The sequence below is a fragment of the Cibotium barometz genome, chromosome 48, assembly GCF_041138505.1.
Source record: "Cibotium barometz isolate CiBa-2024 chromosome 48, ASM4113850v1, whole genome shotgun sequence".
Classification (NCBI taxonomy): domain Eukaryota; kingdom Viridiplantae; phylum Streptophyta; class Polypodiopsida; order Cyatheales; family Cibotiaceae; genus Cibotium; species Cibotium barometz.
Window position 1 is genome coordinate 8,180,359 of NC_141093.1, and position 72,089 is coordinate 8,252,447.

General features: G+C 42.9%; 1 protein-coding gene across 1 annotated transcript; it reads right to left on the minus strand.

Annotated features, from left to right (window-relative positions):
* Positions 1-18,960: 18,960 nt before the first annotated feature.
* On the minus strand, positions 18,961-43,888 carry LOC147610775 (3-dehydroquinate synthase, chloroplastic-like). Its single transcript, XM_086785254.1, has 8 exons — positions 43,452-43,888; positions 22,154-22,304; positions 21,900-22,067; positions 21,600-21,826; positions 20,244-20,367; positions 19,873-19,935; positions 19,582-19,725; positions 18,961-19,499 (listed from the first exon to the last, which is right to left on the minus strand). Exons 1-8 carry the CDS (start codon positions 43,790-43,792, stop codon positions 19,368-19,370), a joined length of 1,350 nt encoding a protein of 449 aa, XP_086641380.1. The 5' UTR covers positions 43,793-43,888; the 3' UTR covers positions 18,961-19,367.
* Positions 43,889-72,089: the final 28,201 nt, after the last annotated feature.

The following is a 72,089-nucleotide window of genomic DNA, read 5'->3' on the forward strand; positions in this document are numbered from 1 at the left end:
CACTATGTCTCGCATAAAGCGAGAAATTTGCATTGGCTATATGAAAGCCAATAGTGACAAGATATTCAGAAATCTTGTCAGACCATGCTCTTGGTGCTTGTTTTAAGCCATACAAGGCTTTCTTTAACTTGCAAACATGCTCCAGGTGAGACATATACACCTCTTCCTGCAAATCCCCATGTAAGAATGCATTCTATACATCCATCTGATGTAAAGACCATTGCTTTGACGTAGCCACTGCTCTATCACAACTCTCATTGTTGCCATCTTGGCAACTAAGCTGGAAGTTTCCTCATAATCAATGCCATATGTCTGCGCATATCCTTTGGCTACCAATCTAGCCTTGTACCTGCTTATGCTTCCATCACTGTTATGTTTTACTTTGTACACCCACTTGTATCCAATGGCTTTCTTGTCTTTAGGCAATTGCACTAAATCCCAAGTCTCATTTCCATATAGTGCATCCATCTCCTCATCCATAGCTTTCTCCCAACACACATTTCCAATAGCCTCATCAATGCATGTGGGCTCTACAACCTGCACAACTTTTGCCATGTATGCATAGTGATGTGCCTTCACAAGAATTCAGAGAACTCATGGGAGAAGTATTCTCCCCCTCCATCTGACCTTAGGCACTTCACATGTTTTCTTGTCTGCTTTTTAGCCATAACTCTGAAATTCTGATTTTTCTGCGGAGTGTATCTACATGTAAACTGTCTCTGAATACCATTCTTCTTCAAAAATTTAGAGAACTCATTAGAGAAGTACTCTCCCCCTCCATCTGACCTTAGGCACTTTACATATTTCCTTGTTTGCTTTTCAACCATAACTTTGAAATTCTGAAAATGAGTGAACACCTCACCCTTCTCCTTCATGAAGTATACCCACACTTTCCTTGTGTGGTCATCATCAATAAATGTCACATAATACCTGCAACCTCCCATAAACATGGTCTTCGTAGGACCCCATACATCTGAATGCACAACATCTAGTGCATTTCTGCTCACATTTCTGTCACGTGGAAATACATGCTTTGTTTGCTTTCCAAATTAGCATGCTTCACATATTTTTTGCATACCTTCAACTTTAAACTTTGGCAGCCCTGTCACAACTCCTTTAGTCTGCATAGACTTCATTCTTTGCACATTAACATGTCCAATTATTTTATGCCAAATGTTTGTGTCTGCAACAATTCTTGAACCATTTGCAAACATCGTAGCACTCACTTCAGGCATGTTTACATTCAATGTAAACATTCTGCCCACTCTGTTGCCTTTTGCAACCAACCTACATTTGTCTTTAAAGTCTTCAACATAACAACCATTAGGGTTAAACTGAACCTGCAAACCTTGCTCAATTATCTGGCCAACTCAAACCAGATTCTTTGTTATGTTCGGAACATGAAGTATATCTGCAAGGTACTTCACTTTGCCATCCTGCTGCATAGACAATGGCACATCTCCAACATGGGCAATTGGATGAGCAGTGTCATCCCTTGTTTCCACAAAACCTGGTCTTTCAAGGTTTTTCATCTCCTTGAACCACTCCCCATGACTTGTCATGTGGTTCAAAGCACCTGAATCAACATACCATACATCATCTTTATGTGCTACTTCAACATATTCAGACATGGCATTAACGACATGCTGCATAACAAACAACCTTTCATTATCCTCATTGTTTTTGCTCGAGGATGCATAGTTGTTTTGCTGCAATTTCCCATTTTGCATGTCAGCTTGCTTCTTATAACAATCTACCTGCACATGTCCAGGCTTACCGATAAAAGTATCCACGTGTATCATTATACTACCTTTGCCAATTTCCACGACCTCTTTGACTCCCCCTGCCTCTGAATTGGCCTCTTCCACACCTGCGTGTTGTTGTTGTTGTGAATTCTGTGACTGTTGTTGTTGCTGCTGCTGTGCTGGCCATAATTCTAATTACCTATTTGGCCACCTCGGCTACGTCCACGGCCTCCTCTACCTCGTCCTCTTCCTGAACTTGTGTAGACGGCTTGTTGCTCTGACTTGTTTTTGTTTTGTGAAGGCTGTTGTTCTTCACCCAACCTCTTCTCTTCTATAATCAACATAGACACCAAATCTGTGAAATTGGGAATGTTTTCCTGAGTCTGAATAGACGTCTTGAATGCCTTGTATTGTGGCCCGAGACCATGTAGACATACTTTCACCTTATCATCATCATCTACTAAAACGCCAATAGATGCAAGAGATTCCACAATACCCTTGATCTTCAATGCATAGTCATTCATAGACATACTCTTTTTCTCCACAGTATGAAGTTCATTCTTCAATTGTATCTTTTGTGCCTTGGTATTCGTTTCATAGAGTTTTACAAAGGTGTCCCATGCCTCCTTGGAGGACTTGGCATCCTGTATGTGCCTAATCATGGTGTCCTATATACTGATAGAGAGCCAATACATAACTTTTCTGGCTCCTTGGTTCCAATCCTTGAACTCTTTCACATCTACAGCAGTCGGATTGATCTCCGGTATCTCCAGTGCCTCTTCATGCTCACCTTCTATATAGTCCCAGTAACCCTTTCCCATCAGGAAATTTGTCAGCCTGAACCTCCAAGCATGGAAGTTGTTCTTATTAAGCTTCTCAGCAACAATCTCATTTATGCCATCATTTGACATCTTGCTAGACACACAAATTTACTAGAAACAGCACTCTGGTTTGTCCTACACAAACTATTGTATTTTTTGCAGCGGTACTGTACTACACTCAAATGTCACATCCAGTGACCTTAATGTGCATACATACACCCAATGGCAATTGTTGACCTCCTTGCAGCACACACAATGTCTACACAACCAATCTCCCATAAAACTCGCCAACACAAATAGGGAAGAGTAAATGAAGCTCTTACCCTCGTACTGCTTCCTGTGCTTCTCTTGCTTGCAGCTCAGCCTGTAGCATGAACCAGGCTCTGATACCATGAAAAGATGCAGGGGAGAAGAGAGCTTCAGCTCTTGCAAGCACACACACACTCACAAAACCCTAAAAGAGAACACACAAGGTGAGAGGCTGAAAATCTTCTTCTTCTTCACACAATACTCAACACACCATATACAAAGATAAGAGTACACACAATATGAAAGGTACTCAACCAAATACATACTAGGGTTCTCTATAGTGTGAACCCAACTAAATGAGCTGGCGCTATAACTATACCAGTCTTTAGAATGGCTCTCACATTGCCTGTCATCCCATTGACCATATATCACCCATGATCTCACCAACCATGCCAGTGGTGTAAGTGTGGGGCCTATCCCCCAGGCGGGTCATCAGTGTCCACCGCCTCACTAGTAGATGAGCTCGATATCTCAACAATTGGCAACCAGAACGCTCACCACCTGTTCACTCAAGGGCCTTTTCGATAGGTTCTAGCTCATAATAACCGGCAATATATTCACATATCAAAATGAAGTGTGCGGTAGACACGTGGAAAGCGACAGCTGGCGATCTTAGCCGTGTGGGCTCTCTCGGAGTCCAATTTGGTCACTTAAGGTGCCCATGGATGGCCACTTTCAAGGGCTAGGTCTAAAACCTGTAAAAATTTGCAAAAAAACCCGAGAGCTGCGTGGAAAGACCAGAGAATAGGAAGGAAAAATCGCTACCCTATTTTGAGTGTGCTGGGAGACTATTTTGGCCTTAATCTACTCATACGACCTCGGATTTGAGCAATTGAACATCCTAAGATGAATTGAAAAGGGTCTGTTGTTCCGTCGTATTTGCCCATAATTTTGGAAATTTGTATGGCCGTATTTCTGTATGAATCATTGAGGCCGTATGTGAGTGCTCTTGTTTTGGAAGAGACTCAGTGAGTCCTTGGGCTACCCCCTTCCTAGACTAGTCAGTATGTCCAAGGTGTGGGCATCCAAGAAAGGGTTGGTACTTATAGGACTTGCGGGAATGTTAGGCAGCAAGGGACCAAAGCCTGGTGGGATCGAAGTCATAGGGGTGTAAAACCTGATGACACACTTGTCATAGGCATGGCCAATGGCATCGGGAGGTGAATTTGCAGCATAGATCTCAATGGCTTAGAGATGTCAGCCATTGGGTTCAGTGCTTGTGTGATCCCTGGCAATCCCTCTATCGTGGCCATGTCAAAGTGCCAAAATGCTCCTAAATGAGCAATCGTAGTTCTTTTTTTTTTTGCTCTTTATACTTTCCCACAGCCCGTTATTACAGCCTCAAGAGGCTTAGCGTACTCTTCGTTGGATCAAACGGGTGTCTGTTTGCCCTAATTAGCTTAGGTGCTATACGCACGTGAACCTTAAATATTTTTTCAAAAAATGTGTATACTAGGAGCTTCCTAGATGGAAGAGGAGGTCCTAAAACCTATTTTCCATCACTTTCTCAAGACGAAAAAAAATTTCATGAATTTTTTCCCTGTTTCACAACATGTTTTTGAGGGTGTTCCAAAAAGAATTTTGAAAAACTCTGTATGAGGGAGTTGTAGTATTTTTGGAGTACTACAACTTTGTTTCCCTGAGTTGTCCGTGATTTTGTCAATTAGACCCTCAAAAAGTAGCTCGAATATGGCTCGTCGTTGTTTTCGTGCTATTTTTTACGATTTTTCGTGGTTTTGGGCTGTTTTTTGCCTCGAATTTTGAGACTGCTGGTTAGAGGCCAAAATGGTCGATTTTGACATCGGACGACAAGGTCCAAAGTCAAAGAGCTCGATGTCAGCTTTTCGATGAGCCCTAGAGTGCCTTCATCGAATATACGGTTTAGGAGATACGAGCCTCCAAATAGCGATTTTTAGAGTTTTTTGGGGGGGCCGACCAATCCCCCTTCACGCCGTGAACCAAACAGGGAATATTAAATTTAATTTTTTCTTTCTTTTTTTTCCTTTTTCTTTTTTTTTTCACATGAAACCTAGTTCCGTGAAAGTGCACAAAAATGATTCACATCATGAATCGGACTCCACGGCATATTAAATTTGATTTTTTTTTCCTTTTTTTTCACATGAAACCTAGTTCCGTGCAAGTGCAGAAAAATGGTTTACGCCGTGAACCGAACTCCACGGAATATTAAATTCGCTTTTTTTTCAAATGAAACCTAGTTCCATGAAAGTGAAGAAAAATGGTTCACGCCGTGAACCGGACTCCACGAAATGTTAAATTCGATTTTATTTTATTTTTTGCACGTGAACTCTAGTTCCGTGAAAGTGCAGAAAATGGTTCACACCGTGAACTCGTCTCCACGGAATATTAAATTTGATTTTATTTTTTTGCACGTGAACTCTAGTTTCGTGAAAGTGCAAAAAATGGTTCACGCCGTGAACTAGACTCCACGGAATATTAAATTCGATTTTTTTTATCTAGTGGGAAATACAAATTTTCCTTTTTGGAGGGGAATATTTTTGAATTTAAAATGAAAGGGGTATATGCATTTTTCTAAAAAAAAGTAAGTGGGAATCAAAAAAGTCAACTTTTTAATGACACCCCTTTACACCCTTCATAAATGACCCCCAAAATGGACAATTTTGATAACTCATGAGCATCTACTCATTGAATGCTCGTAAGCCTTAATGAGTTATATAAAAAAGCGATTAAATATTAATCCAAGATTCATTCTTTCATTAATCTTTTCCTCTTTTATATTAATCAAGGACTCTAATTAACCATTAATCCCTAATTAATTCACACAATTGAGCATATCATTGGATAGAGCAAGGGAATACTAATCTTTGTACATCAATAATTGTGTAAATTAATTTAAATTAGAGGATTAATTAGACTCTTAATTATAATCTCCTCTTTTAAGATAAATTTAAGCAGAGAGTCAAATTTCTCCAATTGATGAAAAATTTGATGTGATTAGGTGTTTTGATGCATCTAGATGCTCTCAAAACACTCAAAAATCCCAATTTCGACTACTCATATGATCAATTTAGACACCAATTAACACATTTTCTAATTTTTTAGCCTCTTGAACAAGATTAATCACCCTTAATGACAAAAACCAGTCCATTACGAGAAATTAGTCAAATTCAAGGGTTTTTTATGGTTTTAAGAAATTTTTTGAAAGATTAAGCTACTCCTAATGCTTGCTAATACTCTAATCCAAACAATTTCAACAAAAAACACACAATTAAACTAGAATTAATGATCTTAGATCTATGTTTAAACTAAAAAGAGCTAACATTCACTATAAAAAATGCATTCTCTTGCATTGTTTGATGCAATGGATGCAAACTAAGCCTAATACAAACTATGTGCAAGCCCTAAGAACATGAAAAACCATAAAAACAACAACAAAATCAACAAATTAATCTAAAAATTAAGCAAAAAGAATTCTTTTTTTCAAAAACAAAAAAGAGAGTTATTTTACACTAAATCTCACACAAATCACCATCAAATCCACATCTTTTTTATGGAAAACCATTAATCAAGATAATGAAAAATGGGTTATGGAGGCAAAACGATGAAAAAGGCCAAGGGATGGCTCCTCTCAGCAACGGCGCCAAAAATGTTATGGCTTACCCTAACCCTCCTTGAAACACGTCCAAAAAGAGATTACATGGTGAATCGCAACTGTCGTGAGGATCTTTCCAATGGCCGAGCTCATAACCCTTGAGGTCTCCAAGCTCTTTAACTCCTTGAGAAGCAATTCCATCGCGTCTCCCGCAAGTGTTGTCACACCACCGTGTTGCACTACTCTCTACGGGTCCTCGTCCCTCCTTTCACCTCACTTCACTCACACACACTTACTAGCATGCATTAGGGAGGGAGAGATTAGCAAGAGGATTAACAAGAGCAAGACTCAATTGCACAATGGGAGAGTATGTTGTATTATGAGTGAAATTCACTTATATACATGGCCATAAGTGTTCACACTCACTTAAACTGTGGCCGACTGGGCACTTTAGGCTCATAAGAGGCCTAATGCTATTACAATGACTACTCTCATAATATATCCATGAAGTATATCACTTAGGACTTCATCCTAACTTGCTACCACACCATTACAGACGCCCGTCCAAGTTGTAGCTTTGGACACTGTTGCTTCATATCTTGAATGTATGACCCTTTGGTGTATCTATCGTGACTCCTTGACGTAAGATAATGGTGGTAGCTCTTGTTAATCCTAGAATTGGATTAACAGTGGCTAAGACCTACTATTGTGTAAGGTATATGCACTGATGATCATTCCCTACTAGAGGTGAGAACAAGATAAATTCATCATCATCGATTACCTCTTAGAGAAAATGTTACATTGGCTATGGTGACCAATGTAAGGCAAAATCTTACCTCCCACTTAGTTCTCTCACACTACTGTGAAGTTCCAAATTGTTCCTTTTTTTCTACACTCTTGAGAATGGGTATGGGTTGGTACAACTTTTAGTGCTTACCCTTGTGGCTCTTTAGTTGCCTGCTTTAAAGTTGAAGCTTAGCCTTCTTTCTACTTATTGGCAGTCTTGGGTGTTCCTTGTTGCAGCTATCACCCTCCTTTTGGCTTGGAGCCTTGTAATGGCATTAAGGGTGACTACCTGAATAGTCCTTCTTATATGCTTTAACAAGTTAAGGGTCATCAAAGTGGAAGAAGATGTTTCTACCATTGGGGCAATTATCACTCTATTGGGACAATCCTTGTAAACATGGTCCGTATAGCATATACCTCCATAAGGAATTACATTGGGGTTGGGGCACAGGGTTCGGAGTTCTTGGGGCACTTGAGAGATTTGACGCAAGGTCTTTGTAAAGGCACTCTATAATATGGTGTGGGCCTTTGCATCAAAGATATTGCATTGAAGGCATTGCATTGGTGGCATGTGTACCATATTGTTGAGGTCTCTTGCACCATGGCTTCAAATAGAGAGTCAAACAGAGAGGTGTAGTCTATGAGTGATGCCTATTCAGAATACTGACAGAGATCATATTGTTTCTACTTATATATGGGTCTTGTTTATTATAAGACTCATAGCTCTCTTGTTCTTGGTTTTTAATCTCTACAACCAGAGCCACCACCGAGTACTACTATATTGGTGCGGTCCTTAGAGGAACCAATTGGGGTGGTAGTATTGGAGGTGAATAAGGCAATTGGGGAGGTCTATACATATCTCGCCGCCGTCGGTAAAGGGTTTTGATATGTAGGCACTAAAGCTTATGCTTGTTGAGGAGTGATTGGTGGGGCTAACAAGACCAATGGTCACTCTAAATGGTGGGGAGAACACTATCATGATGCTAGAGTCCACCGTGTTGGGTTTCCTTGGTACCAACAATGAGCTATGTCATGGTTCTCGTGGTGCTACCATATGATTTCAGCATGACAGATATACATTAAACCATATCTCTTCGTGGGAATAGATGTGGGCATCCTATATTAAGGTCATGTTTGGTGAGTTTCCCTTGGGACTATCTCCTTGCCCATTGCTGGCCTAGACAATTGAAAAGATTATTTGCCAACTCGTCCATGCTCATGTTCTTAACTAGGACTCTAGGCGGTGTTGGGTATCCTTGGCCGATTAATGTGGCTTTGGATGATGTGTCCCCTATCTATTGGTTCAAGGCAGATGACTTCTACATTCTTGTCTTGCATGTTAGCCACTAGGTCTGTTTCCTTGTAGCACTCATCAAAGATGTAGTACCTAGACTATAGAGATGGTCATGAAGCCTCTTGCTCTTATGACCGATCATAAATCAATCCATGAAAGAGGGCATCCAGAGAACGTAAGGCTTCCAGAGCCGAATCGCGCTCGCTGAAGCTCCCGCACTCCCCCCTACTCGCGCTGCCTGCACGCCTCTCCCCTCACCCACCCTCGCGCCCCCCTCCCCCCCCCACCTGCCCTTGCTTCTGCGCCACCCCTCCGCCTACCACTTTCGCGCTGAAGCTCGCCCCCATCTTCTCCCCATCGCGCCCCCCTCCCCTCATCAACGCCCCGTCCCCCCCCTCCGCCAGCCCTCTCTTTCCCCCCTCCTCTCCTTTTGCACTACTTCCACCCCCTAGGGTTTTTCCCCCCCTCCGCCAGCCCTCTCTTTCCCCCTTCCTCTCCTTTCTTCGCCGCCTTAACCCCCCCTCCCCTTTTTTTTCTGGTTTTTCCGCCCCCAGGGGGTTCTTTCCTTTTTTGTTTAACCTTCCGCCTTCCCCCTCCGCCCTTTGTGTGCAGCTAGTTTCTTGCAGGTCTCTCCACATTCGCTCCGCCTTCGCCATAGCTTCAGACTCTGATGGAGGCTCCTCCTGCCCCGCCACACACAGAGGGACTCTTTCGCAGCCCCCTCGACCGCCCCGGAGGATACCCATCAGGCTTTCTCTTTTGCCAGAGGAGGAAGCGAGCCTCGCCGCAGAGGTGGAATGCCTCCAGGCACATTCCACCATCTGTCGTATAGTCGACACTCGCCCCAGCAGAGGGGAGATCCGGGATCTTCTCCAGGCCCGCCTTCTTGCAGATGTGGGCAAGATCCTGGGGACGTTCAGCTTCTACTGTGCCGTGGACACTACCAGATCGAGTTCGAGACTGCCCAGAGCGTGGCCCAGGTCCTAGCCATGAGTCCCCTTGACATCAGGGGCGCTCGGGCATTCTTCAGACCTTGGCAACATAACTTTGACCCAGCAGCGGCCGAGCAGGGAGAGCGCCTTTTCCATGTTACAGTTTGCTTCCCTGGACTCTGCTGTGAGTGCCTTCCACTCCTTTCGAGGCTAGGAGCATTGGTGGGCTCGGTGCTCGATACTGGCCCCACTACCGCTTCAGTGGTGGCTAGAGCAGCTGGGCTACCTTCGGTCAGAGTGTTGGTTCCTGACATCTCTTCCCTTCCGAAGGTCATTCAGCTACCTCAAATAGGGGGGATGGATTCATCAGAGAGTGGAGTTCTCGGGGCTCCCGAACCAGTGCTTTATTTGCAGACAGGTCGGCCACCTGGCCAAGGCCTGCCCTCGCAGGAGACCCTGACCTGTACCGCAGCAGCACCAGGCCCCTGATGGCCCGCCCACAGATGCGGCTCGGCAGGCAGCCTCCGGGACACCTACTCAGCCCACAGAGACCTCGGAGTGGCAGCCTAGACATGGGCGCCGTCGAGGGAGACAGCCCCAGCAGCACGCTCAGAGATAGATGCAGCAGCAGTCATAGTCTCAGCATCACTGGGTTTCCGTGAGGAACAGCTTTGCTCCCCTCCAGGAGGAGACCCCAGCGCCGACTGAGGACCAGGAGATGCCAGCACCCCCTCCGCCCCCACCCCTCCTCCCCCGTCCTCCCCTTCCGCCTCACGTCCACCTTCGCCTCCTCCCGTCCCCGCTCCGGTTTCGGCAGCGGCTCCTTCCCCACCCCCTTCTCCCCCCCTCCTCCCCCCCCGCTCGCCTCAACTACTCGGGAGGCCCTGGTAGTCCCCTGGCGTTCACCTGCAGTCCGGAGGGCTCTGAGCACCGACCTTGCTCGAGCACCGTAGAGGAGACTTACCATGCCGATTCGGGCTTCACGGATATCCTCTATCCGCAGTCGGTTGAGTCGTCTCGACACTAGACAGCGCTCGGAGGCTTTTGATTACTCCTTCACACGGCTTTTTGGAGCAGAGGGCCCCCATGACCATCAGAGTTCATGTAGTGATACCTCCGGCCCGCGGGGAGGAGGCACTTGATTCAGCGGTGGCCTTCTCATTCCCTCTCTGTGGCCCATGCGACCGAGAGTGGACTCTGGAGCTTGCTCTTAGCACTTTGAAGACTCAGGCAGTTGAGTTTTCTCATCATGTGAGCGATCTGGAGGTGACAAATGTGATAGGCCGACTATGGGAGTTGGCTCATATTTTCATTAATCCTAGGAGTGTGGATGCCTCAGGGATTCGACATTTGGTCGTTCGCATAATGGCAGACACGGGACCCTGGATATGTATGCATACACGAGGGTGCTCTGTCGGAGGCAGTCGCCATGGGACACAGCCACTGGCGCCTGATCCGAGATTCTTGCAGCACACCCGGGTGGGCAAATTCGTAGCCGCTCGGATGGGGACTATTCTCGATCCAAGCCTCTTGCGAAGGCCTGCCGTACGGCTGAGACAGCATCCACCTAAGCAGGTCATCCATGAGGATCATCTCATGGAATGTACAGGGCCTTGGTGGTGCACATTATATACGTTATCGTGGTTGCTTGAGGCAGGAGTTTCAGAGATGCCTGGTTGGGGGTAGTATTGATATTTTGATGATGTAGGAGCACCATTTGGGTGAGAGCAGGATCCGGAGATATGGTTCGGTGATGCCTGGTAGTAGATGGGACACCTTTTGGTCTGCAGGGTTTGGCCCCACGGATGTATGGCGGTAGGCCATTGTGGATCGCGGGATCATTGTGCCTGGCAGAGCACAGTTAGTCATTCTGAGGACGCATGATGAGCTCTTTGGCGTGCTCAATGTCTATGCGCCCAACCATGCTAGTGCCAGAGCAGAGTTCTGGACCCAGGTTACGGATGCATTGCCAGAGGCCGCACATTGGTGTGTCGGGGGGGACTTCAACATGCTTGAGGACCCGGCCGATAGGGCGGGAGGCAGTCATGTTACAGTGCACGGTACGGAGCTTGCAGCTTGGGAGCAATTTTGCATGACACTGAGGATCACTGATGCATGGCAGCATGAGGCCTTCTCCTGCTCCCAGGACAGTCTTAGTTTCTCGGTCGGATCGCCGGGGGAGGGACTAATCTATCACAGATTGACCGCTTTTATGTGGGCGACAGGTTAGGGGAGCGAGGGGGCTCTGTTGGCATTCTCGCTGGCACCTCTTTTTCAAACCATGCGCCAGTTGTTTTGACACTTGAGGAGAGGACACGGGAGACCAGCTTGCAGTTGAGGATCCCAAAGAGGGTACTTACCGATCCTAGTCTCGCTAAGGACATTGAGAGGATATGGCATGATAGTCAGAGCTCTGACCTAGGATGCAGCAGGCCAGTGTGCCCAGGGACTCATCGAGCTCAGTTCTTTTTTGCACGCTGCAGCCTTGACACAGCTGGGAGAGGCTCGCGAGCGGGAGCGTCGGCTGAGGCATAGCCTTGCTTTGCTTCAGCGCCTTCAGGAGCAGCAGCCTACATGTGAGTGGGTGGCGTCCCAGCTGAGCCAGGCATGCCAAGAGGTTAGAGAGGCAGAGGAGCAGAGACATGAGTTTTACTATCGCCGCCAGGCCTCTCAGTGGACGCAGCTTGGTGATAGAGTGACTGGGGAGTTTTTTGAGATTGCCCCGCTATGCTCGACCCGCCAGCGTGGGAGGCCGGACGGATCAAGAGCTACTGAGCCCGAGGAGATCAGAGCCATTGCCACGGGGTTTTATAGAGACTTGCTTGCAGCGGAGCCAGCCACTGAGGCTCGGGATGCTTGCAGACAGACTGTGTGGGCCCATGTGCAGAGGAGGGTCACAGATCGTATGCGTACAGCTCTGGGTGAGCCTCTCTCAGAGGTTGAGCTTGCTGAGGCCTTGAGGGCCCTTCCACGCCATAGTTGCCCAAGGGAGGACGGATTGACGTCTGCCTTTTTTATGCGCTATTGGGACCTTTTGGGGCCAGGCCTCCGTAGGGGCTTTCAGTATGTTTTGGACACTGGGGTGATGCCACAGAGCTTTTCAGAGGGCTTGATCTTTCTTATCCCCAAGGGGGAGGGAGTATCAGATGATATTCGGCATTGGAGACCTATTACGATCCTCAATACTGTCTACAAGATCTTAGCAAAGGCCTTGAGTTTTGAGGATCCAGCCCTTCCTGGGAGAGTTGATTCATGCTACCCAGACAGGATTCGTCAAGGAGCGTAGTATCCTTGACAACATTTTCACCTTCTGGGAGGCGACAGCCCGAGCTAGATTTCTTGGTAAGGACTTGGTCGTGATGCTTCTCGATTTTGAGAAGGCATACGATAGAGTCGATTGGGGTTTCTTAGAGGGCACTATGCTTCGCGTGGGCTTTGAGCCAGGTTGGATTCGAGGGGCGGCGGCTCTATATTCCACAGCTCGTAGCCAGGTGCTGATTGCAGGAGGACGGGGGCCGAGTTTTGAGTTGACCAGATCAGTCCGTCAGGGATGTCCTCTCGCCCCGTTTCTTTTTCTCTTCTTTGCTGAGGCTATGAGCATGTATCAGACGGCAGAGGAGGTTGGTTTGAGAGGACTCCAGCTCCTAGTCCGCCGGGGGGAGGACCTGCTCGATGCTGAGTTTGCTCTGATGACACGGGTTTATTTTTGCATGGCCAGGAGGCCAATCTTCAGCGGGCCGAGCAGTCGCTCCAGGTTTTTAGTGCAGCTTCGAGAGCATTGATCAATTGGCGCAAAACAGTGGCCTTTTGGATCAGTAGCGCTCCCACTCCGACATGGAGCCCAGACCCGGGTTTTAGATGGATTTCTCCTGGCACAGCAGTGCGATATTTGGGATGCCAGATTGGACTAGATTTGTCACCTGAGCAGCAGATTGCCCCGCTTCTTCTGAGCATTCGGAGGAAGCTTTTGTATTGGAGAACAGCTCGGCTATCCTTGGCTGGGAGGGTGGTGGTGGCAAATCAGTGCTTTTAGCGACTATGTGGTACATTACGTCTTGCTGGATCTTCTCGAGCTCTTGTATCAGCCAGGTTGTACAGAGGCTGATCAGGAACTTTCTTTGGTCTGGGCGGGATGGTCAGGCAGCCCGGGCAAAGGTTGCTTGGGCAGTTATTACACTTCCGTTGGCCCAAGGAGGCTTGGGCATTATAGATCCAGTTGATCAGAGTAGAGCCTTATTGGGGAAGCTTATTGTTTGGGGGCTGGCGCTAAGCCTTGGAAAGAGCTTCTTTTGCACAGCGGCTGCAGGCTCGGGCTCCCCCAGCAGGGGACTTGGGCACCAGAGATACGATGGATCTTCATAGAGATGAGGAGGACAGGCCTCAGTAGAGGATGGGAGGACAGATTCGCCTTGAGCATCCTGAGAGCTTGGGAGTTGCTGAGAGCGGGGCTCTCTCAAAGACCTCCCTCTTGTGATGAGGAGCAGGCTAGACAGCCGCTCATCTGGAGCCCATCGGTTCGCACATAGAAGGGTCATATGCTGGGTTCTCGACCTCGTCTAGCCTGGGGACCATTGGTGGCAGGCCCAGCACATAGTTTTGGAGACTAGCAAGCCTTCTGCAGTCTCCCAGAGGAGATCTAGGTGGAGAGGCTGAGTCACTTCAGAGGGGGGTTGATTATGAGAGATGACATTCAGGAGGCACTCACAGAGGAGTGGTTCACGCCTCTCGAGCCCGTGGCCCCACGGTGGATGGGAGCCTTTACTCAGTTGGAGATCCTAATTATGAGAGATGACATTCAGGGGTTGATTATGAGAGATGACATTCAGGAGGCACTCACAGAGGAGTGGTTCACGCCTCTCGAGCCCGTGGCCCCACGGTGGATGGGAGCCTTTACTCAGTTGGAGATCCTGATTGCTGTCAAAGCTTGCACTGAGGATGGCAGATGCCTCTACTATGAGATCCAGGATGAGGACAGGCTTCAGAGAGTGGAGGTGGAGTCGCCTTTGGTTGCAGAGTGCATCTTTCAGAGGATACGGGTGGTGGCCGCCGCTTCTCCGAAGTGGCATATTTACCCAGACCCTGCAGATGTGGACTCTGATTGGTGCATATGGGCATATGCAGCGCGCCCCTTGGCAGTGGGACCCAGGCGAGTACGAGTGGCATGATCCTTATGCATCCCTTGAGGCCACAGAGATCACCTTTTTCCAATATACTGTTCGGTTGGGGCGACATATTTTGACAGCGAGGAGGATGGTCTCTCCAGCTGCATCGGGGCACTGGCGGCTACAAGGACTCTCTCAGGAGTTCCTGGAGGATTTTTGGACCAGGATCTAGGCTAGTCGTCAGGCACGCAGGATCTCGACTTTCCAGTGGTGGCTGGTCGCCCACAGGGGCTCTGCAGTTGGCACCTAGCTTGTCTACACAGCGGTCTTCCGGCGGCCTGCGTCCGATGCGGCCACCCTAGGGAGACACAGAGACATTGCCTATGGGACTGCCCTCAGGCGCAGCAGATTTGGCTGTGGATGCTGCGCATTCTGGCCCCCCTTTCTTCAGAGGGTATGTATACGTGGGGTGCCGCTGCTTGGTCGACTTCGTTAGGGCCTGCTATGGGCTATGGGACGGAGCAGGACAGCCAGGCCATCAGATTCATTAGGGGCCAGCCTCGCCTTGTTCCTTCACCGGACTTCTCGTCCGCCTGGACACAGGAGAGGGATCTACGATGGGAGCTCCTCAGCAGCCTCACCATATGGTTCACCTGGAGGGCCCAGTGCTTCAGGGCCTTTGAGGGGAGACTGGAGCCACCAGTAGAGACGGTTCGGGGGATCTGGCAGGAGTTGATCCACACCCTGCGAGGACAGTATGACCGCATCCGGATGAGGCGATCTTGCGGCGCCAGGCCTTTCACACCACTTGGCGCAGCGGCCCCTTCTATACCCTACACGCGGGGTCCCCCATTGGCACTACAGGCCACCTGTTTGGCTTTTCCCCCCTCCTATTGTATGATATAGCCTCTCAGTTCTTTGTACTGATACTTGTACTTTTCAGCACGTAGGGAGAGTCTCCCTGGCTGCCTTGCTTTGTTCTCTGCTCTGTTTTCTTATGAGCAGAGAGGATCTTTTGTAGCCCTACGGGCGTTTTTATATAACTAATGAAAGGATCTTTTCTCGAAAAAAAAAATCAATCCATGAGCAATAGGTCATCAAATCTCTCATGGGTGTTGTACTCATACGGAGGTACTTGGTTCTAGTAGTAATGTAATCCCCCATCATCTCTCTCCTACTTGAGGTTATATATCTCTATAATGGGGCTCCATATGGCTCCACTAGGTGAGAATCTCACTATGAAAGTGTGTATCAAGACCTCGTAGCTGTTCTTTTATAATGGATTCAGTGACCTAAACCATTGGCCTACTTTTTCCTTCAAGGAAAAGTCTAAATGAGTAGATCTTGGTGGGATCATGAAGCCGTCCCATGGCCTTGCAAATTTGGTCAAACTTCTTTAGGTATCGAATGGGATCTCCAGCTCCATCAAATTTGGTCATCATCCTTATAATGTGGATTGGCTTGGTTTTTCCCAACTCTGAGCCTCTAGGTGTTATATTTGTTTTTACAACCCACTATTTCAGAGTATGGGATCTCTTGCCTAATGGGGTTGGGATGTGTAGATTTAATGGAACTTGTCCTCTGTCAGCTTAGCTTGTTTAAGATTGTGGGCTCTCTATGTGCGTCTACGAATATATTCAGTGAATACCCTTATGGATCACATTGTGATGAAGTAGTCTTGGACATTAGCTCTTTACTCTTCCTCAGGTTCCCTATTCTTCATCCAAACACAAAAGAACTGGAGCTTGGTTATGTGGTAAAGGGGCTTCTATAGTGGGCTCCTAAGTATGGGACTCCTATGTTGTGTTGTGTGGTGTATCATGGAACACTTATCCCTAGTGGTACAACAAAAGAGACATGTTCCGTTTCGAACTGCGGGACGGCTATTGTGCTAATGGGCCTTGTCGGTCATGGTTTACTTGAGATAAACCTAGATCAAGATTGACACCAAATGTTTGAAACATTGTGGTATCTGACATGGTTTGATCACTTCTTATGGCATTTTGAATCTTGAGGTTCCAAGTCCTGCTCTTACTCCTTCACATGAGCTATGCTCAAAAATAGGGTCATTGAATGCCTTCACAAAATTTAAGGTTCTATTAACAGAGCTAGTTGGTGAATCCAAAAGTCGGAGTCCACGGTGATGAGTCTTATTTCTAAGTGTTATGTTGTTCCTTCACTCACGTTCATGTTTCATTCGCTCATTTGAGATGGATCCAAAGGAGTCTTGCCTCCTTAACAAGGGAGCACTCTGCTGAGTGTTGGTCATTTGTTGGGATCAAAGACTTGGTGGGTTTGAAGAAGTGTGGTTTGATGTATTGCAATTGATTGTATTTTTATTTCCAAATAATTAGTCCAAATGGGATTCACATCAAAGATCCTTGGTGTTTTTGAGACAGGTCTAAGAATGGTTTTATACAAGTTTTTTTTTTCTACTAGGCTCATATTTGCATGCTCATGTATGTAGGCTTATGTCTCTAGGCTCACCTCTACAAGCTCATGTCTCTTCACTCACGTCTACAAGCTTACGTCTCTAGGCTCACATCTACAAGCTCGTGTCTGGGCTCACGTCTCTTGACTCTCTCACGTGTCTAGGTTGATGCCACATTCACGTATGTAAGTTCATGCCTCTAGAAACACATTTGTAGACTCACATTTTTTTGTATGAACTTGATTCATGTACTTTCTTTATATAAAATGAGCCTACTTGGGGTACGAAAATCTTAGAACTGGGCTTATTACAAGGCTGGTGTGTAATTATTTGGATAATAAGTGTACTTAATTTCTCAATATTCTATGTGTAATTATTTGGATTATAAGTGCACTTAATTTCTCAATAATTACAAAGAGAATAAAAATTTTCCTTGAAATTATAGCTAAAACAAGTTGTATGATAGAAAAATCCTCCAAGGACATGGATAGGTGAGTTCATGGTACGAGTCTTTATGGCTTTAATAATTAGTCCATACTATATTATGTATGCCTAACTTTAGACTCACGTCTATACAATCATGTGTCCAAACTCACGACTCACATGTCTAGACTCACAGCTCACGTGTCCAAGCTCACATCTTTTTGCGTGGAACTATGGACTCACAACCTTTATACCCAAGAGCTGATTTGGCTTAGTTATGGTTTTGTAACTTTTTGGACTTGATGGGATGTGATTAATGGTCCTAATTATTAAAGATTGTAATACAATTAATTATGTATTTGATTGTCTTTTGATGGTTTTGTATGCTTCTACTAATTCTAACAATGCATGAATAAATTATGAAAATTTATGAAATGCATGAACAAAAATTGACTATCCCACTCTAATCCTACCAATGCTCATGTTCTTGGTGTGGATTCCACTCCAAAGACAATTATTAAGCTAATCCTTGGATCAAAGAAATAAACTGTAAGTCTCTGTTTTTATTCACAAGAGAACACCTTAGCAAGCTACAACTGTAAGCAATTCGACCTCTTCGAAACACATTCACAAGAGAACACCTTAACAAGCTACACCTGTCTCATAGAAATCTTTCGAATGGCCGAGCTCGTAAACCTAAGGTGTCCAAGGTCTAGACTAGTTTTTCACGACGTGGATAATCTAAGATATTCATGTCAAACAAATCTTGTGAAAATGTACATATATATATATAGAAAATGTTTGATCAAGAAGTAAAAGATATAATAGAGGAAACTTGGATGAATTTGAGGGAGGGTCCCTTACATAGATCCCATCACCCCCACCACCAAGGCATGTTCGTCAAAAATTAAGGACGTTTATTATAACTTGCCTGTGGCGATGGCAAGTCTGTTGGCCTCACGTGTAGGCTACGCACGTAGTCAAATCCATGTCGTAATACATGAGCACCAAGAAGCCTTAGTATGATATATAAACACCTTATTAACAATGAGCAAGCCAAAACTGTGGACAAGAAGATAAGCGCAGAGATTGATTACTAACAAAATAGAATGCACAACCGTTGGGCTTTCGTGGAGGAGAAATCAATCGTATTTTGATAGTGTGCCTATTCACTCAAACTGGAATTGTTAGTGTGATGAATTGGAATTGATTGTGTAGTTATCATGGTCGTTTAAATAGGAAAAGGTGGCCCAAGGTGAAGATATGGTGTGCAGGGAATCTATCTGTAATACCAAGACCACAACTCATCATGCTAAGCTCTGTTGTTGATGGTTCTGCCATGTGCAGCACAACAGCCAGATACTATACTGTCGATTAATGATCCCCAAAATCCATACACTATAGTCTTTATGGATAATGCCTCTTTCATTACAAGCCACATCATTTGTTACCAATCCTATCAGTCCATAGAGCTGGCCATGTGAAACCACTTCAGCACACAGTTGAACATGAAAAGCACACAGTTGCACATGTGATGCGCATGAAGAGGAAGGAAAACATATTGAGCTTTCATTTTTTTAATGACATTTCTATTCAATTTCAATGTCCTCAACGCAGACTAGTAAGGGATCATCCATAGCTATCACATTGCATACTCTATAAACACGACTACATGCACACAATCAAAATTTTGAGTCTATAGGGCATGCCAAGGTGTACTACACTATTCAACTAACTAGCCGTGAGATTCGCTCTGTAATCTTGGTCAGCCTGTGCGGCATAAGGCAATGTGTTGCTCAAAGATGACACCAAAGCCCCTTTTGGGTAAAGACTCCAAGGCTTATGCAAAAGCCCCTTTCGGGTAGAGATCTCAAGGATGACGGAGAAACCTCACCCCCTGCCTCAAGGCACCCAGTCCCCACTTTTGGGTTGCTCAAGGATGTCACAAAAGCCTCACACCCTGTCCCCAAGGCAGAAAAAGGTCACCATTGACTCAAAAACTTTTGGATCGTAATCCTCTGTGAAGACACAGTTTCCAGCAGGTCCCTTCAGTAAAGCTAGCCGTGGATGCCTGTCGGTTGGCAACTGCCAGAGCATAACCAAGTGAGCAACAACAATAGATGGGGTAATGAATCCCTGAACCAGCCAATCACAAAACAGCACTCACAGCCATGTTTTTCTTGAGAGTCTCCTTCGAGATATGTGCAGGTGGAGCTGTTGGCAAGTGTGCCCTTTCCATGGCAACCACAGCATCTATCAGCACCGAATCATCTATCCACTCCAACCTGTGCGAGAGATCTGCTGTCATGACCTGAAGCAAGAGAAGGGGAAAATGTCATGGCAAAGAAGCATGTTACAGAAAATCGAAAGGAAAGGAAACTTGATCTAAACAGGGTATGCTCACAAGTGCATATTGAAAAAAGTACGCAACTAAGCTATATTCAAGTTGAGAGCTTACAATCCCAACAGCCACTGCTTCTCCATGAAGCCATTCTCCTTGCTCCAAGCTTTTTTCTATACCCTGCAAAAAAATACAACCATTGGAAGAAATCAAGGGTCAATTAAGTCAACTACAAGGCAACATAACCACCTCCCCAGGTATCCCCCCTTTCTATTCAAACTCCTCGCCAATTTTCTTTACACCTGAACCACCCATCAATCCTGAATAGGTATCCACCCTGCCATTCCAGCCTGCACCTATGTGTGGCTGACAGCAACAGCACATGTACAATTACACAATCCACCAGATAGCATGTCAAAGCATATGAACGCATGATCCCAACACACGCAAAGCTTATGTACAGAGATGATAGAGCCAATAAGGCTTACACGTCCAAATAGTTGCCCAAGGGTTAGAATATCTCTGAATCCTTCTTCCTTTTTGTCAATCGATAGAACCTCAGCCTTGATTTCACAGGACCTCTTGATTGCATAGGCTAATATAGTCGGATCCCTGTTAAAAAGAAAAAAATAAACCATTAATTCCAATAAAACTACTGGAATGGGCTCACTATTTCTGGCCCCAGCACCTCATCGTGTAAGACCCCAAGGCTGTTGTCCATGAATAGGGACACCTCATGAGGATCCATTCATCAGGATGCATTTGAAAGCTTGCAAAAGTCTAAACTGCGTAAGGGTGTATCATCCACATACTAGTCACTAATGGATGGGTGCTTGACAGAATAAAAGACACATTTGGGCAAGCCCGCACCATGATCATAGTCAACACGTCCTCTTCTCTTGTCAATGCCAGGGCAAGGGTCACACTTGGGTCAATACCTAGATTTTGTCTTGCATGATGCGACTTAGGGCCATATGCCATTGGTTGTTGATAGGTAGGATAATGACAAAACAAGTCCTGGATCCTGGGGCTGTCAACAGTGTGGCCACTGCCTCAAATACTATGCTGCACTGAGATGGGCTACATAGGCTAAATATTAATGACCAAAGAGGCTACATAGGCTAAATACTACGCTGCACTGAGATGGGCTACATAGGCTAAATATTAATGACAAAACAAGTCCTGGATCCTGGGGCTGTCAACAGTGTGGCCACTGCCTCAAATACTATGCTGCACTGAGATGGGCTACATAGGCTAAATATTAATGACCAAACAAGTCCTGGATCCTGGGGCTGTCAACAGTGTGGCCACTGCCTCAAATACTATGCTGCACTGAGATGGGCTACATAGGCTAAATATTAATGACCAAAGACATGTTCTTTCGTATTTCCAAACACCTGTTGCCTCAGACAGCTGCTAGGTCAAACTAGTTTCACTACAGGCACAACTGCAGCTCCCATCATGGATGTGACCAATGCTTCCTGTAGCAGAGCTGTCACCATGGTAAAATATCAGCCTGGGCAGGTCCTCACTACAAAGACAGCAGCAAGGAAACTCAAAAATGCAATCTGCTATGGAATGGGCTAGATTTCTAGAATCTGCCTTACTGTTATCCCTACTGCCTGGGCATCCTTGAAATAGGCTCATGTGAGCACAAGCATGCATCTGTACTGACGTACGCTTGATGCAAATAAATCTAAAGGTACATAATCCGGATGCATGTGACACCTCCCTAGCTTCAATAGCTCATTTTGTTAGCATACCCACTTGTTTCTTGCTTCAAACTTTGATACAGACACTGCATTCAAAACAGAAACAAAGGAGATCACTGTCCATTTTCATACCTTGCCAGCATTTGTTCCATGTTTTCTTTCAGCCATTGCAAGAAAGCCCCATCTCTAACCAAAGCAAACTTAATTACTTCAGCAATCCCCGAGATGAGCTCTTTGCCCGGTAAAGTCTTTAATGTTTCAGTGTCTACAATCACACATTCTGGTTCATAGTATGAGCAGATGGTTTGCTTGTCAAGAAGATGGTATATTCCAGTCTCATCAGCCACTGCCACATCAACCTGCACAACCAATCCAATTAGCTCACAGGATATGTACAAAGGCTCTTCAACATTGGAGTAGATTCCACCACACCTGGGCCATCAGTGTTGTTGGAATCTGTATGTAGTTCACTCCTCCCTCGTATACAGCGGCAGCAAAGCCACATAAATCATTTATAACACCTCCCCCAAGGCCCACAAAAGTCGCTGTCCTATCCATTCTTGCCTCTGTAGCCTTATCAATTACTTTGAAGACATTGTTCTGCACACCCATCAGCTAATAAATCACATGCCAAAAGAAAAAAGTAGTATAATAGCACAGAAAGATCTAGCTTATCAAGCATTTACCTTGTTTTTTTGCTCTTCTCCTTCCGGTAGACATATACCCTCCACTTTGATATCATTACCTATATTCACAATAGCTGCAACAACTCTGTCCAAATATAATGGTGACACTCTTGGGTTCGTGATGATCAAAACACTTTTCCCTTTGATGTGCCTGCACCCAAAAGATCAACTTTGACATCTTGAATGCTGCTTTATTCCTCACAATTACATATCTGGTCAAAAACATGTGTTTGGCACCAGTGATAAACAACCTGCATTTCCTAGAGGCACGAAACAACCCCCAACAGCTTTCAGCAAATTTTGATACCCGAACCTCTCAATCTCCAATGAGAGTCTACTCACAATGCTTTAAATCACCAACTTCATCACGCATAGCATTGACTACTTGCTACATAAGAGAGCCGGGTGAAGAGCCTCCCAGCGTGGAAGAGGATGGCCACAAACTTGTCCTCCAAAGATGAAGCAAGTTTGCGGATAGGGGCACCAAAGAAGATCCATGTGACACACCTACGAGTATGCAGGGCACAGCTGGACATCAAATAGCAGCCGACAAGCAGAGCCAGACAACACAAAGGACACGTGACAATGATGACATGGCAATCGGGTACACATGGCCGACAGCAGTATTACTCACCGACTAGGAGCATTGGTGCATATATATATGTGGGTAACCAAATCGTCGTATTCATCTACTTTCCTCAGTGTTGGACTTCACACAGCGTTTCTCTGTAGGCGAAGTGCTAGCCAAGAGTGTACAATAGGTCATAGGGCTGTGATTTGACATCTTCATTCTCAGCCACATCTTGTACTTGAATTCCTAGGGCTGTGATTTGACATCTTCCTTCTCAGCCACATCTTTTCAAGCCGACGCCCAACTTGGGTAGGGCAATTCCTTTCCAGAAATCTGCCGGGTATAGAGAGTTTTTAGTGGGTGTGCCTGAGGGCAACTCCCACAATACCAGAGCTCTTCCGAGAGTACTTGGTCACTGTCGTGCCCAGTTCAAGGGTCTTCCGGGGTAATGCCGTAAGGAAGTAGCGAAACTGTCTATGAGATTGGAGACGATAAAGCTAACGACAAAAGCGTTTCTGTTGGAGTCTTAGAACGAGCTTGCTCACTTCTGACCCCGGCCCGAAAAACAAAACAAAAAACTTGTACTTGAATTTCAGTTGTATTACTTCTTTCTTGTATATAATATAGAGCAGTAGTTTAGGATTCTTGTGTGTGTTGTATGCATGATTCCGCCGCATTCTTCTTTCCATCTCTGGAAAACCCTAGCACATAGGCGCGAGTGTTCTACAGTTGATATCAAAGCTTAGGGAACCTGCAAATTTCTTTTCTTTTCTGGCACCCGTGTGCGTTGACGGCTTGGATAGGGTAGAGCACCTAGATTCCAAGAGTGCACAAGTTCGGGTTTGGGGAAAGTGAATAATTGGGTTCTCTTCATTGCACCTGGGTTATTTGGGGTATATTGTGCTTCTATGCCCCACCAAACCCTTAAACCCTTACCTCATCACGCAGGGCTGAAATCCCTCACCCGGTCCTTGATCACTTGCATTTGTCATGGATTCACAACTCAATGATTTGCTTCTCATCATGAAGGCATCCATGGACGCGCAGGTAGCTAAAATGGAGGCTACATCTGCCCACCTCGACAATGGAGTCGGCACCTCTATTCTGGATATGCAGTCTACAAGGGCCCATGCTTCAAAGTAAGTGTTGGACGATTCCGAGGACAAAGTGGCAAAACTTTCTGGAGGAGGATTTTTCACTCCTATGGATGCAGGCAAGAATGTACTAGATGAGCTTCGCTCCCACTCCGGCAGTCATCATTCTACCTTGCACGTAGTCGGCAAGAGAGACGCTGTCACAACCCTGTGTTTTTCTCTGGACAGTATGCAGGTGTGCACGGGGACATGGTGGACAATGTGAATGGCATCAGATTGGAGCTAAAAAGGAAACCCATGTGTGGACAACCCCAAGTGTGAAGGGGGCGAAGAGATTTTAACTCAAAAGGTTTTAAAAACCTTTAAAAACATTATAATGTCTTTTATGAAAGAAAACGTGGCCCATATGCTATTATTGGGGCCACGTGTGTGCTTTTCTGAAGAAGAGGGGCTGGCAGGCAGAAAGGGGGCGCCTATCTCTTGATGAAGGTGTGCTTTCCGCTTAGGAGGACTGCTCTTACACGCCGGTTTTCCTCCTTTGAACAGAGGCGGCGGCTGGACAGAGGAGCACATGTGGGATGGTTCTCCTTTGCAAGGACAGCAGGCTTTCCAGGCTTTTGACAGGTTGCAGAAGGGAAGGTGTTAGGTGGCTGTTGGACTGGCTGCAGGCGGACTGAACAGCCGCTGCAGGTACAGGTGTCAGCATGCCATGCTCTCTCTCTCTCTCTCTCTCTTGGCAAACGGGCGGCTGCAGGCAGCGCTGGACAGAGCAGTGCATGCTTTTCTCCACGCACAAGGGGAACTGTAGGCGGCTGCTGGACAGAACAGTACGCACTTTTCTCCACACGCCTTTGGAAGGCTGGTCGGGGAGTTTACAGGCGGCTGGCTGCAGAATAACGGTGGGGAGTAGGGAGCGTTGTGTCCAGCTGGACAGCAGCAGGCAAGGGCTGGACTGTAGGCGCAGGACTTTTCTTTCTCTCTCTCTCCCCCACCCATCGAAGGCGGCCAGGACTGCAGGCCATTTCAGGAGGGGAGGTGCTGGGCTGAACACAGGCAAGCTGAGCAGGTCTCTCTCTGCTGTGATACGAGTTCTCTTTTGAGAGACAGTTTGGGAGTCTGTGTTGTGATGCAAAAGCACTGGATGTGTCAGGGTGTGATGCTGTTCATAGGGTGAGAGGCTATGGATGGTTGTGGCAGCCCTGATCATGGGAGAAAGCTTCTGTATGCAGGACTCAATGTGTGAGAGTCTTTTGATGTGAACAATGGCTGGACTTGTTTGTGGATGCCGAGTGGATATGAAGCCATGATGCAGGGTATGTGCAGGCTTCAAGAGTTCTACTGTGACGGCTGAGTTCCCAGCCTTATTGTAATCAAAGCTCTTATAATTAATTAAAGAAATACTGCAAGGGGCGCCACTGCATTTTGGGGCCAATCGGTGTCCATGTACTGTTTGCAGGAGCACTCTAGCTCCCCCTGTTTGTTTTCCTTTTCTAGGTCCTCAATGGTGTTGAAGTGTTTTATGTGCGCGTGTTTGTTTCACCGCCCGTCAAATTTTTGAAGGCCGGTTCCAGACGCCATTCACGTCATCGACAGTCTCCTTCGCAGAGTCCCTCAACACTGGATTCTCCGACACTTCCCACTCATCTTCACCAGCTCGCCGTCCGGGGACTATCGGTTTGCCGAGATCCTCCTCCATGCCTTGTGAGGAACAAGCTCAATTAATGAAACTTTTGAAGCCTCCCAAGTTCAATGGGAAGATGAATGGAGAGGTCGTCACCAATTGGACTGCGAGATGGCTGCCACGTTGGCACCATTGGGTGGTTCATATATTTTTCATGTACTCGGGTGCTATACGACACATTGACTCATCATCAGTGCTACATCTGTACATCAATAGAACCTTTTTAGGGATTTATTTGTCGCATTGTCACGTGCGCGGAAGCTCTATGTCTTCTTTAAGCCCTTAACACTTTTCATAGGAAACTATTGATGCAAAACGCAAAGAAGAGATGGAGAGAGAGAGAGCTGTATTTTCAGTATATTCATATAGTACAAAAAGGTACATGTCTTGGCAGCCCTAGGCATGCCCAAAAGGTAGCTACAAAACCTGTTCTATGACCTATCCCAACAGGGGACTAGATACCTAGAGTAAAACATGCAAAAGCCTTTTACAGGCCCCCATGAGAGTCCCCAGCCTGGCCAACCTGCCGTCAGCCAACAAAAAAAGACAAATAAATCTCTTTTGCTGCCGACCTGCTATCAACCAGTAGTCGGATACTCACGTACCTTGCCCATACCCTCAATCTACTGTTTATCTGCTGCCTTTCAGAGATTAGCCTTGGGATTAGCATGTCCATGTGCATAGGTCACCTCTGAAGCCTGAGGCGTCAATATGTGTCACTTAACCCACTTGGAGAACACATCATTTAGGCCATCATAGAGTTATAGAAGCAAAGGCTTTAGGCTTAGCCTTAGGGCCAGCCTTAGGTGGGCTCCCCTTAAGAGCCACAAAATGCCATCCCTGGGCCTTAGGCCTAATCGGCCAGCATGGCCATCATAGGAGAGGCCAATCGGCCAGCAGAAGAAGTCCTTGGGTGGTTGCCAAAGCATGTTTATGAATTAATTGATTGCGATTAGTACCTAATCAAAGACTTAAACCCATGCACAAAGTACTTTTTTCTTCATGTTCAATACACAATAGAGAGAGATGACCTAATCTACCATGTATTACTAACATGAAATATGTACAATGCTAAATAGAGATACTCGTTGGTAGCATTGCTCTAAGATCTCAATGACTCAATGATCATCAATGAATCAATATGACTTAAGGCCTAGACTCCTATTTATGTTGGTGAGTTGACTACCAACTCTACCAACCCTAATAATAATGTCCAACTAAGTGTGTTCACACAATAACCCAATAACTCTGTCCACATTGGGCTGCTAATTGGACGCCTGAACAATATTACAAAGATCTAGCACAATAGCCCTTATAAACATATAAATCCAGCCACATACTCGACCTTTGAGTAGAAGCATGTCCACGTCACACTCGAGAGCGCGTGCACATGGCATCCCCTCCAGCTTAACTTGGAGCATAGGTGCAAATGATGCTCCACCGCTCCAACCCAGTATGGAACCTCTCACGAACTCGCTCTCTACTCCACACATTGGTCCAAACTCCAATAACATGGCTACTCTCCAATGATGTCTCTACAACTACGAGCACTGGAACTAGCCCCTCCTCCAAACCTTGAGCCAAGTCGTTTCCTTATTTGAGAAAAACGCGTCCTCACAAGATGCTTTCCCTTGCTTTTACGGTTCCGATGAACCTTCTTGGAATTCCTTCAAATAAAAAATCAATAACACTATATAATATAAGTATTTTAAAAAATACCAAAACGGGCAGGTTGTCCTCCATCTGTCTGGATCACCTCCAAGTCTGATAGTGTCCTCCGCTCCTTGGGCTCATACTCCAAAATCTACTCCTTACTTGGGAAGTCTATCACCGGTACCACTTCCTCTCTTGAAATCTTTCCGGCATCCTTAGACACTCCCTCCCGTTGAGGTTGAGCTTCATCTATGGATGCACTTACCAATGTATGTGTTGTCTTTCTTGCTTGGATCTATTGTCAGAAACTTACCAACTTGTTCTCCAACACCTGAATAATCTCCTCATTCTCCTCTATCCTATATGGTGCCATTATGCTCTTATAGAGATCGAGGTTGGTGGACCATGCTCTCTCAACCTCAACGGGAGGGAGTGTCTAAGGATGCCGGAAAGATTTCAAGAGAGGAAGTGGTACCGGTGATAGACTTCCCAAGTAAGGAGTAGATTTTGGAGTATGAGCCCAAGGAGCGGAGGACACTATCAGACTTGGAGGTGATCCAGACGGATGGAGGACAACCTGCCCGTTTTGGTATTTTTTAAAATACTTATACTATATAGTGTTATTGATTTTTTATTTGAAGGAATTCCAAGAAGGTTCATCGGAACCGTAAAAGCAAGGGAAAGCATCTTGTGAGGACGCGTTTTTTCAAATAAGGAAACGACTTGGCTCAATGTTTGGAGGAGGGGCTAGTTCCAGTGCTCGTAGTTCCCGAGGAGGTAGTAGCAGAGACATCATTGGAGAGTAGCCATGCTATTGGAGTTTGGACCAATGTGTGGAGCAGAGAGCGAGTTCGTGTGAGAGGTTTCATACTGGGTTGGAGCGGTGGAGCATCATTTGCACCTATGCTCCAAGTTAAGCTGGAGGGGATGCCATGTGCACGAGCTCTCGAGTGTGACGTGGACATGCTTCCACTCAAAGGTCGAGTATGTGGCCGGATTTATATGTTTATAAGGGCTATTGTGCTAGATCTTTGTAATATTGTTCAAGCGTCCAATTAGCAGCCCAATGTGGACAGAGTTATTGGGTTATTGTGTGAACACACTTAGTCGGACATTATTATTAGTCAGGTCACGTGCACACCAGTCAGGTGTACAATGACATGGCATCATCATATGGCATCATTAGCATCATAGATATTATCAGGCATTTAATCAGCATTTTACAAGCATTTTTAGGCATTTTATGAGGCAGCCGACTGGTTATATTGGTATTTTATGGAGACATGAACTGGCCGACTGCAGCCATCTGGCCGACCAGCAGTCTCTCACCCATATATATATGGAGGACCCTCATCCATTCAGTCATCAGGGGCTCAGGAGTGAAGCGCATCCTCCATCTGGATCAGCAGCGTTTTAGCATATCAGCATCAGCCCTCATCATCAGTAGCAGATAAGGTAACGCATCATCATTTCAGCAGCATCATCAGTTAACGCATCATCCCCAGCAGTTGTAGTCAGCAAACGCAGCAGCATACTGTCCAGATTCAGCCATTCAGGTCTGCGTTTCATCATTCATCAGTATTCAGCCTCTGTTCCCAAAGCTCCCTTCAGCGTTTCCTTCCAGGAGACAAGGGAAAGAGTGGACAGCAGTTCAGCCCGCATTTACAGCATATAGGCAGCATATTCAGCATTACAGATCCATTTGGATCATCATTGTAACATCTTTCATTCATCTAATATAGCTGCATTGCATTGACACATATCTGTTTGTCTCTTAAACATCGTTAAGTGCAGTTAAGTGTAGACTAAGGTTGTGATTACTACGGTCTCATCCCCCACATGTCACAAGTCAACTCACCAACATAAATAGGAGTCTAGGCCTTAAGTCATATTGATTTGATGATCATTGAGTCATTGAGATCTTAGAGCAATGCTACCAACGAGTATCTCTATTTAGCCATATTTCATGTGCTCTCTCTCTCTCTCTCTCTCTCTCTCTCTCGCCAGCCCCCGCCCCCCCCCCTCCTCGCTACCCCTCTGCCTGTTACACCCCCCCCCCCTTTTTGCTGCACCTCCTACCCCCGCCTGCACACCTGACACCACCTATCATTCTCCTGCCCCCGCCAATCTTTTCTCTACATGGCTTGACCCCCCTCCTGCTGCTGCTACTGTTTCGCGCTGCGCGCAGGTGTCATGGATTAAATTCCAGTCCATTGGCTGTGGGAAGTACTGCAAAAAGTCATGGCCAAGACCGGAGTTAAAGAGGAGCTCGTGAAGGTGGAGGACAAGCTCAGCACAATTATCAAAGAAAACAAGAAGATGGTCGACTCTTCCGTTACCGCAATCATAAACCGCCTCTCCAAACTCGAGAAGGGATTTGACAAAATCCAAGAGCTCGAAGAGAGAACATCCAGGCAAGAGGCTGAGATTTCAGCCCTAAAGGAGGAACTAGTGGAGGCCAAATTGCATGCTAAAAGTCAAGCGGCTGAAATCTCAGCCCTCAAAAAGGAGTTGGAAGCCACTTCACAAGGCAAGCTTGAGGATGGAAAATTTCAGCCCTCCTTGATTGAAGAGCTAAATACCATCAAGGAACAAATGAGGATCATTCAAGAGGAGGAGGAGCAACATAAAAAGAAGACATCTTCATGGATGGAGGTTATCACAGAGACACAAACGAAGATGGACGAGGCGGAGAAATGGATCGAGGTCACCAAGAAAGGGAAAGGTAAAGAATCGCCACCCATCCCCACTCCCACCATCATCAACATGACCCTTGAAGAGGAGCAAAGGAGGAAGACCCGGGCCTTACATGTACGAGTGTCCGGTCTAAAAGACCGTGATGATGCGGAAGGGGAAACCAAGGAGCTCTTCTCTATGATGGGCATTGAAGCCACGCACACAAAGGCATGGAGAGTGGGAAAGAAGAGAGAAGGTAGTGGCGAATCTTCTAAGGAGAGAGCACTTATCATTCGTTTCCCCTCCATGGAAGCGAAGGACTTCTTGAAGAGATGTCCTACACTCAAGAAGACGGGAATATTTCTTGGAGATGACCTCACACTCTCGCAGCTTGCCCACATGAAAGAAGTTATGCCCGAGATAAGGGCACCCCGAGAGAGGGAAAGTGGCCTTCTATAGAGATGGTAGAGTGGTGATTATGGAGAGACGCTCTTCATGACGGCGCGAGACCTATGGGACTACACTCATAGTTGCTACTTGGAATTGTAATGGATCTCTACGCCTTGATGTAGGGGCTTTTGAGGATAGTTTCAATGGGAGGGATATCATCTTCTACTCTGAGACGCATCAGGCTCCTGGACAGTCCATGCCACATGTTAGTGGATACCGATGGGAGAACTTGTAGACAGGAGACTCGTTCAGAGCATAGAGGACAGGGCTCAGGAGGAGTGGCAGTATTGTTTAGAGAGGAGCTGCAGCCACTGATACATATAGTCCGCAAAGATGAGCAGGCTAGGTACATGTGGGTTAGACTGAGGGCAGAGACGGGCAGATATCTCTACATTGCTATATGCTATTTTGTTCCTAGTACATCAGTGTATGCATCACCTAGAGGGCAGTCTCCCTTTTCTATTTTGGATGATGACATTTGGGAGTTCTCCAAGGATGGTGACATTGCTTGATGTTAGGGATATGGGCCTATCTAGACTCTCACAGGATGAGGAACACACTGAGTATGGGTGGTATTTGATAGACATGGGGACTGCACATGGATTGGCCATCCTGAATGGCCTACAGAGATTCCCGGCAGCGGGCGGTTTCACTTGCTTTCCACATCGGCATGGTGCTAGTACAGTGGACTATGTTATGGCTCAGCCCAGTCTCATTCCCTCTTTTCAGGATTTTATGGTAGGCACTAGGCCGGTTGGAGTGGCAGTGGATCATGCTATCTTGTCCTTCACTCTCACATTTCAGTTCAGCACAGCTCCATTGGGACAGGTCTCCACACACACTCGTTATACCTTTACGAGGGAGACTGACACCGTGTACACGGATGAGATGTACAGACGCTTATGTTCCGAGGAGCCGGAACGGCCATTAGATGAGCTCACTCAGATATTGATAGAGACGCTTCATGCTGCAGCATCAGAGGCATATCCCCATAGTCAGCCTACACGGAGACGATCTGGGAACATGCCCCAGAACAGCTGGTATGATGAGGAGTGCAAAGAGATGAGGATCAGATTACAGAGAGAGGTGCTCATGGGTGTTACCACTCACAGACAGTCACGGATTACCTTCCGGCGCCTAGTGCGATGGAAGAAGAGGGCTTATCTTGCTCAGTTAGAGAGGGATTTGTATCAGTTATTTATGAGTCAGGACTCAGGCAAGGCATGGGGACTATTCCATGAGCATTCACCATCACCAGCCATTACCTCCACAGAGATTTGGGATGAGTATGCAACATCCCTGTACACAGCACCAGGACAGCCACCCCTGCCAGACCCATCGAAGCCATGCCCAGAGACATGTGCTTTCTTTACTGCTGAGATGGTAAGGAAAGCTATTGACAGGATGAGGACTGGGAGAGCATATGATCATGATGGTTTGGTAGCAGAGCACTTTATTCATGCCAGAGATATGCTTGCAGAGCTTATTGCTATGATGTTTAACCGAGCCATGTGTGAGGGTTTTCCTGAGACTTGGAATATGTCCAAGATTGTGCCTATCTTCAAGTCAGGAGCGTCCTGGGAATTATCGTACCATCATGATTGGTCACACATTGGCTAGATTATATGCATCTATTCTTGAGCAGGAGTTGAGTAGATGGGCAGAGAGAGAGGGCATACGTGCATCAGGGCAGGCAAGATTCACGAGAGGTTTCTCCACTCTTGACCATATCTTGACACTCAGAGCTATTATTGAGGAGGGCAGATCATATGGCAGGAGGATTTATTGTTGCTTTGTGGATTTCCGCAAAGCTTTTGACACAGTACCAAGAGCCAGACTGATGCACAAACTACAGGAGATGGGAGTGCCCACAGAGCTGATTTGGGGAATCATGGCTTTATACAGGACAGTTGTGGGGCAGGTACATACTACTCAGGGTATATCTGAGATGGTTCACTCCACTATTGGGGTGAAACATGGCTGCCCCCTTTCTCCCACCTTATTTGGGATGTATGTGGATGAGGTTTCGGACTATGTAGAGCGGGAGGGTGACAGAGGAGCACAGCTAGCAGGGACATGGATTCCGCCGTTATTGTATGCTGATGATATTGTGTTGATCTCAGATTCTCCAAAGGGGATGCAGCGTCATTTGGATGCATTGCACACGTTTGCACAGGACAATGGATTGTCTGTTAACCTTGGTAAAACCAAGGTGATGGTGTTTAACACCACAGCACAGTGGGTTAGGAGGTCAGCACCCACCTTTACATATGGTGAGGATACAGTGGAGTATACAGATGCATATACTTACCTTGGTGTGGTTTTTAGTGGCCCACTATTTTCCTTGAGGAGAGCAGCGGAGACCAGATTGACCAGAGCTTATGGAGCATTGGGGAGACTAGAGAGGATGTGTTCGCAGGTTCAGTTTCAGGAACCTCGAACAAAGCTATGGCTCTTTGACACTTTGGTCACTTCAGCCATGCTGTATGGAGTGGAGATATGGGGACCCTCAGTGGATCACCACAGCCGAGCTGGTAGCACTGATGGATGGAGATGTATGGAGAGGCCCTTGGTTTCTATGATTTCCCAAATGATTAGGGCCAAGGCCTCCGTACCACATGATATTATCCGTGCACAGATGGCTGCCCCCCCCCATATGCTTCCTTGCATCCTGTACTGGCCGACTGCCCATATAAGGCTTCTACAGGCTACCGACTGGCTCTGTCTGCTGTCCAGGGCTATGAATAGCCCTTGGAAAGCCTGATGACATCATGGGCTAGCCCTTTGGCTGGCAATGCTTATGCTTGATGGGACTGTTGGGTCTCCATGCCCAACTCATGATAGTGCACATGAGGCACTATGTTTTCATGGAGTTATGATGGGGCTTCAGAGGGATACACTATGCTTAGAAAATACCTAGGACTCATGCGGTTTATTTTATGTAGAGCTATGCTCATAGGAGCTATGCTATTGTATTATGTTTTCATTTTCATGTTCCATGTATGGATCAAGAAGGGTGTTTTATCACATGCACACATAAACATCATTTTAGTAGAGTTCAAACTAAAAGGTTATTGGCCCTCTTTTACTATTGTAATAGGCTCATAGATCAACCACAAAAGACACGTCTACATCCACTTGCTTTGAGATATTCTAGGAGGAAAGAGGCGGAGATAATCAAGGAGTTAATGGAGGAGAGTATTATGGAAAAGATTAGTACCTAATCATCATTAGCTCCAAGCTAATGCCTGTATCTCTGCCTATTTAAAGAGCCATCGAATCAATCCAATTAATGGTCTCTATTTTCAATCATCTACAAAATTTATTATGTTTTCTTTTAATGCTAATTATTATTATCAGCCCCCTTACTCAAGATTTGGTATCAGAGCCTCTTCGACTGGAGCAACCTGTGGATTCTTCCATCAAAATTATGAGTTTTTCAACTGGAGCAGACTGCACATTCTCTCATCATAATCTCCTTCTTTGCTCTCATGGCGATGGCAGGACCAGTTGGTGCTTCCGACACCTGAGCTAAGCCACGCGGCCAGCTTTGTTCTTTTCTTGTGGCGCTACCCGACCACTCCTGAGCTGAGCCACGCGGCCAATTTCATTTCTTTATGTGGTGCTACCCGACTACAGCCATGTGGCCAACTTTCCTTTAATTAAGGCTTTGTGTAAAGCCTTTTCATAAGGTTTATAAGCCTTAGTAATAAGGCCTATTAAAAATCAAACATTTTCTTATCTGCTCAGCATGGCCGTGCCTTGGTGAACTCACCTCTCTCAACTCCGCCCAGCTCAACCAGGTCTAAAACAACAAAATTCAAGGTGATTTCCATTGAAGGGCAAGTCTTTTTGAATTACATTGAAGGGTAAGTCTTTGCAATACTCTTTGAATTACTGATGATATGACTAGCCCATGTCAGAATTTAGAAGATTCTAAAGAAGTCATACAAATTTCATCTGACTCAGAAGCTTCTGTAAATCAACCAGCTAAGTCACAGCAAATCAGAATTTGTAAACGAAAGCTTAAGCCTAGGAAAAGAGTGGTTTCCCAAGAAAAACAACTCTGGATTAAAAAATAAAAATCAAGGCTCGATGGAAAACCATGGTATTTTGGCTATGCCAAATATATTGGTTTAGGTGATTTCCTTGCAACAAATATGCATTTGTATGGAATTGGAGTGGATAACTTATCTTTTTTTTTAACTCGGTTTCCTTGTACAAGGCATTAGACACTGCTTAAAGAGAGTCTATCAAGTAAGACCTTGCCATCATGTCTAAAACCTCACAATTAGAGCGATTTAGTGGGGAAAATTTTCATACATCGCAAACTAGGCACAAGTTTATCCTTCAAAAGAAAGATTTGTAGAAAGTAATTATTACATCTGAAAATGATAAACCTACCACAAGGGAAGGAAAAGCACAATGGGAACTCTGAACACTAAGGCACTTGCTATTTTAGCACTTGGGCTTAGTGATCAATATTTAAATCATATTTCAAACATAGAGTCAGCTAAAATAGCATGGGAAACTCTTAATAGACTCTTTGGTGCTAGTGGAAAGAATTCAGAGATAAATCTAAAGTTACAAATCTTTAGGCTCACTATGAAGACTGGAGACTCATTTCCCAATCATCTGTCAAAATACGCAGCAGAGATGATAACCAAATCTAAGACCACAAGAGCAAGTAGAGTGCAGAAAATAGACAGCACAAGAGAAGGAGAGAGATAGGCGTGTAACTCTTCTCTATACACAAGATCCCGAATCTGAAAACTGGATACAAAGATGTGGGGGCCATGGGGCCATTTTATATGGCCCCATACATGCAGTCGGCCTCTGCAAAAACAGCCGACTTGGCCTACATGTCCACGACCAGCCCATACATGCAGTCGGCCAACTGCACATAGTCGGCCAGTATGTAGGAGAGGTCGGGGACTACACAGGGAAGTCGGCCAGCAACCAGATCATCCGACCAGCAGTCGGCCACTATCTGGATCAGCCAGGGTGCAGAAAATTGCCTCCCACACCATGGGAAAAATAGGGAAAAATGGGAAAAAAATACAGGGAGTGAGGAAAAATGAGAAAACACCTATGCAGGGCGGGCACACCCACAACAGAGGCCCTGGTGTCTGATAAAGACAGGAGATGACTTCTAACATCATCTTAATAAGATGAAAAGTCTCCTTGCACAACTAGGAGATATCAAGGCACCTGTCAATGATGAAGATACGATAGCTTTATTACTAAATAGTATACCTAAAGAATATGATAATATTGTAACTACACGTTTGAATGTTCCGGATCTAAAAATTCAAGATGTGGAGTCCTCTCTTATGGGAGGATATAAAAAGAAACAACTACGACCAGAGAAGCTGGTGGATCAAGCATATCTCACTCAAAAGAAGAATGTCAAATCTCCTCAATGCACTCATTGTGGTAGGATTGGTCATCTCACGAAGAATTGTTATCACAAGGATAAACTAAAGCTCCAATGCACAACATGTGGAAAGCTACGACATCTTGCAAAAAAATGCTACAACAAAGGAGAATCAAACATTGCTAGCACCTCTACACATGAAGCCAACATTGCACTATGCAACCATGTAAACACTTCTTATGATGATGAAGAGGCATCATGGGCTTTCTAAAGCCATGTTATGCTCTCCATTGCCCACGTGTAAAATCACACCTAACCACCTATGATGTAGGTTATGTGATATGACTATGCCCACATTGTCTCTCACTTGGCCATGTAGCCCTCAAAGGGGAGATTGATGGGAGTGTTGGGTCTCCATGCCCAACTCATGATAGTGCACATGAGGCACTATGTTTTCATGGAGTTATGACAGGGCTTTGGAGAGATACACTGTAACATGCAGCGGAAGTATTCGTAATTGAGGATCCTATCACACAAATGCTCACACCGTCTTTTGTATCCTGAGTTTTGTGAGTTTAGCAATCCACTTTAAGACTTCAAACTTTAAGAGATTTGAGAGAGAGAGAGAGAGAGAGAGAGAGAGAGAGAGAGATGGAAACTATACACCGTATGGGGTCCCGAATTACCCACTAAAGGGGCCCCTATCTCGTTACCGGAATAGTATTTGCTTTATTATCTTTGAAGAGACTGACGGTGGACTGACAATAAGCCAAACGCAAGATCTCTGAAGACCAAGAGTCAGGCTAAACTGTGCACGGCTGTAGAAGCACCAATGATGTCCAATCTCGAGCCTATGCACTCTTCCCAATTGAATGAGGGAAGGCTACAAATCTGTGGCTGAGATAGGGGCTGTTTGGGACTGTTCTAGGCTATGTATGAATGCTGTAAATGAATATGAATGCTGAGTTTTACCTTCACCAAGTGGCTGTAGCAAAACGATGAAGATATGAATGCTAAAAACTGTATGTATGCTGAAAACGCAAAGGGGACTGAAGGCTGAATGATGTAGATGCTGCGTTTTACTGCATAGAGGCTAAATTGCTCAAGCGTTGATGCTCCTAGATGCTGATGAGGAAAACGCTCAGGTATGAGGTGCTGAATTCTGCAATCGCTTTATGCTCCTTGTGCTGAAGGCTCTAGGCGATGAGGTCTTCAAGGCTGAATCTCTTATGAATGAATAAATGGATGATATGCTGGGCTATTTATATGAACATGGGGTGCTGATCGGCTGGCTACAAGGCTGGCTGAATGCACTTGTTCAATAAAAATATATAAACGATGTAAAAAATGTCAGAATATGCAGCAGAGATGAAGACAAGATCTGAAAACACCTAGAGCAAGTGCACATCAGAAAAACGCAGAAATGAAGAGAGAGAGAGAGAGAGAGAGAGAGAGAAGCGTATAACTATGCTATATACACAAGAAAATCCCGGAATACAAGATGAAAAGTGTGGGGGGGGCAAGGGGCCATTTTATATGGCCCCAAGTAGCCAGTCGGCCGCCTGCTGAAAAACAGCTGACAGATCTCACAGATTGCCCATGACATGCTCCCTCCAGTCGGCCAGCATACAGAGGAGAGCCTGGGGGCAGCAGAGCAGTCATACAGCCCTCCACACCACGGGAAAAATATGGAGAGTGGGGAAAAATGAGAAAACACCTAAATCGGACGGGCACAACAGAGACCCTGGTGTAAACATACAGACAGCCTGACAGGAGATGACTGCTAACACCCCCTCTCAGCTCCTGGATGTGGAACCAACCCCAGTGAGCTGGAGTGCCGCCGGAGCATAGCCTGAGGTAGAGACATCGTGAAGAGGTCAGCCGCATTGTCCTCCGTCGAACAATAAAGAAGCAAGATGTCATCAGCCAAGATCTTCTCACGAACAAAGTGATATTGTATCTCTATGTGCTTGGTCCGGTCTTGGAAGACCGGGTTCCAAACAATAGCTGTACAGCTCTGGTTATCGCACTGGATGACTGTGGGCTCCTTCTGTGGAAACCCAATCTTGCCAAGCAACCTCCGCAGCCACACAACCTCGCAAGCAGCACTACAAGCAGCCCGGTACTCTGCCTCTGTCAATGACAAGGCAATAGTTGGCTGCCTCTTACTGCTCCATGAAACCGCTCCTAAGCCGAGGGAAAAATTGTAGCCTGATGTGGATCTCCTCGTGTCTGGATCTCCTCCCTAATCCGAGTCACTCCAACCTTGGAGTCGGACTCCATCCATCAATCCCCCTCTTGTGTAAAGGAGTCCAAGATCCTTCGCATGCTGCAGAAAACACAAGATCTGCAATCCTGCCTCCCAAAGAGTCCTCTGCAAACATGAGCTCAACAGCCTCATCAGGAAGCTCCCGTCCAATCTGGTATGCATCAACCAAGACAATGAACCATTTTGCTTCCGATGCAAGGAGGCATCATACTGCTCACAAGAATCAACAACTATTACGGTGGGATGCCAAGTCTTGGAAACCTGCTGAAGACCACTCAAGGCCTTTGAAAACTAGTAAACCACCCCCTTTTGAATCCGGAACCACAAAGCCTGGAGAATGTGCAACATCCACCTCCTCCTGCAAGTAATCAACTGCCACCTGCCAAGTCTTGGAAACCTGCTGAAGACCACTCAAGGCCTTTGAAAACTAGTAAACCACCCCCTTTTGAATCCGGAACCACAAAGCCTGGAGAATGTGCAACATCCACCTCCTCCTGCAAGTAATCAACTGCCACCTGCCTGGCCTTCCGATAGGTCCCCGTGGAAAGAGCATCCTCAACTACAGGAGTTTCTCTGCCCCGAATGCTACGAGACATCGGAGCATAGGTTACCTGTAAAGTTTCCTCTGACTGACGAACACAAGAACTACCAACTTATGTACTGGAAATTTCATACCAACTGCTGCCATCACCTGGCAAGCCATCCACCATCTGGTCCGAGAAAGCCTGCACCTGCAGCGTATCCACACTTAAGTGGCCATTACGAGACTACCACTCTTCACAAAACTGAGGACCTGGGAGCGAGAGTGCTGAAAGTTTGTAAACTCCATTCTCCACTCCGCCTTCCCAAACTACCTGGCATGTTGCTTTGTCCCGGAGAGCAACAAAATGCTCATCAAACTCCACCCGTATGCCAGCCTTGCAAACCTAATGCACTGACAACAGATGAAAACCAAGTGATGGAACATACAACACTTGGGAGGAATGCTTCCCCCCTCTTCCATCGGGAACTATCTCCAACCTGCCCTCACTATGAACTGGGATAGTGGATGTATCCCCAATAAGGATGTGTCCAGAATACCTGCAAAGATCCTGTAAAGCCATGGGGAAAGGAGCCATGTGCTTGGAAGTACCATTGTCTAGAATCCACTCCCGAGTATCCATAGCGGAGAGTCCTCCAACCTCCTCCCTACACAAAGAAGATGAAACACTGGTGTCCATAACCTCCAGGTGCACAAAAGCTGGAGTCTTCACGGTTGTTGCTCAGGATTCTGCACCCTTCTCGGTGCTCCGCTTAGGACACTTCCTCCAATAGTGGCCTTTCTTGCCACAATCATTACACGTCCTCTCGGCCTTCAGTTTCTCTCGGTCTGAGTCGGGCTTCTTCTCAGAAGACTTCTCTGATGAAGCCTTCCCTTTACCCTTCTTGTTGTTATTACGGCCTTTCGATCGTTGGCTAGTTAAGGCCTCAGAACCTCCATCCTGTGGAGGGTTCGTGAATCTTTCCTCCTGGTCCAAGACCATGGGCACAAGCTCCTCCCAGGTGATGGTGCTGAGCCTGCCACTGGTAATCAACGAAGAGTAAAAGACTGAATACTAAGAGGGCAGATGTGACAGCAACGTTATGGCCGTGTCCTCTGATGATATCTCTTTCCCAGCCTGGAGAACTTCCTGCTGAAGAGCCTGCAGCTTGTTAATGTGCTCCCGCATCGTCGACGACTTTGAAGGATTCATCACCCGCATCTGAACTTCCAAGGAGATTCTCTTCATGGGAGCCAAATGCTGCCAAATACCTCTGGCCAGCGTCATATGCTTGTTGATATGGTTGATTACATGTGGTGTGCAATTGAGAAAGATGAAAGAACGGACTCTGGCATTGACACGATCCCATAACTGTGCCTGTGCCTCTCGTTCCTTCCAAATAGGGGGTAACTCCCCTTCCTCTAACTCCGGCCGTGAAACCCCAACAACAATGAAATCAGCAAGGTCATAAGACTCCAAAACAGATTCCATCATTACCTTCCATATGCCGTAGTTGTTCCCGTCCAACTGATGGTCCACCGGGAACGTGGGGAGTGTCGGGATCTTCACGTGCTTCTCAGCCATCTCAAGTAAATCTGCCATTGCGGGGGTGTAACTGAAAAGGGAGGGTGGGTGGGAAAAAATGAAGAACTAAACCTGCAAGTGGCTGTCCAACAACAGGGCCCGCCTTTCGCTTGCTTCTCCTCTTCCCATACGTCCCAAAACAATCCTCCAATTAGCACTACTAACAACCCCCCTCTTGCTCACATAGTTCCCAAGATCTTCCAAGAGCCTAGAGCTCTGATACCATGTCAAAATATGCACCAGAGATGAAGACAAGATCTGAAAACACCTTGAGCAAGTGCACAGCAGAAAAACGCAGAAATGAAGAGAGAGAGAGAGAGAGAGAGAGAGAGAGAGAGAGAGAGGTGTATAGCTCTGCTATATACACAAGAAAATCCCAGAATACAAGATGAAAAGTGTGGGGGGGCAAGGGGCCATTTTGTATGGCCCCAGGTAGCCAGTCGGCCTGCTAAAAAACAACCGACAGCTCTCACAGATTGCCCATGACCTGCTTCCTCCAGTCGGCTAGCAGTAGCACTGGTCAGTCGGCCAGCATACATAGGAGAGCCTGGGGGCAGCAGAGCAGTCTTACAGCCCTCCACACCAAGGGAAAAAATAGGAAAAAATATGGAGAGTGGGGAGAAAATGAGAAAACACCTAAATCGGGTGGACACACCCACAACAGAGGCCCTGGTGTAAATATACAAACAAGAGATGAGTGCTAACAAAAAATGCCCAATAAATGCTGTAATATATAAAAATAATACTGGATAAATTCTGATGGCTACTAGATGATATCTGAAGGCTTCTGCAATGGTCTAGATGGCCTACATGCATATGGAATGAATGCTATGCATAAATGAACACATGTCCTGATGCAAACTCTAAGGCTTCTACTGACTCTACATGCATGAATGCATCTCTTCAAGTGGGTTAAGGGACTTGAACTGACTGACTCGTAGCTCGTGCCTGACTTATCCTAGACTGAGGATTACAATGGGGTCACGGCGTACAACAAATATCACCCTAAAAGGTGCTAATACTGTACAATTTTGCATTGATGATGATGAGCCAGCTTGTCACCATGCACTACAGTGCAGAGTGCATGTGACATTCCCTCCTGCTTAGCTTGGCGGCAGGTTCATGGCTTCCAAGTAGTCCGCCAACAACTGGGGATACTCTTGAAAGAACTCCTCATCGAGCCAAACGGCTTCGTGGGTACCTCAATCATGGAACCTCGTATAGAACTGACGTATCCGTCAATCGGAACCATGCTTCCACGTCTGGTTGTTGTTCATCTGAAACATCAAAAACTTTTGGTCCAACATATGGTTTTAGCCAAGAAACATGGAAAACATCATGCATCGTCCAACTATTAGGCAACTTTAATTTCATGGAGACATCACTTAACTTTTTAACTATTGGGAAAGGTCCAAAACTACGAAATGAAAGCTTGGGACAACGTTTACCCACTTGTTTCAATCTTTGTTTCATGATGCACAAGTCCCCTTCCTTGAAGTGGACATCTCCTCTAGACTTATTTGCCTATATGCTATAAGCTTCCTGTGCTTTGGTCAAGCGGTCCTTGACTGACTCAATGATTTCGAAAAAATCCTTCCATGGTTTTATTAGCTTCCAGAGATAGAGACACCAATCTCGTCAAAAGAGAAGAGAAACAACGACCAAAGACTACTTCATATGGAGTCCGTCCGACACTGGATAAATGAGTATCGTTCAAGATGGCTTGGACCAATGGAAGATAATGTTCCCATTTAGACTGCTGGTCATGACAATATGAATTGAGAACATCAAAGGCCAACTGGTTATAAATTTCTATCTTGCCGTCTGTTTGTGGATGGAATGCACTGCCAATCACTCCACTGGGCACTTGGCATGGTTTGAAGCCACTTAAGTGCTTGGTGGTCTGTTTTTACTGTGAAGACCTGTCCATAAAGAAAAGGCTTCCAATGTTTGAGCGATGTGATCACACCCAAAAGCTCTTTGTCATAAACCGAATAATTCTTTTCGGCAATATGAGCAAGTCGGTGACAAAGACCTACGAGAGAACGGATCTCTTGGGCGGTCTCAGGGATGTCCCAATCTAAGATTTCCTAAACCTTTGAGAGGTCCAATCGAATACCATTGATATAGCCCAAGTATTGAACTTCCTTAACGCCGAAGATAAGACTTTTTGGCGTTTATGTAGAGCCCATTATCTCGCAAAAGTTGCAAGACTTTCTCCATATCTTTCTCATGTTGCTCCACATTAGCTGAGAATACAATTATGTCATCAAGAAAGATGAAGACACACTTACCAATAAGGACTGCGAAAATCCTGGACATCATTTTATTAAAGGTTGCTGGTGCATTTGTAAGCCCAAAAGGTATGACTACAAACTCATAGTGACCACGCTCTGTCCGGAAAGCTGTTTTTTGGAATGTCAACTTCGAAAATGCAGACCTGATGGTACCACTCTTGAGGTCGATCTTAGTGAAAAATTTTGCACCGTCTAAACGCTCCCAAATGTACTCAATCCTTGGCATAGGAAACTTATTCTTAATGGTGAGTTTATTCAATGCCCTGTAGTCTACACCAAGGCGTGTAGACTTGTCCTTCTTTTGGACAAATAGGATGGGTGCAGCAAATGGTGAGGAAGAAGGCCGAACGAATCCAGCTCCGAGGAGCTCAGATAACTGTCTTTCTAGCTCGCCTTCTAAGGTCTTGGAAAGACGATATGGAAACCAGCAAGGAGGTTCTGATCCAAGGACCAAATCAATATGATGGTCCTCAGGACGAGATGGAGGGAGATTGGGCGGAAGGTCTCAACCCTCCCCTCATGTGTGCTAATTACCTTTCTCTTATTTGGGTTAACTTCATCAGATTAGTCACGGTACCGTTGCAACCACCTACCATATCAATAGCAATAGCACTGCTTAAGGTTTGCCAATCATTGATTACTACTCATCTATCGGAACATGTTGAAAGTTGGAACCAAGCCATCCACCACTTATCAAGTTTCTCATCACAAAGAGCCAACTCCAAGACAATGTATGGGCCACTTCTTATCACCAAGTCTTGCTACAGATAGCTCTCAAAGGTTGAAAATACCAATCCATGGCTTCCAAGAAAAACTCACACCACTTGAGACCTCTAGTCGACTATTTAGCTAACCCTAACACAAATCCCACATAGTTAAGACCCCTATTCCTAACTCGTGCTAGATTACCTAAACCTTGTAAATATAAATTTTTATTCTCTCTCTCTCTCTCTCTCTCTCTCTCTCTCTCTCTAACACACACGCACGCACCCACCCACCCCATATGTAAAGATTACATCACTTGGTTGATTAAATTTAGAAAAATATTGAAGCAGCAAGGTTCAGCGAAACACCAGTGGTTAATGGAAAAAGAAAATTTATATTTAAAAAAGCGCATACGATTACCTCTTGAAAACTTCAGTATGATCGAGAAGCCCGGAGCCTATGTAGATAGGGTAGCCTCGGGCGCCTACGCCTATGCTGAGCTCTTCTGTGGTGATGATTGCAGTGTCTCCCTCCAAAACAGCAGAGCTTGCAGCAATGGTGATGGGAGGAGTGGGAAGAGCTCTGGACGCTGAGGAACCCAGGGGTATGTGTGCCAAGTTAGGGTTGCAGAATGAGCTCTGAAGGCAGACCTTGCTTTTGGGCTTTGCACTCAGCGCTCTCCTGCAAGAAGAAGATGAGGGAGGACCATATGCCCTGCTTGCTTCCAAGCTGAAACTCGATGCTGGTGATGCAGCCGCCATGTTGCCCACGTTACGTTCTCGACAGGCTACCGAGCCACACCAGCTTCAAACCTTAGCGAACTGCCTTTCAAAGCCTTTACTAGATAGATGAGGGTATTTCGTCCACGTCATCCCATATTTTTTATAATATCTAGACAATCTTAATTCTAATTCTTTTTTTTGGAACAGTAAATATATATAATATTAACAAAGGCAAGCCTTTACAAAAAGTTCACTTACAATTCTTCTCTTTTATACATCAGCCACACTCTTAATTCTAATTCTTTTTTTGGGAACAATAAATATATATAATATTAACAAAGTCAAGCCTTTATAAAAAAATCCTTCTCTTAGATACATCAGATTCATCAGCCAGAGGGGTCCTTATGATCTTCCAAATTACAATTAAGTAGCTTGCATTGAGATCCCACCTTTCATCTTCCCAAACAAAGGAAGACTGAATGCAATCTCCTACGGCGGTCAGTCAATCTTAATGCTAATTCTCATTGTAATTATGATTCTACTTACAGTAATTCTAATTCTCATTGTAATTACAATTCTACTCTTACGGTAGTGTTCTCTATAAACATTTTTCTCCAATCAAGACATTATAATTCTTATTCTCATTATAATTATGCTTCTACTCGTATGGTAGTGTTCCCTATAAACATTTTTCTCCAATTCAAACATCACTACAAGCTTTCCATAAAATAAGGAGAGTGAAATATGGTACTAAAAATTAGAAATAATTGAAGTATTTTGATCTTAACAACTTGTTATTCTTTTTTTCCCCCACAAACGCACACACACAAAGGGTTAATACCCCTCAGGATGAGCCCCACAAGTGAGGGCCACACCAGCTTCAAACCTTTGAAGTTAGGTGAGCCACCTTTCAAAGCCTTTACTAAATAGATGAGGGTATTTCGTCCACGTCATCCCATATTTTTGATAATATCTATACAATCTTAATTCTAATTCTTTTTTTTGGGACAGTAAATATATATAATATTAACAAAGGTAATCCTTTACAAAAAGTTCACCTATAATTCTTCTCTTAGACACATCAGATTCATCAGCCACACTCTTAATTCTAATTCCTTTTTTGGGAACAATAAATATATATAATATTAACAAAGGCAAGCCTTTATAAAAAAAAATCTTCTCTTAGATACATCAGATTCATCAGCCACCACAGGGATCCTTATCCATACCAAGATCTTCCAAATTACAATTAAGTAGCTTGCCTTTGAGATCCCACCTTTCATCTTCCCAAACAAAGGAAGACTGAATGCAATCTCTTACTACTACGGTCAGTCAATCTTAATTCTAATTCTCATTGTAAGTATGATTCTACTCATGGTAATTCTAATTCTAATTCTAATTCTAATTCTCATTGTAATTACAATTCTACTCTTTAAGGTAGTGTTCTTTATAAACATTTTTCTCCAATCAAGACATTATAATTCTTATTCTCATTATAATTATACTTTTACTCGTATGGTAATGTTCCCTATAAACATTTTTCTCCAATTCAAACATCACTACAAGCTTTCCATAAAATAAGGAGAGTGAAATATGGTTCTGAAAATTAGAAATAATTGAAGTATTTTGATCTTAACAACTTGTTATTGTTTTTTTCCCTTGCAAACTATCAAACTCACACACACAAGGGTTAATACCCCTCAAGATGAGCCCCACAAGTGAGAGCCACTTAGTTGGTTGGAGTGACCACATCGCACAATCATCTCACGAGAACCATGTGTTCAAGCATAATTACAATCATGGCACAACGAACGTCCCTATGACATAGATGACGAAGGTTTCAAGAGTAGAGACATCATTGTTTTACTAAGGCTCAATAGTGAAAGCTTTAAGGAGCTAAACAAATTAGGAATGTGAGAGATGACCAAGATATGATTGTGAATTAGTAGTGGGTACAAGAGCCTAGCCTGAAAAGTTTTAGAGATTTATCATAATATCAGCCACCATAATATATCCGCACAGGCACGGATTTTAAAGTTCAAAATTTCTCACACCTGTGAACCTCTCTTGAAGATTGTCCACAAATCACTATCCACACATCACATGTAACATTTAAAGGACGTAAAGACTTTTATTTTACCTCACCAAAAAAAGAAAGAAAAAAAAAGAGTAAAGCGACATATAGACTTTGCTTTTTTGAGTTTTTAAAAAATGAGATGTTAGATACAACAAATCTCACTTCAAATTATGCAAATTATGTTAATTAATCATGATACATAAAGAAAAGAAAAATTTAACACTTACTAAGTGGGTGACTTGTGTGGAATATAAACTAGAAGATACAAAAAGCTAGAGATGCATTAGAAGAACACACGTATGTAACCAATTGTCCTACCATGCTTGTGTGGATGCAACCGGAATCTTATTCTAGGATAAATTGTGGAAGAGTAGAGAATTCACAAGAATTAATTCAACCATAAAAACCATTGCTTTGCAAGCTTCAACTAAATCAAATCAATTGAAATTTAAACACTTAACAAAATTAAAATACTTAGCTCAATAGACCATATTGGGTGCAATCTTCCCCCCTCTTGTGCGTGGCCTCTCCCCACACAAGAGTATTTCTTTATTAGCTTTCTTTTTCACCAAAATTAGGCCATAGTCCCCAAAATATACAAGATGTGCTTTTTAGAGAGCACGGCACTCTTCTTTAACAAAAATAGAGTGTCAAATATTGGGACTAGGGTAAAGCCATAGGCTTTAATAAATTCCACATAAATAAATGTATCTTTCCTAAAGTTCAAAATGGAAAAATCATTTACTAAGGTTACAAGCTACTATGCTTGCCAAAAATGAAATGTGATGAACCAAGACATTTCTTCCAAAGTAAACTCTTCAATTCCCATAGTCTTCATCACCTGAAAATATAAGCCCAATTAATTATTAAATTAATCCCACAAATATTAAACAGGCACAAATCATCACCAACTCATGACTACCAGGCGTAAGTACCCCAAGAATCACCTTGCCATACAAACCTAACTGAAATAATCATAGGTGGCCTCAAACATACGTCATATACCGCACGTATTAATATTTATAGTGGTGTCACCCACGATATTAACCTAGCCGGCATGACGCAAGAGTAATCTAGGTGTCCCCAAATTACTCAAGAGGGGATAAATAATATTTTTCTAGAGGACTTAAAATATATTCTCATGACATCCCTCTTGCTTGAGTTTGCAATTGTCCTCAATTGTGGATTTACTGGGTTTGAAAAGAATGAAGAATTTCAGGGTAAACTCGGAAAAATTTCTCAGGCATCCATTTAGCATCTTCTTGAGGATGATTCTTGAAAGTCAAAAGATACTTAAAGTATTGATTACCTGTTCTTGTTGTTGTTATCTCTTGGTCAATGATAGCATCAGGAACTAAGACTTCTTCCTCTCCTTCAATAAGAGGTGGTTCCTCATATGTTGGGTGAGTAGGAAGTGTTCCTCGAAAAGGTTTCAATAGATGGATATGAAAAGAATTGTGGATATTCCAATTAGATGGAAGCTCTAGTCTATAGGCCACATCATTAATCTTTTGAAGGATTTTAAATGGCCCATAATATCTAGGCGCTAGCTTCATTGCAGGGAATTTTTCCACACTCTTTAATCGATGTTTTTCAATTCTCAAAAGTACATAATCACCTTCTTGAAATGAAAAATCTTTACGCTTCCTATTTGCTTGAGATGTATACTTCTCTTGAGCTCTTGCAATACAATCACGCACTTCAGATAAAATGCGATCAAAGTCTCTAACATATTGGTCGGCAGCTTCAATCTTATGAGAGAGTCTAGTAGCCGGAATAGGCAAAGCTCTACCATAGATGATCTCAAATGGTGCTCGACCAGTAGCAGTATGAGGAGTATTATTATAAGCAAATTGGAGTAGGTGTATGTACTTATCCCATGCACTAGGTTGCTGGGAAACATAGGCTCTAAGCATATCTAAGATAGTGCTATTTGTGACTTCGGTCTATCCATTCGATTCTGGATGGAAAGCCGTGGAAAAATCTAACTTAGTGCCTAAGTTTGAGAAAAGAGCAACCCAAAAGTGACTACAAAATTTAGAATCTCTATCAGAAACTATCACTTTGGGTAGTCCATGATGAACAAAAATTTGCTTAACAAATATGTTCACGGCTTGCTGAGAAGTTAGTGTCTTTTTGCATGGAATGAAATAGGCTTGCTTACTAAATCTATCCACTATTGTCCAAATCATGTCATGGTGACTGGAAGTAGTAGGAAAGCCAGTAATGAAGTCCATAGACACTTGTTCCCATTGTCTATCAGGAATAGGTAGAGGCATAAGCAATCCTAAAGCTTTGCCTTTGTAGCTTTTAATTGTTTGGCAAATGTTACATTCAGCTACAAATTTAGCTACATCATTCTTCAAATGAGGCCAATAGAATTCTTGAGAAACTACTTGAAGTGTTGCGGAAACTCCTCTATGTCCCACAAATGGTGGTTGGTGCATCTCTTCCAAGACAAGTTGTCTATAAGGTTGAGTAACACACAATCTTTTCTCAAAGAAAAGATAGCCATCATTATGAGAATAACTTCCTTGAGGTGTCCAATTGTTTTCACGCAATTTGATCCATATTTCAGAAAAATCTGGATCAACTTCGTAAGTTTCTTTCATAAGTACAAATGGTTCACTTTCAACAATGGAATGTTGTTGATATTTGGTCTTCGACTCAAAGCATCGGCAACAACATTTTCTTTTCCAGGTTGATATTGAATCATAGGTTGGAAACTTTAAATGAAAGATGCCCATTTGATGTGCCTATCTGAAATAAGAGGTTGCGTAAGCAAATGCCTAATGCTTTGTTGATCTGTCTTGATGAGAAATTCAGAGCCCATTAGGTAATGCTTCCAGATTTTCAAAGCATGCACTACTGCTGCTAATTCCTTGTCATATGTGCTATAATTTTGCTCTGCAGGTTTAAGCTTTCTACTTTGATAAGCAATAGGATGGTTGTCTTGCATAAGAACAGCTCCAAATCCTTTGCCACTAGCATCAGTCACTACCATAAAGAATGGTCTTTGAAAATCAGGTAGTGTAAGAACTGGTGCTTGTGTTAAAGCATTCTTGAGTGTTGCAAAAGATTTATCTTGCTTTTCAGTCCAATTGAAATTTGTAGCTTTCTTAAGGAGTTCAGTCAAAGGATGAGCAATACAAGCAAAATTCTTGACGAACTTCCTATAATAACTACATAGGCCAAGGAAAGATCTAAGATCATGTATGTTTCTAGGCGTAGGCCAAGAAGCAATACACTCAATTTTCTTAGGATCTACACGAATCCCTTCAGCTGACACTATATGACCTAAGTATTCAATCTCTTCTTGAAAGAAAGAACTCTTTTCAGGATTGACATACAATTCATTTTCTCTCAAAAGATTGAACACTTGTTCCAAGTGTTGTTCATGCTCTTGTCGATCCTTGCTAAAAACAAGAATGTCATCAAAGAACACTATAACAAAACTTTGAAACTTAAGGAATATGCGATTCATCATACGGCTGAAAGTAGCTAGAGCATTGGTCAAACCAAATGGCATAACCAAAAACTCATAATGACCAGTTTGGGTTCTAAAAGCTGTCGTGAAAATGTCAGATTGAGTCATACGAACTTGATGATACCCAGACTTCAGGTCAATCTTGCTAAAGACCTTTGATCCTCTAAGCTTGTCAAGAAGATCATCTACCCTAGGAATAGGATATCTATTCTTGACAGTAACCTTATTCAATGCACAGTAGTCTACACACATTCGGTAAGTTCCGTTCTTCTTCTTAACAAGAAGTACTGGAGCTCCAAAAGGTGAACTACTAGGTCGAATAAGGCCTCTCTCTAGCAAGTCTTCTATTTGGCTTTGGATTTCTTTTTGCTCTAAATTGTTGACTCTATAGGGAGCTTTACAAGGCGGAGAATTTCCAGGCAATAAGTCAAAAAATCATTTACTAAGGTTACAAGCTACTATGCTTGCCAAAAATGAAATGTGATGAACCAAGACATTTCTTCCAAAGTAAACTCTTCAATTCCCATAGTCTTCATCACCTGAAAATATAAGCCCAATTAATTATTAAATTAATCCCACAAATATTAAACAAACACAAATCATCACCAACTCATGACTACCAGGCGTAAGTACCCCAGGAATCACCCTGCCATACAAACCTAACTGAAATAATCATAGGTGGCCTCAAACATACGTCATATACCGCACGTATTAATATTTATAGTGGTGTCACCCACGATATTAACCTAGCCGGTATGACGCAAGAGTAATCTAGGCATCCCCAAATTACTCAAGAGGGGATAAATAATATTTTTCTAGAGGACTTAAAATATATTCTCATGACAGTGGAATATAAACTAGAAGATACAAAAAGCTAGAGATGCATTAGGAGAACACCCGTATATGCAACCAATTGTCCTACCCCATCTAGAGTCTTCTACCTGTGGACTGCTAAAAACCACATCGGCTCTACACTAGGTTTTGTCAAGGCTCCCAATCAAGCTCAGGTATATGTAACCCTTCCCCAAGAATTTATGGATCACTAAATTGGTTTGTTTGCTTCATGTAGTATGACTCGCATGTGCACAAGTAAGCTACCTCTCTCAAGAAAGAGTTACAATCTTGGATTGAAAAAGAGGTTCTCCATCTTAAAGCCATGTCCCAAATATATTACTTGGGCAAGGGTTTCTTCAGTGTTCTGTTGACTTAACCTCCTATCTTTGTTACTGAGACTTTAAGCAAAACTCATCTATTTTTAGGTAAGAACATGATGCATGTCATACCGTGGGAACCTCTTTTTTATGTTAATCAGATATTGTTTGGAAAGCTTGCCCTGTTTGGATAAAATTTATTGACTTGCCCCCTTGGCTCTAGCCAACACGAGGCACTATGGCTTAGGGCCCCACATTGTATGCGCCTATCAACCCATCTCTAGGAGGGCCCCGATAAAGTTTGTATCTCCTATAAAACCTTTAAATAAACACTAAAGTCCCTATTGATTGAACTAGGTGTTGTTGGTAGCAAGCTGAGCATTCGCAGGTGCTTGATTTCAATGTGGGAGATTTGGGCATTTTACAAAACAATGTCTAGTTCCAAGGGAGAGGACCTCTGAAGGGATGATAAGGACAAAGGGGATAAAGGATTAAGAGATGTGAAAGAAGTATATAAGCCTAGCACGTTAGAACAAGACAAGGAACTTCAAAGAATAAAAACTATTGATAAAACGCGAATGATAAGGTACCTCAATGATCTAATCTAGACAAAGGCAAGGCTAGGGTTAATGAAGGAGTAAACTCGAATGACAAAACATGAATGATAAGGTACCTCAATGATCTAATCTAGACAAAGGCAAGACTAGGGTTAATGAAGGAGTAAACTCTAAAAGTAAGGATAGTGAAAAAGGATTCCCCTCCACTCCCACTAAGAAAGGATGGGTGAAAAAGGATTCCCATCCACCAGTGAGAAAGGTGGTGGAAAGAAGGGGCCCAAATGGAGTGTGATTTTTGGACCTCAGGAGCAATTGTAATCTTCCTTGTCACTACCCACCTACCTTAAGAATTCCTTTTTTTAAGCCCTTTAGGATGAAGAATGTGACACCTCCTCTCAGCAATAGAAAGAAGGGCCCCAAATGGGATGTGATTTCTGGACCTCACAAAGCCAATTCAACTAGAGAGCAATCTCTTGTTACCACCCATCTACTCTAAAATTTCTTTGAGGCTCTTCAGGATGAAGAGCATTACACATCCTCTCAATAAAAGTTTGACTGGAATGTTAACTATGCCCAGGTACAACTCCAAAATGATATAGTGGAGAGATAAACACTCCTTTGGCTCGAAAGAAATTCAAAGTTCTCAAGGGGAACATGTGGATATGGTCCCTAACACATCTATGCACAATGACTATTAAAATGGATGGTGTCTCTGGAATGTGAAGGGGCTAAAGGACAATAGAAAGGCTATGGTTTGTGGGGGTCATGCTATGCTGGGCCATCCAAGAGCATAACCTATTTGGTAAAAGCTATAGGAGGAAGATTAGTTTTTTTTTACGATTTGTTTGTTTTTTTTAAGGGGGGCATATAAAGGAGGATAAGATTGAAATGTTAGAGTGCTTAGAAATCCCTATTATATGGATTTAGGACTGGTAAAGGAGGATAAGATTGAAATGGTAGAGTGCTTAGAAACCCCTATTTTATGGATGTAGGACTAATAAAGAAGGACAATATTGAAATGGTAGAGCGCTTTAAAAACCTCTATTGTATGGATAAGAAATGGCTGGAGTTCTTGGGAAACACCTTGAGATAGAAGGAGGATACTAAAAGAAGATTCCATGTTAAAAATTAGAATCTCAAATCATAATTCAAAGGCTTGATCAAGCTAAGTGGAATGAGGGACATATTGAGCATGATGCCTTATGATGAATGTGTTCTTGGACTTAAGTAGTTGGGAAGAGATAAATCCCCATGTTAGGATGGTTTATCAGTTCAATTTTTTATTGACTTATGGCCCCAACTATAGAAGCAACAGGTAAACATCATCCTAAATAGGGCCTTGAGACTTGGCATCCTTGAAAGGGGAATTAAAGAGGGCTCATTATTAATCTTTTACTACCCAATGGAGGTCTATCACTTGCTCACTGCTGTCACCTATAAAATATTCGCCAAAGTCATTACAATCAAGTTAACTCCTTTAATGTAAGCTTGTATATCTAAGAGACAACATTTGTTCATCAAAGGGAGATCCATTTATGACAACAGCTACTCAATATTGACTAGGAAATAAATGGCTCTTCAAATTGGGGAGAAATGTGTTATGTTACAATTGGACTTGGACTCCTTTCATGTAAGCTTATATATCTAAGAGACAACATGTGCTCATCAAAGGTAGATCCATTTATGATAATAGCTACTCAGTGTTGAAAAGAAATGGCTTTTCAAACTTGGGTGACATGTGTTATGTTATAAATTGGGCGGCTTGGAAAAAGCCTATGATAGGATACACTAGTCTTTTCATTGGTAGAATTCTAGAGAAAATGGGTTTTGGCAAACTGATTGCCTATGTTATATTTATTTTGGCAAACTGATTTCTTATGTTAATTTATTTTGAGAAATGGTGTGCATGTTTGCATCATCTTCTTCTTAATGGAATATTGGTTGGAAGCTTCCCCATGTTGAGATATTGAGCTCAACTAGTATGGATATGGGTAACATGCTAGGATGATAGCTCCACACTTATGCGACTGACATGGGTGAGATTATAGATTATATGTCACCACCAATGGTTTACAGGCTGTGTGATAGCCACTTTGGTGTACTAGAGTTATGGTATAGTTATAGTGTTAGCTCATGTAGTCAGGTTCACACTATGGACTAACCATTTGTATGCTATATTAGGAAATTACTTTCCCCTATAGTATGTACTCTTATATAAGATTTACAAGTTATTGCATGTTTGTGTGACTAGTTCACATATAATTACAATGTAAGAGGTTTACAGTACTGCTATGCTTATGTGACTAGTTCACATACAATTACAGTGTAACAAGTTTACAGTACAGATATGTTTGTGTGACTTGTTCACATACAATTACAGTGTAACAGGTTTACAATTACAGTGTAACAAGTTTACAGTACAGATATGTTTGTGTGACTTGTTCACATATAATTACAGTGTAACAGGTTTATAGTACTACTATGTTGTTGCATGTTTGTGTGACTAGTTCACATATAGTTATAGTGTATAATACCTCTATGTTGCAAGTTTGATGTTCTATGTAAAGAATTTTAGATTTAAAAGTTATTTCATGTTTGTGTAACTGGTTCACATAATGTAATAGGTTTACAATACCACTATGTTACCGGTGTGATGTAAGTATAAAAGTTCTACAAATATTGTTTGGTAAGTCACTATAGGTAAACATGTCTGATAATTTATCCCAAGAAGCTAGACAAGAATAACTTCCAAGCATGGAAGTTCAATACAAGAAACTTCCTTATAGGAAAATGATACTATAGTTTGTTTTAGGTGACAAGAAGGAGCTGGAGCTTCCAAAAGAAAATGTCACTCCTCAATGGGTGTAGGCCTTTAAGTCTTGGCATGAGAAAGCCAGAAAAGTGATGTATTAGTTGTCCATTAGTGTGTCAAATTATATGATGATAGGAGGTCATATACAAGATGCAGGCGATACCTAAGGATGCATGGGATACCATAGTTACGTTGTATATGACAAGTACCAAGGCAGTAAGAAAGATGCAATTGAAGCAAGAGTTACATAATAATATGTAAAGGAACAAGATAAATATTAATGATTACTTATTGAAACTTAAAGGGCTTGCAGATACAGTCAACTCTATTAGGGCCCCTATTGATGACAACGACTTGGTGTTCTATTAGGGCCCCTATTGATGACAACGACTTGGTCACATTAAATGGGGTTGGTAAAGAGTATGACCAGTTTTTGCCATCTATTTGAACTAGGGAAAAACTTCCCAAACTTTGAGGATCTTATAGCACTTCTTATCATTGAGGAGATGAATGTCGGGAGTAAATTATCTTCCTAGAAATATGCAAAATCATGCCTTCTACATGGACACATGTAGAGGTAGATGCAGATCATCATCTAGAGGCCAAGGTGCATGCCATTTTGGAATCATAAATCATGGGCAGGAACAACAGGAATCTAATGTGCATTAATATGAGAGAGGGGCCACTCTAGAGGTAGGGTGAGCTAGAGAGGCCAAGGTGGATGGTAAAGAAACCAAATTTAAAATGGCATAAAGTATAGAAAAGGAGTGCTATAAAAAATAGAATGACATTAAAAGTTACAACAAGGGGACTAAGAATCTTTAAACAAGCAAGTCGAATATAAAAGTCAGTAGCATTTTGTGATGTAGTATATACTTAGTTCCATGAAGACTGCAAATGCGCAAAACCCTAGAGATGTATGGTATGTTGATTTCGAGTGCTTATAACCACGTGACTAGTCACATAGAGTTGTTTAGAGATATGCACAAAATGGAAAACCCATGGTATGTGGAAATAGGTGATGATACTATGTATCCTACTATGCATGTTGGTAGGTGATGATACTATGTATCCTATTATGTGGAAATAGGTGATGATACTATGTATCTTACTATGCATGTTGGTAGGGTGCCATTGTCTATGCAGGATGGCAAAATGAAGTACCGAGTTGATGTAATTCATGTTCCAAACATTACAAAGAACTTAGTGTCCGCTGTGGACAAACAATTGAGCATGGTCTGTAAGATTTCAATAACCAGTGCCACGTGGTTACAAAGGGAAAGAGAATTAGAAAAATATTTACGTTGGATAGAGGCATGCCTAAAGCGAAGGCTGCAATGTTTACACATGGTATATGTGTGGCTATAGACATTGACATTTGTCATAAGTATATTGGTCATGTCAATACTCTCAACGGACTAAAAAATATGCAGGCCCAAACATTGTTATATATTTGCCAAAGTTCAAAGTAGATGGAATGCATAAAGTATGTGAAGCATGCCAAATGGGAAATAATCTAAGCATATGTTTCCACCCACATGATATAAATGTGAGTCAAAGACCTCCAGACATTGTGCATTCTTATGTTTGGGAACCACAAAGATGGAATCAATCCGAGAATGCCACTATCATGTCATTAATGAGACCATACTAGGAAGGTGTAGGTATACTTCATGAAAGAGAAAAGTGGAAGTGCTTATGCACTTTCAAAGCTTCAAGGCCATGGTTGAGAAAGACAGAGGCATGCACATAAAATGCTTAAGATCATATGGTGGGGGAGAATATTTCTCGAATGAAATCATCTAAGAGAGCATGGGATAAAGATGTAATTCACATACAAGTACACCCTGAAGAAAAATGGGGTTATAGAAATGAAGAAGATGCATATTGCAAAAGTTGCGCATGCATTGATAAATGAGAAAGGAATACCTCATTGTAGCAATTGTAGTCTACATTATGAACATAATCCCCACTGTAATAGTTCATCGCATGATGTCTAAATAGAAGTTTACTAGCAAAAAACCTAATTGGCAAGCTTGAAAGTGTTTGGCTGCATTAGGTTTGAAAGTGATGTACATGTGCTAGATGAAGTTAGAAACAAAATGGATCCCAACATTACATGCACTGTGAGTGATTGTGGTAATGCACAACAAGCCTTCCTTAAACCTTTACTTTGGTGAGATCTTTAGCATCCATTCACTGAAGAGAGAGAGAGAGAGAGAGAGAGAGAGAGAGAGAGAGAGTAGAAGAGAAAGTAGATGACATAGTATTGGGTCACTGAAGGGCCCCCCTTGTAAAAGCAAGAGTATTTGCTTATATTATTTCTTTGGAGAACTATTGTATTTGCTTATATTACATCTTTGGAGAACTGTTATACAATGCTTGAGAACAAGCAATATGACTGCCCAACATAAGGATGAGGAAGACCGTACGTCAGCTAAGAATCCACCAATATAAAGGCATTGTAGAAGACTCTTCTAGGCCACTTATGCAAGTCCATGATAGCAATAGGACTGCACATATGCTAACTAAATGTGGAAGAGAAGCTTCAATGTTTGTGTGGAGAGGAAGGATAATATTTTCTAACTTAATGCCTGAAATCTGCTTGTAGACTTGATTGTTGATGAATGATTTATGTTGAATATTGGGTGCCTGCTTATATATGCACACCTGATGCTGGTTGGCCACATCATGCTATCGACCAAGTCATGTTTAGACATAAAATGCTTATAAAAACATTAAATGCTAGCGCTTTGCTTCTACTGCTGCCCAGCCTATTAGCCATGACACACTGATGTAGGTCTTAATGTAGCCCCTTTTTTTTGGCCCCGACACGGACATGATAGTTTCCTTATGTTGTCGGTTGGCTCTACTTGGGTTTCATGGCTATAAACAACCCCCAATCAGGCTATCAGCTAGGCAAACAGCCATTGGTTGGCCTTTGGCTAGGCATGCCTTCCTAGCATATATGCTAACTACATGCTTTTGATGCAAACCTACTACTAAGGTTGACTTCTACATGCACATATCTGATGAATTCTCCAAGTGGGTTAAGGGGATTGACTCTAGATTGACCTCTATGGCTCGGAGGCTGACTTGCGTAGCTCGTGCATGATTGTCCCTAGACCGAGGGCTCACAATGGGGTCACAACGTACGATAAATATTCCTAAAAGGTATTACTTATGTACAAATGTTGCACTGATGATGATGCCAGTGTGTCATTGTGTGCCTCAATGTAGGTTACACGCGACATTCCCTCTGCTTAGATGTGGCAGAAGGTTTAGGGCTTCCAAATAATTCGCCAATAACTAGGGGTACTCCTGAAAGAAATCTTCATCCAGCCATAGTGCTTCATGGGTTCCTTGGCCCTTGAACTTTGTATAAAACCATCATATTCTTCGACTAAAACCATCATATCCTTGAACTTTGTATAAAACCATCATATTCTTCGACCGAAACCATGCTTCCATCTGTGGAGGAGATTTTTTTTTTGGCTCTATGACTTTTGCCTTGTTGATCATATCTGGTTGTTGCTCTTATGATACATCTTACAATGTTGAACCTACATATTGCTTCAACCAAGAAACATGAAGGACATTATGCATAGTCAAACTTTTTGGTAACTTTAACTTTAGCTTTAAAGAGACATCAATTAACTTTTGAATGATTGGAAAAGGGTTGAAACTACGAAATGAAAGCTTGAGCCAATGCTTTCCTACTTGCTTGAGCTATCGCTTCATGATCTAGAGATATACCCAATCCCCTTTCTTAAGGTTAGTATCTCACCTGGATTTGTTGGCTTGCTGGGTATAAGCTTCTTGAGCTTTGGCAAGGCACTCTGTAAAGTGGCTCAATGATCTTCAAAAATGTTTCGGTAATCTTATTGGCCTCTAGGGATGGTGATACCCATCTCGTCAAAGGAGATGAGAATGAACCAGAGACTAAATACTACCTCATACGGCTTTTAGCCCAATACTCGATGAGGGAGTATCATTCAAGATTTATTGTACAACGGAAGATATTGTTCCCATTTTGACTGTTGGTCATGGTAGTATGATTTAAGAACATCAAAGGCCAATTGAACATATATTTCTATTTAGCCATTTGTATATGGATGGAATGCACTGGACAACTGTAACTTAGTTCCAAAGTTGGTAAACAATGCTCTCCAAAAATGGGATGTGAATTTCAAATCTTTTTCTGATGTGATTGTCTATGGCAAACCACCAATGGGGTTCCAAAACCGAATGAACAAGCGAGCTATGTCCTCGGCTAGCTGTCTGCTCGCGTGGAATGAGCATGCAAAAGTTACTGAATCTATCCACAATAGTCATACACTTTGTGTTTCTAGATCTAAATGATGTGAGAAGAGGGCCTATGAGGCCATATTAATGTCATGAAAAGTTCCCTTTGGAATAAGTAAAGGCTAAAGTAACCCTACCTATTTAATATGTGGAACTTTTGCTTTTGACACATTTGACATGCTTGGATGTGTTGGTAGACATCCCGTTGCATTTTGGCCCAATAAAATGACCTCTCTAACTTCTGGAGGGTACTATTGATACCCCTATGAACTTCGACAAGAGAATCATGGGCATCATGGAGAAGTAGTTGGCACTTTTCTTTGAGTTCACATAGGCAGTTCTTGTAAAAAAACTTGCCATCATGTATACTTTATAGTGGCTTGGTTCTAAACAAGGCCAACTGATATTGAGTCATCCTGAATCCTTCCAAATCCAGACATTGTGCCTTCATGCTTTCCAAATGTTTTTCGAATTCTTCCAAATCCGGATATTTGTCCCTTTATGCTTTCTAGGTCTTTTCCTTGGATTTCCAGCATAGTGGATTCCTGTAATGTTTGAATTGTACCTTTATGACTGAGAGAATCGGTAACAACAGGGCTATTCTTACCAAGGACGTATTCAATCATTCCCCCAAACTGTTGGAACAATTGACTCCATCTAGATTTCCTGTCACTCCATCGGGCACTAGGCATGGTTTGCAAACCATTTTAGTTCCTGGTGATTTATCTTAACTGTGAAATCTCTCTCGTAAAGGAAGTGTTTGCAATGTTTAAGCATTGTCATCACCCCCAAAATCTCTTTGTTATATACTGACTAATTATTTTCAGGGGTATTCAACTTGTCGCTATAATAAGCCACCACTGGCCTAGCTAGCATCTTGCTATAAAATAGCTCTAATGGCTACGTTACTAGCATCGGCAATCACCTCGAAAGGATCATCCCACGATGCCAACTTTAAAACTAGTGACTCAAAAGACAACTTTCTTCAATGCCTAGAATGCCTCTAAAGCCTTGCTTGATGGACACTTTCTGGCAATGAGTCTTCATGCCCTTGAGCAAGTCAGTGATGAGAGGTACTACAAGGTCAAAAAGCTTGTCCATATGTGTGCTCTAGGTTGGACAAAGGCCTACAAATGAGCAAATTTCGTGGGCTATCTTGAGAATATTTCAACTGAGTATGGCATGTACCTTTTCAGGATCGAGGCTAATACCTGATGAGCTAATGATGTATCCTAGGTTATGTATTTCTAGTACGCCAAACTTGCTCTTCTTAGCATTGATAAACAACTCATTATCCTACAAGAGTTGTAAAACCTTTGTGCTCATGTTGCTCTGCAGTCCTTGAGAAGGTAAGGATATTATCTAGAAAGATGAAGATACATTTGCCAATGAGATCCTGAAAAACCCAAGACGTCATCTTGTTGAACGTTGCTAGTGCATTTGGTGAGTCCAAAAGGCATCACCACTAACTCATAGTTGTCGTGTTCGATCCTCAAGGCAGTTTTGGAATGTTGGCCTCGAAGATCCAAACTTGATGGTAGCCACTCTTAAGATCTATCTTAGATAAAATTTTAGCACCATTGAGTCACTCTAGGATGTACTTTATTCTGGGATTGGGGAATCTATTCTTAACCATCAGCTTATTTAGCCCCCTGCAATCCACACATACTTGTGTGCGGTCTTATCCTTCTTTTGGACAAATAGGATGGGAGCGGCAAATGGGGAGGAGGAAGAGCGTATAAATCTAGACCGTATAAATCTAGAATAACTATTCTCCAGCTCAATCTCCAATGCCTTAGAAAGGCAGTAGGGGAACGTGGTGGAAGGCTTTGAACCAGGAACAAACTCTATGCAATGGTCCTCATTTCTATTGGGGGGAGGTCGTCTCGCAATATAATGTTGTTGTATTGAGACATAAGACCATCCATCCTCTACTCCACTACAAGTGTTATTTCTAAACTGCATTATTAGACTTAGACCAGACATAAATCAATGCACACTCTACTCCTTTTGTTATGGCTCGTTGAATGTGAAATGAGTGGTATTCTAGGAATGCTCCGATCTCGCGAATCATGATGGGGCAGGAAAACCTTCAACAATAGTGAAAGTGTCCTACCTCCAATTAGGTATGGGTGCATACTATGTGAACCATTGGATCCTAAGGATCATGTCACACCCTAAAAGAGGGGAGACAATGAAATCCCGTTGGAATGTTACCTTCTAAACTTGAAACTCAAACTGCTGAGCTTTATGAGAGATGTGTACATAGAAAAGGTGTAAACCCATCCACATCTAAATGATAAGGAACCAAGGTACAACTCATTTTGTTTGCCAATTGTGGAGAGATGACATCCTCAAAACTTCCCATGTCAAAGAGGATAATGAATTGCTATCCCCTTGAAATGCCATAGGCACATATGAGAGCCTTCTTCTATCCCTCAGCCTCACCCTCTTGCTTATCATCAAATACCACTAGTGGCACCAAATTCCAAGTGGTGGGCAATAGGCATTAGAGGCTGATGGTGGAGGTGTGGATGGGGATACTATAATCGCTATTGTGGAAGTGGGTGTGGTAGAATTTTTAGCCTACCACTTAGTGCAATCCTTCTTCCTGTGTCCCATAGTGTGGTAAAAGAAACAACAGTTCTCTACCTTGTACCATGTCTGTTCATCCGGTTGGAGGTAACCTCTAGTGATACCTTAGCTTTTTCCTCAAGAGTCATCTTGAGCGTGGAATTTCTTTTTGCCTAATTAACCCTAAGAATTCTTCTTTTGGTCCTTTTGGTCTTTGTTATCCTAAGCCCCCTTATGCTAGGTAGATGACTGCTGCTAGGGCTTAGAACTAGAATGTACTTGCTTGGGCTTACCTCCATTCAACATCAGTTCTTGATTATGAGGTTTAGTGCCCGTGCATGTCGAAGGCTCAAAATTCATGATTGGGTACCTCATGTTTGTGTGTACGCCTTTAATGAATTGTTTTAGCTTGTCTTCTTTCGATATACCCAACTACTGGGCTATGGTAATGAGAGGTCAAAATAGGGAAACCATTTTGAGTGAGTTGAAGAAGCCTAGGGAGTGATCTAGACTATGCAAGAAATACCATACCACCCGAAGCCAACTAAGAATAATCCGAAGCAAGATGTCCTAGATAAAAGAAGAAAAGAAATAACTCTCGAAAAGAAACTTGTAGTAGGGGAGACTCACGGTAGAGGTGCTAGAGTGTTAGAAAGAGCTTGACGTAACCTAAAGAGACATGGGCAATAAACCTATTAAACCTCACATGATGGGACATGACCAATAAGAAATAAAGAGAAGTAGCTAAACATTACATTAGGTCAATTCTTCTCATATTCAAAGAATAGGGACACGTCTTGCCAAACTAAAAACGAGGTGGATTGGACCATATAGAATCCAGAGAAAGCTAGGGGGACTGGAACCTTTGCTATAAACATTGGATGGGGTAGTCCTAAACAAACCAATAAATGGATACAAGCTCAAGATATATCATGGTTTTATACTAGACAGGAACACCGAAAATCCCGATCTAAACATTACCCAAATTGGTAAATTTCCAGAAGAAGAAATAGCCCAAAACGAGACAAAAGTGTTGATGATTGAGGTATGCTAGGACCACTATGGTGGGAATCCCTCCCTTACCACCTTCAAGGATAGTTACGGAGTCCATGATTCAGAACCTCATAAAAAGGAGGTTTAACTTTGGAGAAAAAAAGACTAGGTTACCTAGCACAGCAGGAGAGGACAATACTCATGGCATTAAAAACTATGCAAGATCTCCTTGCCTTGAGTAGGACAGGGTAGGAAGTCCAACTAATTGGGGACACCCCTCATCTAGAAGCCCAATTCAAGGTACCCATCTCTCTCTCCTAACATATACAACTCTCATTTTTTCCAAGCACATTGGAGGCTAGATGGGTGTAAGAAGCACTAGGTTAGATGGGTACACGTTGTCCTCCTAACATACATGACTTGCATTGTTTCTAAGCACATTAGAGGCTAGATGGGTGCAAGAAGCACTACCTGTAGAACTACATTGTAGAGGGCCCAAGTGAGATTTAAAACCTCAGGATGAGCCTGCAAAATAGAGGAATAGGGATCTCCAAGAATCCGAAGTCGGGAATCCTCAAGAAAACATCAAGCATCCAATTCCCAAGGAGAGTATGACACTAGAAACCCAAATATGATCTCAAGGAGTAGAATAGATAGCTACAAAAAGAAGCACAAGAATGGAAAGAAAATTTATAGAACTTGAAAGAAGAAGGCAACAGTAAGAAAAGACCTCCAAAAGGGAGCTAGTGCTCAAGATAGACACCCCAATAAACAATATACCCAAGAAGGAACTGTGGGAGCATGTCATGGCGGCTACATAAATACCCGTTTCAACTTCTATGGGAAATTTAATAGCTTTTACCATTGACTCCCATGAAGCTTCACTGCTTCCAATTCTGAGAACGAAGCCATGATTACGGAGGGGGCTATGTTAACCACATTGGCTAACATTACTCCAAAAGTGTGGTGACATTCTCGAGTCATATTTTTTGTACCACACGATGCGCTTCATGTAAATGGCTATCGGAAATCTCCAAGCTTATGACTTATGTAATGCTAGAAGATAGTCAAATTCAAGTTTACAACTTGTGTAATACCGATAAGACATTTTGACTAATGAGAAAACACATTATCCCATTCTCACATGAGTTTGAGTTTCTTGGTCTTGTGATTGAAGTTTTCTTGTATGCTTTCTCTTCTTTGTTGCATGCTTGCTTAAGAATTGTGTGGGTTAGTGATGATGGCGTGTAGATGCAAGTTCCCTTCTCCCTCTCTCCTTCTCTCCCTTGCAAATATCCTAACAACAATTCTACTGTCAATGCCCATTGACAGTGAACGTAATCGAGATGTCTTCCATAGAAGTGACATTCCCTTAGGATGTCTATGGAACCTTACAACCTGTATATAAAAATTATGTTAACTATATTGACTACACATTCTAGGGTATGCCTTCTCCACCTAAGAGGATAGCTCAACCTAAGACAATCAGAAGAGCTGCCCAAGGAGATGATGACAAGAGCAAGTGATATAGGCAAGAGCCAAGATAACCTACTATGATACCAATTGTTGCAGTGGAGACAAAGGTAGCAACACACACAAATATAGCAAGCAAGCAGATATACATAAGCCTACAGGTGTGAACCTAGAGATGTGAGCCTAGGTGTGAGTCTATATGTGTGAACCTAGAGATGTGAGCCTAGGTTTGAGTTTATAAGTGTGAACCTATAGATAAGTATATAGGTGTGAACCTAGAGACGTGAGCCTAGCAGAAAAAAAGAGGTTAAAAAAAACTTATTTCTATAGCTTGAGCAGAACAGACGTGTATAAAATTAGTTTTAGACCTGCTTCAAGAAGCATAGAGGTTGTTTCACCAAAGTGAAACCCTTTGATGCAAACCCCATCTGGAATAATTATTAGAAACCATAATACAATTGATTATGGTGCCTCAAACCATATCTCCTCAAATCCCAACAAACGACTAGCACAAAACAGAGTGCTCCCATACCCAAGAAGGTGAGACTCCTTCAGATCCACCTCTTAAAGCAGAGAATTTGGGAAGAAATAAGCTTTAGTAAATGTAAAAGTGAGTGAACAACGGAACACCTAGAAATAGGAGCCACCATGATCCTTTGAGCCAAAATTCACCACATGGCTATGTAAAGAGTACCATAAACTTTGTGAAAAGGGCATTAAACCACCCTATCTTTGTGAAAAGTTATAGCGAAGGAGCGAGAGCAGGACCTGGAACCTCAAAGTTCTCATCCCAGGAAGTGGACCATTCTTCTCAGCTTTTTTTTTAATGTTTATTGCTATACCATCCTTTGCTTTACCATATTCGATGGACTAGGCGGTTGATCCATTCATTATTATCAAAGCTATTGGACATTAATGGTATCGGAGTGTGCCCTTTGTTTGACGAAGGTGATTGTTAATATAATTCTAGGATTAACAAGAGCTACCGCCATTATCTTACATCAAGGAGTCATGGTAGATACACCAAAGGGTCATACATTCAAGATATAAAGCAATAGTGTCCAAAGCTACAACTTGGACGGGCGCCCATAATGGTGTGATGGAGTATTTATGGCAATTCCCGCTTCAAGAGCGTGTGGTAGATGAAGTCCTAAGTGATGTACTTAGGATGAAGTCCTAAGTGATGTACTTCATGGATATATTATGAGAGTAGTCATTGTAATAGCATTAGGCCTCTTATGAGCCTAAAGTGCCCAGCCGACCATAGTTTAAGTGAGTGTGAACACTCATGGCCATGTATATAAGTGAATTTTTCTCATAATACAACAGACTCTCCCATTGTGCAATTGAGTCTTGATCTTGCTAATCTATCTCCCTAATGCATGCTAGTGAGTGTGTGTGAGTGAAGTGAGGTGAGAGGAGGGACAAGGACCCTAGTGCAACGCAACGGTGTGACAACGCTCACAGGAGACGCGGTGGAATTGCTTCTCAAGGAGTTGTAGAGCTTGGAGACCTCAAGGGTTATGAGCTCGGCCATTAGAAAGATCCTCAACGACAGTTGTGGTTCACCAGGTAATCTCTTTTTGGATGTGTTTCAAGGAGGGTTAGAGTGAGCCATAACATTTTTGGCGCCGCTGTCGGGGAGCCATCCCTTGGCTTTTTCCATCATTTTGTCTCTAATCTATGCATAAGCCATTGCTTATTATCTTTATTAGTGGTTTCCCATGGAAAAGATGTGGATTTGATGGTGATTTGTGTGAGATTTGGTGTAAAATAGCTCTCTTTTAGGTTTTTAAAAAGAATGCTTTTTGCTTAATTTTTAGATTAATTTGTTGTTTTTGTGGTTTTTCAAGTTCTTAGGACTTCCACATTGTTTGTATTAGGCTTAGTTTGCATCCATTGCATCAAACAATGCAAGAGAATGCATTTCTTAGTGAATGTTAGCTCTCTTTCATTTAAACATAGATCTAAGATCATTAATTTTAGTTTAATTATGTTTTTTTGTTAAAATTGTTTGGATTAGAGTGTTAGCAAGCATTAGGAGCAGCTTAATCTTTCAAAAAATTTCTTAAAACCATCAAAAAATCCTTAAATTTGACTAATTTCTCTTAATGGACTAGTTTTTGTCATTAAGGGTGATTAATCATGTTTAAGAGGCCAAAATTTAGAAAATATGTTAATTGGGGTCTAAATCGATCATATGAATAGTCGAAATTGAGGTTTTTGAGTGTTTTGAGAGCATCTAGATGCATCAAAACACCTAATCACATCAATTTTTTGATCAATTGGAGAAATTTGACTCTCTGCTTAAATTTACCTTAAAAGAGGAGACTATAATTAAGAGTCTAATTAATCTCCTAATTTAGATTAATTTCCACAATTATTGATGCACAAAGATTAGGTTCCCCTTGCTCTATCCAATGATGTGCTCAATTGTGTAAATTAATTAAGGATTAGTGATTAATTAGAGTCCTTGATTAATGTAAAGGAGGTAAAGATTAGTGAAAGGAGTAATCTTAGGTTAATCTTTAATCACTTTTTTACATAACTGATTAAGGCTAATGGGCATTCAATGAGAAGATGCTCATGAGTTGTCAATTTGTCTATTTTGGGGGTCATTTATGAAGGGTGTAAGGGGTGTCATTAAAAGGTTGACTTTTTTGATTCCACTTACCTTTTTTAGGAAAATGTCCACTTACCTTTTTTGATTCCGCTTACCTTTTTTGATTCCATTTACCTTTTTTAGGAAAATATCCATATCCCTTTCATTTTAAATTCAAAAAATATTCCCCCCCAAAAGGGAAATTCGTATTTTCCACTATACTAAAGAAAACAAATTCGAAATTTAATTTCCACGTGAAGTCTATTTCACGCGTGAAAACCGTTTCATGGCATGAAACACAAGTTTACGTGGCCCAAAAAAAAATCAAAATTTGATTTCCACGTGAAGTCCGGTTCACGCGTGAAAACCATTTCACGGCGTGAAACACTAGTTTACGCGACCAAAAAAAGAAAAAAAAATCAAAATTTAATTTCCACGTGAAGTCCGGTTCACGCGTGAAAACCATTTCACGGCGTGAAACACTAGTTCACGCGGCCAAAAAAGAAAAAAGAAAAAAGAATCAAAATTTAATTTCCACGTGAAGTCTGGTTCACGCATGAAAACCGTTTCACAGCGTGAAACACTAGTTCACGCGGCCAAAAAAAGAAAAAAGAAAAAAAAAATCAAAATTTAATTTCCATGTGAAGTCCAGTTCATGCGTAAAAACTGTTTCACGACGTGAAACACTAGTTTAGCGGCCAAAAAATTAAAAAAAAAGAAAAAAAATTAAAATTTAATTTCTATGTGAAGTACGGTTCACGCGTGAAACACTAGTTCACGCGCCAAAAAAACAAACAAAATTTAATTTTTCGTGAAGTCTGGCGTGAAACACCAGTTTCACGTGGTAAAAAAACCCCTCTGGAAAACACCCATGTTTGGAGGTCCGTATCTCCTAAACCGTATATCCGATGAAGGTGCACTAGGGCTCATCGGAAAGCTGACATCGAGCTCTTTGACTTTAGACTTGGTTGTCTGAAGTCAAAATCGACCATTTTGGCCTCCAACCAGTAGCCTCAAAATTCACCCAGAAATTGAGACAAAAAACAGCCCAAAAACCACGAAAAATCACACAAAAGAGCGTGAAAACGACGAGGAGCCATATTCGGGCTACTTTTTTAGGGTCTAGACAACAAAATCATGGACGACTCAGGGAAACAAAGTTGTAGTTCTCCAAAAATACTACAACTCTCTCATACAGAGTTTTTCAAAATTCCTTTTAGAACGGACACCCATTTGATCCAACGAAGAGTACGCCAAGCCTCTTGAGGCTGTAAACAGGCTGTGGGAGAGTATAAAGAGCAAATTAAAAAAAAAACTGTGATTAAGGAGCATTTAGGCACTCTGACATGGCCATGATAGAGGGATTGCCAGGGATCACACAAGGACTCAACCCAATGGCTGACATCTTCGAGCCATTGAGATCTATGCCGCAAATTAACCTCCCAATGCCATTGGCCATGCCTATAACAAGCATGTCATCGGGTTTTACACCCCTTATCACTTCAATTCCACTAGGCTTTGGTCCCTTGCTTAACATTCCCGCAAGTCCTCTACAAGCACTAACTCTTTCCTAGATGCCCACACCTTGGACATACTGATTGTCTAGGAAGGGGGATGGCCCAAGGACTCAGTGAGTCTCTTCCAACAAGAGCAATCACATACGGCCTCAATGACATACAGAAATACAGCCGTTCAAATTTTCAAAATTATGGGCAAATATAACGAACAACAGACCCTGTTCAATTCATTCAAATGTTTGAACAGAGATGTGAAGCCGTTGAAAATGTTTGAACAGAGATGTGAAGCCATTGAAAATCCCAACTACCCCACTAAGGTACATGCATTGAACTTATGCTTAGAGGAAAAAGCTAGTCGATGGTTCATCACATTGATGCTGGTGATTAAGACCAACTTCAAAACCTTGAAATCAGCCTTTATACATGGCTTTTCCAGACAAGGTGATCGATGGAGTGCAGTCACAGAACTCTATTCAATTGAGTGTTTACCAAATAAATCCATTATAGACTTTATCCTTCGGATAAAACTCTTGGACTCACATTGTGAGTCATGGAAAAAATTAAACGATGTTTAATTGAGATGTTTCATGATGGGCTTGAAGAATAACAGCTTACACAACTTGATCATTGTATCTAATCCAGAAACATTCGATCAATGATGTTGTAAAGAAGCAATACGTTTAGATGACAACATGCTAGAAGATGATCATGCTACGAGGTGTTCCTCATCTAAACCAAGTGAAGCAATCGCAAAAGAAAGATCGATCTCGAAATTGACATTCCCAGAATTTTATGTAGCCTTACTTAAAACATTAACAGTAGGAGACATCTATAAGATAGGATGTAAACCTTCAAAACCAAACATCCTTAATGCCTCTAATAGTGAGGAGCGAAATGCCTTGTGTTGAATGCAATCAATACATCCTTAATGCCTTGTGTTGAATGCAATCAATACATCCTTAATGCCTCTACTAATAGTGAGGAGCGAAATGCCTTGTGTTGAATGCAATCAATACGAAATGCCTTGTGTTGAATGCAATCAATACGACCATCCCAATCCTCATTGTGCATACAAGACACCTATTCTTCTATACTACATATATTGTAAAACCTTTGACCATGATACTAAAAAGTGTCCCACTTCATCCACAAAAGGACTCAAAACCTCCATCTCCCGTGCACCACAAACAGAAACAGTCCAAAGGGTAGAAACTGCTCAGGAAGCAGTTAATCGGACACTTCAGTGTTTCTATTGTCGTGGACCTCACAAGGTGGCAGACTGCACAGTTTGGAATACTTCCATGCCCATAGTCACTTACACCTTGCGACCAATGTGTGAACGATGCGGCATTGATCACATGTTCCAAGATTGCCCAAGACGAGTTGCTTCAATGCAACTTGTTTCACAAAATACATCTCTTAACATCTTAAGTGTACAAAATGGGCAACTGGCCACAATGCCATTGAATATGCTTACACATTTACAAGCCAAGGCACGATAAACAATAAAAAAGAACGCAAAAGGCAATACCTCAGCTTGGGTAGAAGAACATGCTTCAAAATAGAACCCAAAAGAAGGAGAAAAACCTTCTAAAACCAAGAAAGACAAGGGACGAAAAGCTATCAACACACGAGTTAAAAGATAGAGAAAAGGAGCCTGCAGAGAGGACAAAGGCCCAAAAGGGGACATAAACACGAAAGAGCCAAAAGCTATACAAGATGCAGAAGCATCCACATCAAAGACCACCACACAAACCTCAACACCCATATGTACGACACAGAATACAAAAACCCAAAAGAAAATTTGATCTCGCCACATGGGTAAACATAATGAAAAACTGACAAATCAAAGAAAGTCATAGAATTAAACACACTCTAGTATATCACTATAAGTAAGGATGAAACAAGTTCACTCAGTGTAGCATAGAGACCAATCAAGAAACTAGAACCCACCCAACCACCCCAAATGGATAATGATGATCACATGACATGCGGAATGCAAAAAGCAAGCTCAGGAGAGCATGCTTAGCTTGGTTGAATGTCTTATAGGGTCACCGGTTGTGATTGAGCCTCATAATGCCAAACCTAAAATAGCAACCAAAATACAAAGCCTAGAGGAGTACTGCTTTCCCTTTCAAGAGGAAGACATACTCTCTATAGAAGAGTCATTTGAATCAGACTATACAAACTGTAGGCTTGAGAAGGCACGTGAGGAATTCGATAATTCCCTTACAAGATTAAAACAGTCTCTCAAAACCTCATTTGGAGGAATGCTCTTCTCTCGTGAGATAAAGCCAGCATCATATCAACACTTGCACCTTTAATGGCTCAACCAGAGTTATACAAAGACATAACGAACTACATAAAACAGGACTATCAAGATTTGCAAGTTTCCAAACAGCCCTCATTAAGAATTGTCAGAGGGCCAAGTGTGTCATTGTACGCATTGGGTACTCTTGAAAGCGTTGAGACCTAAACAGAGGATGAAAGTGAATGGGAATATGAAACAAACACATGATTTGAAGCTGAAACAATAACCGAAACACCTATGGTTCCTTTGGAAGATTCTATCATGGTATGGTTGGATTTCCCTACAGGCAATGATGTAACGCGCATTGATTAGCCCTCGAGCAAGTCATAACATCATTGACAATAGACACTTGGGTGTCATTGGGACAACCTAAACTCACCTCGACAAGAAATAGTCTTGCAAAAGGAACCATGCAAAAGGAACCAATGAACAAAACATTGAAGTTCCAGGTTACTTTAGATACACTTCTCAAACAATCAATGGGCGATATGGAATTTACATTTCATGTTACCCTAGATTCCCTTGAGTATGATGTCATCTTTGGTGAACCTTAGACAAGTGAATCGTTGTATTCACTAGATGAATCCATGCAAAAGGTCACCTTGAACACTCCTGCAGCACAGCAGGCAATGTACAATTGCTATTATGAGAGGAAGAAACCTTGTAGGAGCTGGAACTTTCAACATATCTTATTGAAAAAATCTGTAGGATTTTGTTTTGATTGGAAATTTCAAATAAAATCATCACACGAGAATACAATCTCATGACTCTCGAGCTATGGGATTTATTAGGTCAACCAACACTCATGGCACATCCTGAAAGGATTACCTTTAGACAAGACTTGAACATACCATGTTTGGGATACTTTGAACATACAATGTATATTGAAACTAACCCCCTCACTTGCAAGTTTTTTGTGGTTGAGTATGTGTTAGAAGTAGATTTAATCTTGGGGCATAAATGGATTGTTGCTACCCAAGCACCACTAAGCTTTGCTAGCGATAAAGTCATCATGATGGTCAACGACAAGAAGTTGACAATACCTTACTGTGAGGAAGAGGATCCAACTTTAATGGATATCTATGATGCTGAACGCGAAAGGATACAAGCCTCTTCCACAAAAGCCCCTCTACACAATGACCTACCATATGCGTCAACAACCAACTCCGATAAAGCCTCTACTCTTTCAACCCCATCCTCACCTATGAAGTTTGATGCCAAAACCTCACAATCACTAGCTATTCTTGAAGAAATTCCCATAGTAGCCAAACCATCTATCTCTAACAAGGAACTCAAAGGAAAGACCCCAGAGCCTATGCATCTTCATCAACAAACTTCACCAATGGAGATAACCACATGCTCAAAGGCCTCGTCATCGACAGCCACTCCATAAGAGACTCTAACCTCATCATCACCAATGCCAATGAGTCTCAAACCTGGAGCCTCAACGCCAACCTAAGTCAAGGAGGGCCCAAACCTTCCACACCAACGCAAAAGAAAACTCCACCAAGATTCCCACAATCACGATATCTTAATAGTATCAAAATGTGGGTGGAGAAGCAGCTACTTGTAGTTCAAGGCTACTATGAAGGTGCCAATCAAATTTGGGTGCCTCGACAGTCAAAAACTCTTCCTCATCGAAGCACCTGAAAGCTAAGGAAGAAGAAGAGTACTCCATAACACCGTCCACCACAAGAGCCTATGCGAGTTCCTCAAAGAACTCCACCAATGCAACAAGTGTGGGTACCAAAAACATTGCTGCAAGCACAAGGGTACTACCAAAGAAATACCAAAGCTTGGGTCCCCAAGCGCATCACAAAGTCCCCTAAGCTTGCACAAAAAAGAAGAAAGCCTCAACACCAAGCACATCGACAACCAAATTATAGTGTTCATCAAAGATGGTGCCTGTGCATGTACTTCAATAAACAAGAATATTATGATGGTAATTCTATCATATGGTTGCCCACAATTGAACAATGTGAAGAAAACCTCACCATCGACTTCAACCCCAACAACTTCACCTATAGTTCGATAATAATGGAGGCCCAAACAACAGCAAGCAAATCCCTCGACTACTCTCGTGCACCAACACAAGAGCTTGTCTGTTCAAGCAAAGAATCACCAGTCTTTCCTACTGCCACAACATCATTTCAGCAAATTGAAGAATCAACACGGAGCCTTAGGAACACATGAAGAACAGAATAACAATGCTCTTGTCACCCCTCTGGAAGTAAGAAATTTAAGCATAAGAAGCTGTTACCTGCGAATCATGACCTAGATGACCTATTAAAAAAAAAGAGGGTCAAAATCTGTTAATTCACGGAATTACAATTCAAGGAGTTCCATCTCACGGCTTAAGAACCTGCACTTTCATGATTTAAGCCTCATCACGGATTAAGCCATATCACACAATAGCCACTATATATTTGTTAAGCTTATTGCTTACTATTCTTTTGGCTAAATTAATGTAGCAGCTG

Excerpts from the sequence above, each read along its gene's own strand:
- LOC147610775 (XM_086785254.1), bottom strand. The coding sequence starts at position 43,792 with ATGGCGGCTGCATCACCAGCATCGAGTTTCAGCTTGGAAGCAAGCAGG. Across the intron at positions 22,068-22,153 it reads GAGAAGAGCAAAAAAACAAG|AACAATGTCTTCAAAGTAAT; the intron begins GTAAATGCTTGA and ends ATGGGTGTGCAG. Across the intron at positions 21,827-21,899 it reads CAACAACACTGATGGCCCAG|GTTGATGTGGCAGTGGCTGA; the intron begins GTGTGGTGGAAT and ends TTGGTTGTGCAG.